Source organism: Hylobates moloch, unplaced genomic scaffold (genome assembly GCF_009828535.3).
Source record: "Hylobates moloch isolate HMO894 unplaced genomic scaffold, HMol_V3 SCAFFOLD_5, whole genome shotgun sequence".
Lineage (NCBI taxonomy): Eukaryota > Metazoa > Chordata > Mammalia > Primates > Hylobatidae > Hylobates > Hylobates moloch.
In genome coordinates, this window is record NW_026652280.1 from 59,608,333 (window position 1) to 59,680,421 (window position 72,089).

Consider the following 72,089-nt stretch of genomic DNA (forward strand, 5'->3'; position numbering starts at 1 on the left):
TTTGCATTGGGTTAGAAAATGCTCCTTTAGTTCGGTGGAGTTTGTTATTACCCACCTTCTGAAGCCTACTTCTGTCAATTCGTCAAACTCATTCTCTGTCCAGTTTTGTTCTCTTGCTGGCAAGGAGTTGTGATCCTTTGGAGGAGAAGAGTCATGCTGGTTTTTGGAGTTTTCAGCCTTTTTGTGCTGTTTTTTTCCTCATTTTCATGGATTTATCTACCTTTGGTCTTTGATGTTGGTGACCTTTGGCTGGGGTGCTTGTGTGTATGTCCTTTATATTGATGCTATTCCTTTCTGTTTGTTAGTTTTCCTTCTAACAGTCAGGCGCCTCTGCTGCAGGTCTGCTGGAGTTTGCTGGAAGTTCACTCCAGACCCTGTTTGCCTGGTTATCACCAGCAGAGGCTGTCTCCCAGTCAAGAGGCGTGGGGGCCAGGGACCCACTTGAGGAGGCAGTCTGTCCCTTAGCAGAGCTCAAGCGCTGTGTTGGGAGATCAGTTGCTCTCTTCAGAGCCAGCAGGCAGGAATGTTTAAGTCTGCTGAAGCTGTGCCCATAGCTGCCCCTTCCCCCAGGTGCTCTGTGTCAGGGAGATGGGAGTTTTATCTATAAGCCCCTGACTGGGGCTGCTGTCTTTCTTTTAGAGATGCCCTTCCCAGAGAGGAGGAATCTAGAGAGGCAGTCTGGCTACAGTAGCTTTGCTGAACTGCGGTGGGCTCTGCCCAGTTTGAACTTCCCCGTGGCTTTGTTTACACTGTGAGGGGAAACTGCCTACTCAAGCCTCAGTAATGGTGGACTCCCCTTCCCCAACCAAGCTCGAGTGTCCCAGGTCGACTTCAGGCTGCTGTGCTGGCATCGAGTATTTCAAGCCAGTGGATCTTAGCTTGCTGGGCTCTGTGGAGGTAGGATCCACTGAGCTGGACCACTTAGCTCCCTGGCTTCAGCCCCCTTTCCAGGGAGGTGAATGGTTCTGTCTTGCTGGTGTTCCAGGCACCACTGGGGTATGAAAAAAAACTTCTGCAGCTAGCTCAGTGTCTGCTCAAATAGCCGCCCAGTTTTCTGCTTGAAACCCAGGGCCCTGATGGTGTAGGCACCAAGGGAATTTCGTGGTTTGTGGGTTGTGAAGACCATGGGAAAAGCGTAGTACCTGGGCCGGAATGCACCATCTCTCATGGCACAGTCCCTCATGGCTTCCCTTGGCTATGGGAGGGTGTTCACTGACTACTTGTGCTTCCCGGGTGAGGCAACACCCCAGCATGCTTTGGCTTGCCTTCTGTTGGCTGCACCCACTGTCTAACCAGTCCCTATTGGATGAGCCGAGTATCTCAGTAGGAAATGCAGAAATCATCCACCTTCTGCGTTGGTCTCGCTGGGAGTTGCAGACCGGAGCCGTTCCTATTTGACCATCTTGCCAGCCACTTCTTTATTTTTAATACTTGTATGTTTGAAGATTGAAAACTGGGGAGAATGAGAAGGGAATTTACAGTAAAGGAGAATCAGTTTTTTTCTGTCCTTGTGCCCTGGGGAAAGTAGGAAGACAAATCCCTGAGAATTGGAGAATTCCATGCCAGTGTGAAATTACTGTGCTCTCTCCAGGTCTGCGGCTTCCCTTAAAACCAAGATTGTCCTTAAAAGCCTAGCATACATGTTTAATCACTTTACTGTTATGTAAGATAAAGTGGCCACATATCTGACTCATTCTTGAGAGGCAAGAAGATGACAATAAGGGAATCTATCTTATCCCTTCTCTTTTGTCCTTGTCTCAGCAAGTGAGAGAAGGTTGGTCAGTTGGTTTAGTCTGGACATTTTCCTTGTTCCAGGTCAATAAATATTTATTGAACAGCTAGTGTGAATCAGGCACGATGTTAGACTCAGGAGAGACAAAAATAAATGCGGTAACAACTTTTAAGAGTTTGTATCGCAGGAGGAGAGAGAGGGAAAGGAGAAGAGGGGGAGGGAAGGGAGCAAGGCCAGTTCTTTCCTCTAGGACACAGGGTGAAATGAACACCTTCACCCGAACTGGCCATCTGCAATAACTTCCAATACTCCACCATTAGTCCATAGAGTAATGGCTTCTCCAAGATCCCTCTGCATATAAAAGAAGTACTGCATCCTTCACAAGCCCTCAAGAACATTTCAATAAATGGAAACTTTCCTGCAGGTTATGGCTTCAGTCTGCCATTTATTACATGTATGACTAATGCAAGTTACTTTAACCTTCCAAGCTTCAGTTTTCTCATCTGTAAAACGGGAATAATAGTGGTTTTCATAAAGTAACACATAAAATATTAGCACACTCAAAATATTTGGAGTTATTAATATTATGCTCCTTGAGGCAGTTTTGGGTAGAGGCTATTTTTTCACATTTGATTTATTTAAGGATTAGACAGTGTGGTAAGTGTCTTTCTTCCTCCCTTATGACACAGTTAGACCATAACTACCCTTTCCTTTTATAAAACTTTCAATCCTTTGGGGCTAAAACCATCCAGGTGTACCACTTTCTCCCCCTCCTCTTCATTGTAATTTACTTACTTTTTGGTAAGTAAATCTCTGTCTCTCTCACTGAAGACTTTAGAACCTGGCTTCCAATCTTTCTGTCTACTTCAACATCTATCTTCATCCTAGTTGACTTACACGTCCACAGTGAAATCTATTCAACATTCCAAACTTTGTTTTTGAGAACTTCATCTACTAGGACTTCCTCTTCCACTCTTAGGCTGAGAAGGCCCCCCCCGCCCACATGGCTACACTCTGATGGCCGTCATCACTGGAGGCTCCCCCATATGCAAAATCTCTAAATCGCACACTCCACTCCTGAAAGCTGCTTGTTGTATCTTCCCCACTCCCCTGCTCACATCCCCCTGCATCTCCAGTCCATTGACCCTTCTCCTTTCTTTCTCCCCACCAGCCCTTCTAGTGTCTACATTCCCTTTGTCCAGCTTAGACTTCATTGTTCACACGACCATTTCTTTGTTGCAAATATCTTCCTGTTTGTCTTTCTGCCCAGCTGACAAAACCCCAGGTCTGGGTGAACCCAGCCACCACCCTTCTCCAGGTCTACTTGCCCCAGTCTTCCTTTTTGAAACAGAATATTTCTCTGTCACCTGGGCTATAGTGCAGTGGCTCAATCATAGCTCACTGTAGCCTCAAACTCCTGGACTCAAGCAATCCTCCCACCTCAGCCTCCTGAATAGCTGGGACTATTGGCGGGTGCCACCATGCCCAGCTAATTTTTTTTTTTTTTTTTTTTGAGACGGAGTCTTGCTCTGTCGCCCAGGCTGGAGTGCAGTGGTGCAGTCTCGGCTCACTGCAAGCTCCGCTTCCCGGGTTCACGCCATTCTCCTGCCTCAGCCTCTCCGAGTAGCTGGGACTACAGGCGCCCGCCACTACGCCCGGCTAATTTTTTTGTATTTTTAGTAGAGACGGGGTTTCACCGTGGTCTCGATCTCCTGACCTCGTGGTCCGCCCGCCTTGGCCTCCCAAAGTGCTGGGATTACAAGCGTGAGCCACCGCGCCCGGCCCCAGCTAATTTTTTTGTTTTTTGTAGAGATAGGGGTCTCACTTGAAGCCAGGCTGGTCTCAAACCCCTGGCTTCAAGCAATCCTCCCACCTTTGCCTCCCAAAGTGCTGGGATTACAGGAGTGAGCCACGGCTCCCAGCTCAGGTCTACTTTTGAATGTCTTGGGATGGTTGGAGAGTATCTCACGGCCTAGCAGATGATAACACTGTGCATTCACAATCACCAAACACAATTGGCTTCTAATGGCATGGCAAGCTTAGTACTACTTTCTTTTAGGAAGCTCTATCCTGCTTTCCTGAAAGACTATTTTATACCTTTTTCATTCTCCTTAAAACTGCCCACTCTCCCTTGATCTCATAACATGACCTTCCCTCACATTTAGAAGCTCTCAGATGGAAATGCCCTCATGTTTCCTTCACATGATCTACTCGGCAGCCTGCGTCTGCACCCTCTTTTCACAACAGTTCTCGTGGAGGACACGCCCCTCTTCCTCTCCAAGGCCAATTGCTCCATGTGTGTTTTGAATCCCATTCCCTCTAGCCTTTCTCATCTATCTGGATTTATCCAATCAATATTAAAATATTCTATTGTATCTCCCATCAGGAACCATCCCAAAGACAACAGTGACAAATGACAACCATGGCCGCCCCCTCCTGTGACCCTGGCCTCTCTCCTGTGACTGTATTTCCACAGCCACCCTCACCCAAGCCTGGTCTGCTCCTGCCTAGGTGCTTCCTCATCTCTGTTTTTCCCACCCTCTCCAGCCTGGCTTCTGTCCTCACAACTCCATGACATCATTACTTACTACGGTTACGTGGGTGTTGTTAAATCCAATGGGCTCATTTCAGCTCTCATTTTTCTTCGTTTGGAACAACATTCAACATGCCTTTATGGAAATGCTATCTTACTTCCCTGGCACCAAGCACTCTCTGTTTTCCTCCCATCCCATGGCTTCTCCTTTCCAGGCTTCTTGACCTCCATGGGAATGTTGAGCTGTCTTCTTCCTCTATATATTGCTTGGGCAATCTCAGTCACTCCTGCGGTTTTGCTCATAGTTCATATATGTCTGTAGCTTCCCTGTTTATGTGTTAATTCTGACTTCTCTTTTGAGCCATAGACATATCCACTTTAGCAGTTGGAGACATTTTAAGCTTGAATTATCCGATATTAAACTCTTGACCTTTTTCTACTGCCGCTTTTCCCACTCCCCAATATGGTCTTATTTTGGTATACTGCATTCCACAGGTAGTACCCCTGTCTACTCTGTTGCCCTGACAGCCATTTGAATTTAAGTTTGTCAATTCTACTTCAGAAATACATATTAAACCCATCTCTACATCCTAGTGTAAGCCAATAGCATTTCATGTTAGAGTTGCTGCAATAGCTTCTCAATAGCTCCCCCAAGTCTACTTTTATATTGTTCTGATTTTTTCTGCACACTGTAGTCAGAATGACTTTTTTTAAAAGCGGAAGTGTGATCATGTTATTGTTTCCCATTGCATTTAGAATAAAATACAAAATTAATAACATAACCAATAAGACGGCCCGATTAGGTTCCTGCCAACTGTTGCCAGTCTTCGCTTTGCTTCTGCTATTCTAGCTACTGACTCCTTCTTCCAGTTCTGAGAATGTGCCCAGCTTTCTCCTGCCTCAGAGATTTCTCATGGGCTGTTTTCTCTGCCTGGAACTCTCTTTCCCCCACTCTTTCTCTGACTAATTTCTACACATACCTCAGGTCCCAGAATTAGGTTTGCATGATATAAATACTCGCATAGCAGTCTCTGCTCTTCCATCATAGCACTTATCATGATTCCTGTCTTCATTTATGTGGTTATTTGTTTATTTATCTCCCTACTAGGTTGTGAGCTCTTGGAAGGCAAGGACTACTCAGTCTTCCCACCCCTTTATCATCAGCCCCTAGCACAGTCTGGCACATGCAAGGGCCCAATAATTTATTCTGAACTCATGAATGGTTCATTAAAATAATCTGGAGGTGGTTATGTAAGTATGTGTTTGTTTTCTCATTTATTGACTCATTCATTCATTCATCCAACACATAGCTAGATATTTTCGAATCCAAGGCGAGAATAAATTGTTCTCTTCAACTTTCCTCAACTCTTTTCTCTCTTAGCAGGTTTTATCTGGCTCCTCAAGGAATCAGTCCCTGGCAGTGGCCACACCTGTCATGTCTGTCTGGTTCACTGGATGGATTAGGTTTCAGGAAAGCACTCTCTTCTCACCGAGTCTGGCACTGTTCTGTTCCTGAATGTTCTTACTGTTCTTAATTCCGTCACAAGTAATATGAACTCATCCACCAAAGGCAAGATCAGATGGGTGTAGAGGGTCACTTAGATGATTTCTGTGTATTTTGTCAAACAAATATTTATCAGACAACAACTGTGTGCTAGGCTTTCCTAGACTTTTATCATGACAACCTTTTATTCTCATAACAACATTTTACATGGGGTTTTGCTATTTCTTCTTTATAGATGGGAAAACTGAGGCTCAAGGAATTAAGTTGCTCCTTATCACAGAGATAGAGCTGTTTTCTTTTCAAGTATGACTATATTTTTCAAAATTGTTAATTTATGCTCAAAAATAAGCACAGCCAAGTATTGAATTATACTTGATAGTTCTTCTTTCAGAGGATTTAAGCACACATATTATGAGATTCTATTTTACAGGAGTGAGATACTAGTGACACAGAGATCCAGTCAATTGTCCAGAATTTAGCTATGCCCTGTGTTTTGGAGGGAAATGTACACAATTCACTCTGTACCAAGTCAGGCAGAAATATGGCACCGCCCTTCTAGACAGACATCTGTTCAAATATAAATTTCCTGTTTATTGAGGCTTCTGTTCTATTGAAGTAAAGGTCTCGATACGGCTGAACAAGTCAATCATTATAAACCTTGTTAGTGTGACAGCCCCTTGTGTATTGTTTAACTGGAAATGAAACACAAATACACCAAACCCCTGCAGTATCCGCTTCACGGTGCATAAATCTACTGCGCATCATGTCATTTGAAATTTGATGGCAATCTACCAAATGGCAGAAAAGACTCCATCCTCAGAGGGCCATGCAAATGATTTCAGGCTCTGAACAATAAGGTGAGAGGACACAGCCTGTCCTTGGCTCCCCTCCCCCGCATCCTTCCCAGAAAGCATTCCCTAGGGTAATTTCTTAGTGGCAACTGGTGAATTATCCAAATACAAATGACCAGTGTTCAGTACCACATGCAGATCTGGCTTCAGATGTACTAAATAGGATTGAATCGTTCTTCCTGCCTTCCACTACCCAAGCTGAATTATTATTGCTTGCAGCGAAACCCTCTCAGACCCTTATTAAGCCATCTTAATTGCTTTCCTCGGCTTTCTTTCTCTTTTATTCAAACCTCAGAGGTGAAGGATAATCTGCTCTTAGTTATGCTAAGATAAAGATGCTCATCTCGCCCTGCTCTCCCTCCCTCCCTCCCTCCCTCCCTCCCCTGACTTTATCACATATTTATGCCATAGAGAAACCTGCATTTTCATTTTGGAAAGGTCCAAACCAGCTCGGTAGTCTGCTGATAATAGTCCTGGACTGAGGTTAAATTATTTTAGCACTGATCATCTTTTCTTGGTTTAGGTTTTAAATGGATAGGGCATTTCTCTATTTAGTTCTCCTGGGAAGATTTAGTCACAAATTGTTAGAATCAGAGCTGGAAGTCTCAAAGTACCATCCATTCCGGTTGCTATTCTCGAGCAGATTAAATCATTCAAAACAAGCAGTTGGCTGCTTGAATCAGTCCTTCTGGGTCACGGCCCAACCTTGTCAGGGCTGCCCCTGAAGGCTGGGCCCAGGTGTAGGAAGGCTGGGACAAGCTGGTGGCAGGTCCATTAGCAGCTCATGGGAGGAGGGGGCTGGCTGCAGTCTGGCGAGGTTGGGCGTAGTGAGTACATAAATGGGGCTGCCAAGCCAAGCAGGCAGAGCAGCAGAAGGTGGCGATGAAGCAGAGTTAGGAATGTGGCCAGATTGTGGAGGATCTACTTCCAATAAAGCCATTGTCTACTTCACCAATTCTTTCAGGAGCATCTAAGGGGAGTTATGAGACTCTTAAAGGGCTGAACGTGCATGACAATCTTTTCTATGTTCAATGACTTTCTTGGAAACATTTAATGATCTTTTTTCCCCTTATCAAACATAACTTCCCCTTTGTCATTGAATGCCTCATTTTTGTGCAAAAGTGTAACACCGGTGGACTGGGGAGGTCCCCAGACACCAGTGGGACCTCAACTTCAGCCAGTGTCAAGGCTCTTGACACCATTGTGAGACGGAATTCAAGGATGTGTCAGAAAGTAGAGAAAGTATGGAGTTTTATTGCAAAGGGAAAAGTACACACTCAAGAAGGGGAGTGTGTGTACTCAAGGGAGTTGCACAATGGGGCTTGAGGTTTCTATGTTGGGTTTTTAACCAAAGGTTGGATATTCATGAAAATTCCTGAAAAAGCTGGAGATTTCTTAGAACTGTGGTGCCACTCATTTTTACACCAAATATCAGTGTTCTTGTGTAATAGTCTGTTTTCGCATTGCTATAAAGAACTACCCGAGACGGGGTCATTTAGAAAGAAAAGAGGTGTAGTTGGCTCACAGTTCTGCAAGCTGTACAGGAAGCATGGCTGGGGAGGTCTCAGGAAACTTACAATCATGGTAGAAGGTGAAGAGAAAGGAGGCACATCTTATATGGCAGGAGCAGGAGGAAGAAAGTAGGGAGGTGCTACACACTTTTAAACAACCTGATCTCGTGAGAATTCACTCACTATCATGAGACCAGCAAGGGAGAAGTCTGTCCTCATGATCCAATCACCTCCCACCAGCCTCCCCCTCCAATATTGGGGATTACAATTTGATATGAGATTTGCACAGGGACACAAATCTAAACCATATCGTCTTGGAACTGTCACGGCACTTCCAAGCTCCCACTTGGTTTTCTGTTCCTGTCTTAATTTGCTTAGGATAATGGCCTTTAGCTGCATCTGTGTTGCTAAAAAGCACAAGATTTCATTCCTTTTTAAGGCTGCATAGTATTTCATGGTGTATATGTACCACACTTGCTTTATCCAGACCACTGTTTACAGGCATCTAGGTTGATTCCACGTCTTTGTTATTGTGAAAAGTGCTGTGATGAACATGTGTGTGCATGTATCTTTATGGCAGAACAATTTATATTCCTTGGGGTATATGCACAGCAATGGGATTGCTGGCTCAAATGGTAGTTCTGTTTTAAATTCTCTGGGAAATCTCCAAACTGCTTTTCACGGTGATTGGGTGTGTGATCGAGTCAGTCAATGAGCGTAAAATGAGGTCCTAGGTGAAACCTAGGTCAAATCCAGTGTCATGCTGGGTTCAGTTGGTCTTTGTCAACTTGGTCCACACCCTGTTATCCATGGTCTTATCAACCCATAGCTTCTGCAGCTATTTCAACAATTTCCTTTTGCTTAGTCATGTGAAACTGCTGCCTGAAATTTTCTATTTTCCTGCAACCACTCTGTATTATTCTTGATGCAGGAGGAATTTATCAAATGTTATAACACAATCTATTCTTATTTCTCCTTAAGAAAACATCTATGTAACTTTTGAGGGAATCAAACATGGAAAAGCGAATTCCATACAACTGTTTGATTATATTTTAAAATATATTCTTATGATAAGCTCTTGAAACATCGAAGCAATGTATGAAAACATTCTTGAACCATTTTAGGTTAGGCGTACCTTATGAATTAAAAACAGCAGGTTCTATCTCTTGTTGATGAAGGGAGAAAATAGTCTTTCTTTGGAAGGCAAACAATTTTTGTCCCGGAGAACATTTGGTTTCATAGGAAAGCTGTTGATGTCTCAGAAGAAACAGTTTATTTTCTCTCTTAGGATGAGGAAATTGCTTGAAGAATATTTTTTTATGATTCAGGAATAGGTGAATCTTTGTAGATTTCAAAACCGTAGTATTCTATAGGAACATATATATGCTTTTAAGTTTATACAACAGCAAGACGTCCTATAGATTTAATAATCTTTTCATTATTCTTGGGGCCAGAGAATATGTTGTTTCAAGTTTAGGTTGGTTTTCATTAAACAGGGGGAAGAACAGAGCTTTAGACTTTCTGTTTTGAGGATGCAGCAAGACTTTGCAACTATGACAATCATTAGTTTACAAGTCTTGCTTCTCATGTCACTCCATTAATTCTTCCTGAGCAGCATCATTACATATATATATACATATATATATATATATATATATTTTTTTTTTTTTTTTTGAGATGGAGTCTCACTCTGTCACCCAGGTTGGAGTGCAGTGGTGTGATCTTGGCTCACTGCAACCTCTGCCTCCTAGGTTCAAGCAATTCTCCTGGCTCAGCCTCCTGAGTAGCTGGAATTATGGGTGCGCACCACCATGCCTGGCTAATTTTTGTATTTTTAGTAGAGAGGGGTTTCACCATGTTGTTCAGACTGGTCTTGAACTCCTGACCTCGTGATCTGCCTACGTCAGTCTCCCAAAGCGCTGGGATTACAGGCATGAGCCACCATGCCCAGCCTATAATTCCTGACTATGTAATTTTCTGGAATTTTTCTTACAGCTTGTCTAGGACACTGATGTGGGACAGTGAGGCAGCCATCATTGTAGGCAGCTATAAACAGTTGGAGGATATCAAAGAAAAGGGGGGAGGGATAGCATTAGGAGATATACCTAATGTAAATGACAAGTTAATGGGTGCAGCACACCAACATGGCACATGTATACATATGTACACATATGTATACACGTTGTGCACATGTACGCTAGAACTTAAAGTATAATAATAAAAAAAAAGGAGACATGGTGTCCGCCCGGATGAATATTCACCTCTAGCTGGGAAGGCAGAATATATGCTCATGAAAGACATTTAAAGGCAAATCTATAAGGATATGTTTATCAGCATTTATACATTAACATCAAATAATTATAGCTACCACTTTCAAGTGATTATTATGTTCAGTGCTAGAAACTTTACAAAACATGATGTAGGACATGTTACTATCTCTGTTTTACAGATGAGGAAGCTGAGGCTCAGAGAGGTTACATGGCCTCTCCAGGATCATCCAGCTAAGAAATGACAGAATTGAGATGGGACTTTGGGTCTGACCCCCAAGACTGGTTTTGTGCCCAGTATACTGCATCTCCACAAACAGTAACTGTGTCTATCTCATCCAGTCTTACATCAGCACCTTGCACAATGTTGGGCACAGAGTAGACACTCAAGGATGATTTAACAGATTCAGTACTGCCGAAGCACACAAAAGGTGTATCCTGTCCTAAAGCTATAAACTTGTCATTGAATTACATTTTTTTTTTTCTGAAATAGCCTTTTTATGATTGGGAGCAAAATTTTTTTTTTCTTAGAGTATATGGTTCTCTTTTTTCTGTTTAGCTTCTTTAATTTATATTTTTATTATTTTATTTGTAGAGATGGGGTCTCCCTGCATTGCCCAGGCTAGTCTGGAATTCTTGGGCTCAAGTGATCCTCCCACCTTGGCCTCCCAAGGTGCTGGGATTACAGGCGTTAGCCTGTAATCTACAACCCTGTAAACTACAGCCTAGTTTCTTGATTTATACCTGTCTTTAGCAAACTGTGAACAAACTTTGGACTTAGGGAGGGTAGTGTTTGGTGGTACTGGCTGGAGCACCGCCAGCTCTGTGGACGTGCAGTGCCTGGCTCTGCAGCCAGGAGCTTGGCTGCAGTGGGGCTAGGAGTGCTATTCTCTGGATGGCTGACCTTCTCAGGGGCTCTAGCATGGAGGAAGAGAAAGGGTGGGCCTTTTTCCTCTGAGCCAGAGAGTTGCACTGCTTGTGCCTTCCTAAGCACAGGCTGGGAAATGTGACTTATTATTCCTCATTAGAAGATCACTCTAATTTACAGGCCTTAGAATGAAGTTATGTGCATGCTGCACTTTTGAACTCATTACTGAGTATATTAAATCATATCGAAATGCTGTTCCTGCAGCAGGTGTACTGGTGGCTCAGAGCTCAGACAGAGCTTTGGGTATGAAATGTCAGTCTGGCAACATTATTCCCTCTTTTTTCTATTGTCATATTCCTCCCCAATTTTGAACATCTGTTCATATTTGTTTATTGAGCCCTTGGGGCTCACTTATCCAAAATCATGCTTAACTTCATGAAATTGCCATTTTAAGGATAGTTTTCTGCCACCCTGCTAAAGATGAATGACATATCATGAAAAAGAATGGGAGTGAGAGGAATCATGACATTTTAGCCCTTTTCATTTGCTGCAGATGATTAGGGGACACAGACTGTACTCGCAGAGGGAAAATCATCTTGGATGCTTGTGGGTTTTGGTGCTCCCTGTTGACGGGCTGGACTTTCAATGTAGTTTTAAACTCAGCTTCTGGTAAGAGGAAGCCAGGACTAGAAAATGAAAATGACAGCAAGGTTGGAGAGTGCTGCTGCTGGGGGTGGTGCGTAGAGTGTACTAGTCTGTTACAACTGCCGTAACAGAGTCTTATATATTGGGTGGCTTCAACAACGGAAATGTATCATCTCCAGTTCTGGAAGCCAGAAGTTGGAGATCAAGGTGTCCGCAAAGTGAGTTCCTTCTGAGAGCTGTGAGGGAGAATCTGTTCCATGCTTCTATCCTAGCTTCTGGTGGTTTGCTGGTAAGGAAACATCTGTGGTGTTCCTGGCCTTGTAGTTGCTGCACCCCAATCTTTACTTCCATTTTCACACAGCATTCTCCCTGTGTGCGTATCTGTGTACAAATTTCCTCTTCTTATAAGGACACCAGTCACATTAGATTAGGGCCCATCCCAATGACATCATTTTAACTTGATCTGCAAAGACCTTTCTCAAAATAATGGCACATTCTGAAGTGCTGGGGTTAGAACTCCAACATTTCTATTTTTGGTGGGGTGACAAATTTAACACATAATATAAGGGTAGGGAAATGTAAAAGGAAACGTTTTTTATAAGGGGAAAAAATTATAACGAGTGCCTACTCTCTGCCCATCACTGGGCTGAGTGCTGTAAATATTGGAATGAAGTGCCTTCTGCAGACTTTGTTGACATTATTTCTGATGTCCAGTAATGTTGTTCTTCTGTCTCTGTTCTTACATGGTTTGAAAGCCAGCACAGACTTCCGTTCTCCCTCCTTCCTTCTTCCTCCTCCCCTGGAACTGCAGATTCTCCTCCAGTGGCCTCTGCCAGCCACCAGTGCATGAGCAATATTGGCCAGCAGTGTTTATATTCACTCAGCTGGGCAATTGGAGTTTATTAGCCGTTATTTATTTATTTATTTTTTCCAAAATAACTTCTCTAACAGCTGATAAAACTCAACACAGAATATGTGGGGTTCACTTTTCTACCTCCCAGGGATAAATTGGCCACAATCCACAGTAAGCGTTCCCTGAAAAGGTTAGCATTTGCTGGTTAGCTCAACTCTGTGTACAAAGATAGGCTTAATAAAGGCTTTGCCAAGATTTGTTTGTTAATGTGTCCTCTAGGGATTTGTTGCCATTTATTTATTTATCAATAGTGACTTATTTGCATAGGGCAAGACACATAACACGACATAGAATTTATAAGATACTCTAATATCAAGAGCAGTGTACAGATTCCTTCTGTAACACCTCTGCTAAGCCTATCTTGAGTAATCCTTGGGATAGGCAGCTCACTACCTGAATAAGGAATTTATTTCCATAGGTAGGCATATCAATTTCTAAAGGTAGAAAGTACTTTAAAAAAATTGAACCAAATTCTACTTTGTAATTTATAATTCATCATGATAGAATGTCCACCCAATTGTCCTAAGTTTTCTAGGGCCACTTAAAAACTGAGATACCAAAAAATTCACCTTTGAAAGTATACAATTCAGTGGTTTTTAGTTTATTTGCAAAGTTGTGCAACCATTACCACTGTCTATTTCATCTCCCTCAAAACACTGCACTCATTAGTAGTCACTCCTCATTCTCTTCTTCCTTCAACCTCTGAAAAACCACTTAACTCCTCTCTGTCTCTATGGATTTATCTATTCAGGACATTTCATATAAACGGAATCATATAATATATGGCCTTTCGGGTCTAGTTTCTTTTACTTAGCATGGCATTTCAAGGTTCATCCATGTTGTAGCATGTAGCATTTAGCATGCTCTTCATTTCTTCATTGCAGCATATACTACATTTCTTTTTATGGGTGAATAATATTCCATTGTATGGATATACATTGTTTATCCATTATCGAATGATGAACAGTTGGGTTGTTTCCACTTTTTGGCTATTGTAAATAATGTTGCTTTGAACATTTGTGTTCCACAAGTTTTTGTGTAATATATATTTTCAATTCTCTTGGGTATATACCTAGAAATGGAATCACTGGGTCACACGATAACTCTACGTTTAAATTTTTGAGGAACTACTGAACTTTTTCCACAGCAGTCATGCCATTTTACATCCCCCTGAGCCATGTCTAAGGGTTCTGATTTTTCCACATCCTTGCCAACACTTGCTATTGTTCACCCTTTTAATCATAGCTATTGTAGTGAATGTGAAATAGTTTCTCATTGTGGTTTTGATTTGCATTTCTCTAATGGCTAATAATGTCAAGCATTATTTTATGTGCTTATTGAACATTTGTAAATCTCTTTTGGAGGAATGCAATCATTTAAAATTTTCATTTTGAAAAATATTTCCTTGTTTATTCATTTAGTAAACATTTACTGAACACACATTTATGTGTCAGGCATGTACTACACACTAGGGACACAGAGAGGCATGAAAGAAATTTCAGACTGAAAGGTGGAGTTGTCAGATATCTATCTGCATGAGGACTTCAACCTAAAGACAGATTGTCAAGGCCCATGAGGCCTCTTGTGAGAAAGGCCATTCTGAAAGCAAGAGGATGTCTACAACTCATTTGACTTCTGGTTAATTCTCCATGGATTTGGGTCCTCACCCAGAGGACAGGGAACCATAAAAAATGCTTAGAATCATTTAACCAAAATTTTAGGGATGAGGCTACAGAAATGCTGCCTCTGTAAAGCAAATGGCAATGAAGAGTTCAGTTCTCTTTATGTTTGAAGCTCATTGAACAAAGTCTGGAACAAATGCTGAGGCTTGAGCAGAAGGCCAGGCCAGCAGGAAGCTATAACTGGCCTGACTCATGGGTGAAGGCATGGGAATTGGCTCCTTTGGTGGATTCTAGAGGATTCTACAGGTGATTTTTGTGGTAGATTCATTGAACAGTGCTGGTGCTGTTTATGGAAGCTACCACACAGATCACCTGTAGAAAGGATCCAGGTTCTTTTCTTCTTTCTACTCTGTGGACTTCAGAGGCTTAGTTTCATGTTTGTGGCCTCATGGTTTCAAGATGGCTGCCACAGCTCCAAGCATCATGAAGGGACTTATAAGCCACAGAAAGTGGCTGCAGCAGGATCACGAGAGAAAGAAAATGGTGGATAGCACAAGGTGACCAAGAAGACTAGCTGAGCGTCCTGAGGGGACTCCTGAGCTAGGAAAAATTTGAAGGAATATGGAGGACCTCTGAAGAGAGTGTATGAACAGAGGTAGAGAAATACTAGTTTTGATTGATAATTTTAACCTACTTTGACCCCTATGCTGGTGTGGCTTGAGGAAGTATGGATTACAGATGGATAAGACATGGTCCCTTCCGTAGACAATCATAGAGAACAGAGGGGGAAACAAAGAGCAATATACAATTTCAATGCAATGAGATAGTGACTAAGAGAGGTATAAATAAAGTGCCCATTAATTGGTACCTTGAATGTCTCCCTCTCTACACATGCCCAAGGTTATAGTCATGCCCCCCAAATTGGCTCAGATAATTTATCCGGACTCTTCTCATTCTCCATGTCAGATGTTGGTTCTCTCCTGGTTTCTCCCATTTCTATCCTATTGAGTTTTACCCAGATTTTATCTTTCTGTCTGGTTCCATGAAAGTGAAGTCTCACTTACATAGTTTATCTGATTTTTTGAATCTGGCCTTCCAGTCTCTGAGGTGGTCCTGTCTACTGCAGCCCATACCTTTCCTATTCTCCTGCCTGGCCTAGGGTTTTGGGATACTTTATCTATGCTAGTGTCCCTGGAGAGGAGAGCTTAACGGGCTCCAAAGAGGAGAATTTTGAGCAAGATTTTGAAGGGAATGTTGGTTTTCTTCTTGTGGATATGGAATGAGAAGATAGAGAGACACAGAAGCTTGAAACAGTTTGGTATGTTTTAAAGAGCCTGAAAATACCTTGGGATAAACATAAGGTACTCGCAGGAAAGTGATGGGATGGGGATATGAAAAATGGACATGGGCCAAATTATGAATGGTTAAGAATACTGGGTTGTACTCTGAATGCCAACGGAGAGCACTGAAAGAGTTTTAGTAGGGGAGCAATTAGGTCAAGTTTGTTTTTTAGAGAGCTCATGTTGGAAATGCCGTGGAAGCTGTGCTGGGAGCCATGAGAATGGAGAGAGCTACTGCAGTGGTCCAGGGGAGAGATGATGGTGCCAAAGATGTGACATTAGAAATAGAAGAGGGGCTGGGTGTAGAGGCTCACACCTGTAATCCCAGCATTTTGGGATTCCAAGGCAGGCGGATCACAAGGTCAGGAGATCGAGACCATCCTGGTTAACATGGTGAAACCCCCTCTCTACTAAAAATACAAAAAATTAGCCAGGCGTGGTGACAGGTGCCTGCAGTCCCAGCTACTCTGGAGGCTGAGGCAGGAGAATGGCGTGAACCCAGGAGGTGGAGCTTGCAGTGAGCCGAGATCGCGCCACTGCACTCCAGCCTGGGCGAGAGAGCAAGACTGTCTCAAAAAAAAAAGAAAGAAAAAAAAAGAAATGGAGAGAAGTATGGGGATTTGAGAAACCCTAATAAAATAGAGCCATTGACAGCTGGGTGAATGGTGTAACTATGTAAAGATAGAGAATGTAGGAGGAGGAATTTTGTGGCAAAGTCGGCAGAACATTTTGTTTTCTTATCTATACTGCATTAAAAACCTTCAGATGTTTGAATTAGCCATCATAATTCCTTTTGTCTTTTATTACACAATATAAAAATAATTCATCCCTTCCCTTCAGATATGTCTATATTTATGTTCTTCCTCATTTTAGTTGCTACTGGCACTTGACTTTTCCATGTGCCTCCTAAAATGTAAGACCCTGACCTGAGAAAATCCTACTAAATAGGGTTGGGTCAAGGGACAACAGAGTGGGACTACTATTCTCCATGGTACCTCAGTGATATATTATTTATGTGCTACACAAATTTGTAGGCCAAGAATTTTTCTCCTGTTTTAGAGGCCTCGCCAAAGTTTTCTGGCCAACCGCAATGCCTGAGGTCATTTCCTCATTCCTTTAGAGTTGAGAAGCACAGCAGTCAGGATGTCCTCAGCTAACAGTGACTCAAACCATAAAGATATTTATTGTCTATTTAATAAGAAGTCTGGAGAAATGCAATTTCAGGCTTGTTTGGTGAATAAATGATGTCATCAAGATCCAGGTTCTTTTCTTCTTTCTATTCTGTTGTCCTTAGAGAATGAGTTTCATGTTTGTGGTCTCATGGTTTCAAGATGGCTGCCACAGGCCCAAGCATCAGGCTCCTACATAAAAGTATCTGCAGCAGGAATGAAGGGAGTAGGGGCAAAAAGAACCTCTTTTTTGCATACCTTTCTCCTTTCAGGGATGAAAATCTTTCCCAGAAAGGCCCAGAAGACTTTTCTTAGCCTCATTGGCCAATCACTGAGCCAAATGGGTTGGGATTGCTATGGTTGGCCTAGACCAATGAAGAACCATTGCCTGGAAAATGAAATATTATTGCCTAAACAAAATCATTGTTTTATTACCAAGGAAAGAGGTTCATGACTGTGTAATAGGTAATCAGCGTCTTCCCACAGGAAACCAATGAAATGTCTGATTAAATACATAAATAGCATGGATGAGTTTGAGTTTAGAGTGGTCTTAAATCTCTATATCTGTCAATTAATCAATCTACATCTATCTATCTCTTTATCTCTCTATCGACCTGCTTTCTAGTTCCTTTAGCTTAAATCCATATAAATCTATTATCATCTAACTTACATTTAATCATCTTATCCAGAAACATTACACAGAATTTGTCAAACACTTTTATCAAAAAAGAAGATGAGAATAATTTGCTATTATATTATTAGGTGACCTAGCAGTGGTTTTGGGAATCACCACACATTATTTTCTGTATATCTACTGTTTCATAAACTAGCCTAAATTTTTTAGGTTGTTTCTGAGATCCATCCTTTCCCCCTTTTTTGGTAAATCAGGAAAGTGGTCACTGAAAAAAAAAAAAATTATTCCCCAAAAGATAGCTTCACTGTTTCAGAGATAAAACCTGGACATTCTTTCATCCTCGTTGGGTGGAATTTGTTTGGTCCTCAAGGATTGGACTCATTTAATATGACCTGATTCTATTTTACTTTCATGTTTACTTTGAGATGGTTGTTTGATCATTCCCCACCTTGTCCCAGCTAGACTCTCTGTATCTCTTCCTCTCTTTCCCCCAACACACACATACATACAAAGTAAGAATTGTGTGCAGTAGCTCTTGATGTTGCCTGTTAATATTTACCATTCCTTTTTAAGTGATAGACTTATCTTCACCTTGTTCTTCTGGCTTCAGAAGAATATTTTTTTCTAGCCTGGGTGCGCTTTCCATGATTGTGAGTTTCTTCCTGATTGCCATGATCTATGTCACATGGAAAGAAGGCTCAAAAGGGTTAAAATGGGTAGATTTCCTAACCAGGGGATGGCAGCATGTGAGTCAAAAGACTTCCTGGGCTGGGTGCGGTGGCTCATGCCTATCATCCCAGCACTTTGGGAGGCTGAGGCAGGAGGATTGCTTGAGGTCAGAAGTTTGAGACCAGCCTGGCCAATATGGTGAAACCCCATCTCTACAAAAAATACAAAAATTAGCCAGGCGTGGTGGCGGGAGGCTGAGGCATGAGACTCACTTGAACCCAGGGGGGAGGTTGAGGTTGCAGTGAGCCAAGATCACCCCACTGCACTCCAGCCTGGGTGACAGAAACAAGACTCTGTTAAAAAAAAAAAAAGAAAAAAAAGACTTCCTGACCCTGCTAGGTACAATTCCTTGTTTGAAATATTTCCTCTGATGTCCATGTAAAAACCATTGTTAAGTCTGTGTAATTTAAAATAATAATTGCAATCACAATCTAAAGTTTTGTGTAATGCAAACTTCATTCATGCTGAGTTAAAGAAATGACATCATCATGCTTATTTTTATTCTGAAACACCTGATGTTTTTCCTTAAAATGATAACTTTCTAGACATCAGATTCAGGATATTGTTTACTTCTGGGTGGGGGTAGGGGTGGAGGTGGGGGTGAGGGAGAAGGGTATAAGCAGCTCTTCAGGTGTATAGGTAATGTTTTGTTTCTTAAGAAAGACGGCAGCTTAGGAACAGAAAACCACACACTGCATGCTCTCACTTATAAGTGGTGAGAACACATGGACACAAACAGAGATACAGCAAACAGTGAGGCCTACTTGAGGATGGAGGGTGGGAGGAGGGAAAGGAGCAGAAAAAATAACTATTGAGGCCAGGCATGGTGGCTCACCCCTGTAATCCCAGCACTTTGGGAGGCCAAGGCGGGCAGATCACCTGAAGTTAGGAGTTCAAGACCAGCCTGGCCAACATGGTGAAACCCCGTCTGTACTAAAAATACAAAAATTAGCTGGGCATGGTGGTGGGCTCCAGTAATCCCAGCCACTCTGGAAGCTGAGGCAGGAGAATCGCTTGAACCCAGGAGGCAGAGTTTGCAGTGAGCTGAGATTGTGCCACTGCTCTCCAGCCTGGGCGACAAAGTGAGAGTCCAGAAAAAAAAAAAAACAACCCACCAAAAAATAACTATTGAGTACTAGGCTTAGTTTAGTACCTGGGTGGTGAACTAATCTGTACAACAAACATCTGTGACACAAGTTTATCTATTTAACAAACCTGCACATGTGCCCCTGAACCTAAAATAAAAGTTAAAATTTTAAATTTAACTTTTAAGATAACCTAAAAAACCCTGAAATAAAAGTTAAATAAGGGCTCTTTTTAGATCTAAAGAAAGAGCCCTTAGATTGGATTTGCCAGATTTGTCTATTTTATTGGTTATCTCAAGTAAAGAACACTTGGAATAAACAAAAGACGCGCCAGCTTAATGTTAATTGTGCTAAACTTTATAACTTTTTATGTCTATTTAATATTGCATAATTTAGCATGGGTATTTCTATACAGATACAAATTTTGAAAGATAAATGGAATAAATTGGCTGAGCAATCTTATTTATTTTATTAAAAAAAGTTTTAATAAGGAAATCCTGAAAGATTCTTGCATTTTAAATTCACCTATTCATTCAACAAACACTGAGCACTTATTGCGCTATGTGACGGAGCTATAAAGAGCGTTAATATGTGGCTCCAGGCCCCAGCAGATCTCCCCTTACAGTAGAGTAAATAAACACGTAAACATATGTATAAGCTATATAATACTATGACCAGTGATACAACAGTTATTTAAAAATGGGCTATGATCGTTAAAAGTTGCATGTGAGTCACACATGCAGCTAAGTATGCTAGGGCAGTCACAGATGACTTCACAAAAAGAGTCTCTAAGCCTCCCTTTTCCTTGATTATTTCAAAAGCATGCTTCCAGGGAGCCTCACTCTGTATTGGGAGCTTATGGGAACTATTTATTCTGAGGCCCCAAGGGTTGATGGGAAGAGGAGATCTTAAATAGCACAGGTGGCTGGTCTTGTTTTCATGCTGACTGTGTGCCGCTGAGGCTTTTTTTTTTCTTTTTTTGATGCATCCTTTCGTTAAGTTTCTCTCTTGTCCAAGACCGATGGATGCTTTACCTTAAGGAGGAGGCCTTTATTCAAGTCACACTGGTAGACTGAGAGGACAGTAGCTGTTGACCTGGGTCATGTGAAGAGGGAATATCGGCTTCAGTGACTGATTTCTGCCTTGCCTCGTTTCTATGTTTTCTCCTTTAGTTCAGAAATACAGAGAAGGGGTAGAGGGTGGAGGAAAGAGAAAATCAATTCAGGGGTTCAGTTACACTCATCACGCATTTTGGACATGACTTGCCTCCAAAACATTGTCTGAGCATTTTCACTGAAGGAGGTAACACTTAGGAGTTTTATAAGTTGAATTTGGTGCTGATGAAAGACCTGGCTTAGAATCTTGGTGTTAGGTTTGTTCCTCAGACACAGAGCCGGCCAAACGGCAGCAGTGAAAGGATAAGTTAAATGAGAAGAGTGCCCCGGGCCTGAGGTCCCAAGGACCTAATGAATGTCTTATGCATCTTCATAGTTGGGGATTGCATTTACAAAATTCACTTACAAGAAGGTAGGGAGAGGCACAGGAGCTGATCACAGGCTGAATAAAAAAAAATTCACTCTTGCTTCCCCAACATTATTTGTGTGTTTCCTTTAATTTTCATTAGACTGTTGTACTTGTCTGCCTTCCTGCCACCAGCAACATTACTCATTCCTTTCTCAGCAATTTCCAGGTTAGAGAGCAGTTTGGGGACTTCATTAAATCTCCAAGATTTAAGAATTTGAGATGCTTAACTAGAATAGTCTTGGAAAGGTAAAGCTGATGGTAATTCAAAACTTTTCCACTGCATAATACTCAGGGCTGATATCTCATTCCTGGAGAATATTACAAATATTCCTTAGCTTCTGTTTTTCTTGACCCACTAATAATTTTCCCAAGAAGATCTATCAAAACTGTCCATTGTAATTGACATTGTGTAACTGCCATGGAAACAACAAGTGATCATTCTTAACAATTTTAATTTGATAGGTAGACACCATTTCTCCTTTAAAATTGCTGAAATTTTAGCACAAGTCCCAAATAATACCTTCACAGTTAAAGAGAAATAAAATTTAAGACGCAAATATGTAGGCATTTCAGCAAAAGGAATCATGAGAAAAAAATGCCTCATTACTTTCCCCTGCTTCTATTTATCTATCCATTTGTTCACCCATTAGAGAAATATTTATTGAGTGCCTATTAGGTGCTAAGCATTGAGAGAGGTTTCAGGGATAAAATGATGATCAAACAAATGTCTGAGCTCTATAAAACTTACCTGGTGAGAAAGACAGATATGGAATAAATAATCACCTACATTCATCATTGCAAAATGTAATAAGTGCTATAAAGAAAATGTTTGAGGTACTATGAGAACTTGCAATACAAAGACTTGATTTAGCCTGGGGGTCAGAGAAGGTTTCCCTGAGAAAGTGTTTTTTGAGCTAAGGCTTGAGGAAAAAATAGGTCCTAACTAGGCAAAGAAAATGGAGTGAAGCTCTCTGCAGCTGTAGAACAATATGTGCAATGGTCCTGGGGTTGGAGGGAGCATGTGCATTTAAAGAGCTCAGGGAGGCCAGTGTGGCTGGAGCTCCAAGAGAGGCGTGAAGCCCTGCATTATGAAGCTGGTACCAGATCATGCAGGACCATGTAGTAAGAGTCAAGCATTTTGTGGTTATACAAAGAGAATAGGAAAATCATTTGAAGGTTTTAAGCAGGGAATGGCATGATCATATATGCATTTTGAGACATTGCTAATTGTAATACAGAGAATGGATATTGGACAAGAGAGAATTTCAGGGAGCCAGCAAGGAGGCTACTGCCTAATGCAGGTGAGAAGTCCTAGTAGATTGAATTAGGTAGTGGGGGTAGAGACAAAGATTGGTGGAAGGTTTGAGTTATTCAGCAATAAAATTGAGGCCAGCCATGGTGGCTCACACCTGTAATCCCAGCACTTTGGGAGACCAAGGCAGGTGGATCATTTGAGGTTAGGAGTTTGAGAACAGCCTGGCCAATATGGTGAAACCTCATCTCAACTAAAAATACAAAAAGTAGCCAGGTGTAGTAGCAGGTGCCTGTAATCCCAGCTGCTCGGGAGGCTGAGGTGTGAGAATCGCTTGAACCTGGGAGGTGGAGGTTGCAGTGAGCCAAGATGGCACCGCTGTACTCCAGCCTGGGTGACAGAGTGAGAGTGTGCCTAAAAAAAATAAAAATAAAAAAGATAGGAGTTGGAAATAGAAGTATATTGGAAATAGAAGGTGAGGGAGGTGGAAGGTGTTAAGCCTTACTCCAGTTACCTGGTTGTACCTTTGCTGTACTTATTAGGTGTGATACTTGCTACTGTGATAAAGATCATTGGAAGAGCATCAGATTTGGGGTGAAAGTTGTGAAGCCTGTTTTGCATATGAGCATTTGAGGTGCCTTTGAGACAACCAAATGGATAATATATGGAGTAGACAGTTGTATGCAAGTCTGGAGCTCAGAGGAGAGGTCCGGCTGGGCCATGCCAAGTTGTTGATGTACAGATTGCTATTGAAGCCATATTTTGGTGAGATATGGGCTGGAGTTGATGAAGTAGCTAATGCAATTTAGCTCAACATGGTCACATGGAAGTTTATACAATTTTAGCATTGGATGGAAACTTAGAAGTTACCTTTAAAGTTTTGCTTCAATAATAAAATAGTTTTGTTATTTCCAATATAACACACTAATTATTAAAATTTTTTGGAAAGGCTAGCCCTCTCTTGTCCTTCCTTGTTTTTGTAAACAGATGAGAAAACATAGAACTCATGAGATGAAAGTGGTTCTTCTTTAGCAGCAGAGCTGGGATAACAATCCTAAATGCCCTAATTATAGTTATTTTATGTCATGGTTATAAGTTGTTTTTAAGCTAAGAGTTTTTTTGACGTGGAGGAATAAGATCTTGGATAACAGAGAAGCTTTCTATTACTATTATTTTAATTATGAACAGGACCATTTCTTAACAAAGGATCATTAACAGCAGGACAGTGTAGGCCCTGGGTGACGTAAGTAGTATAGCACACAAAGTCATCCTTTTATCTTCCCCTCTCTTCTCCTCTAAAGTTACCTAATTTCCCTAATACCATTCTGATATGGAGAGGCCAGGTCATACTTGGAGATTTCTGTTATTTCGGACAAATTTGTAGTTTCATATCTAGTTAAATGACTTATATGCATTCATGTACTTCTACAGTTGGAAAAGAACATTGTTTTCTATGTTAGTGCCATGTCAGGGAAACAAGAGTTAAAGACAATAGTTTCCTTGCTTTTCCCTAGAAATTACAGGGTTCCAGAGCACCTAAATGAGCTGCTGACCAGCCTAAGTAATAGGAGCATACCTGGCAGGAAAGACTGAATTGAGAAGACAGACAAGAGTTCTTCTGTGCTTTTTGTTTTCCTGGGACAGCCAAGGTGGGAGCTCTTAGAGCAAGGAATTTCCAGAAATCACAAGCAATGATCTGACCTCAAGTATTGCTGCTGAAGCCAGGGAACAACCTGGTCATGGAAAAGGCTAGCTCACTGGAAGTGTAATTAATCTTTCTGGCAGTTTCTTGCTTTCAAAACAAGAATGAATCAGGGATTTTATCTGAGGTTAGTAGTGAGTCATTTTTAAAGAAAAAGTCTAATCGAACTCTGGACATCTGGGGCCACCTTGGAAGATGGGATTCTGACCTCTTATAGTAAGTTGTTTCTCATCAATATTAATATCTGATGAGAAGAAACTATGATCAGTTCAATTATATTTTTGCTTATCTATTAATAGATAATGATGCATGCAATTTAGATGGTAAATGAATTGGCATTTATCAAGTACCATTCCAGGGAGAGAACTTATCTGACAGACACAAGTATCTCTGGTGCCTGTATTTTGGTGCATATCATAGGTTGGGTTCCCTGTGAAGCAGACACTGAGATGAAGATGAACATTCAGGGTTCATTAGGAGTGCCCTTGTGACCAACATCTGTAGAAGGAAGGTAGGATCCTTGGACGGTGGGTGAAATAGAGCCATGAAACACAGTTTCAATAGAGGTCTCAGCCAACTCTTTGGGGAGATCTAAAGCTGTGATGACTCTTTGAAGTTGTCCTGAGTTGGGCCAGAGCCCAGGCCATTGTACTCCCATGTCAATCAGTCATTGGATGCTGGCCATGATAGGACGGGGGTGTGACCTTAGGTGAAGCAGTTCTCTTCAGCCAAGGTAGTCCACATCGGGGCCTGATAGCTGAGAGCTTCTGCCTTCAGAACTCTCAGAAGGTGAGAGTGAGTCCTTTGTTCCTGATGGAGGATTGGGCAGCATATCATGGTGGCCAACACAGTCCACTCCTTGGGCCATGTCTTAGTCCATTTGCATTGCAATAAAGGAATACCCGACTGGGTAATTTGTAAAGAAAAGAGGTTTATTTGGCTCACAGTTCTGTAGGCTGTACGGGAAGCATGGCACCAGCCTCTGCTTCTGGTGAGGACTTCAGGAAGCTTCCAATCATGGTGGAAGGGAAAGGGGAGTTGGCAAGTCACATGGAGAAAGAGCAGAGAGGTGCCATGCTTTTTCAAATGACCGACTCTTTTTTTTTTTTTTTTGAGACATAGTCTTGCTCTGTCGCCCAGGCTGGAGTGCGGTGGCACAATCTCGGCTCACTGCAACCTCCGCCTCATGGGTTCATGCCATTCTCCTCTCTCAGCCTCCCGAGTAGCTGGAACTACAGGCACCTGCCATCACGCCTGGCTAATTTTTTGTATTTTTAGTAGAGACGGGGTTTCACTGTGTTAGCCAGGATGGTCTCGATCTCCTGACCTCGTGATCCGCCTGCCTCAGCCTCCCAAAGTGCTGGGATTACAGGCGTGAGCCACCACGCCTGGCCTCAAATGACCAACTCTTGAGTGAACTAATAGAGAAAGAACTCACTCATTACCATGGCAATGGCACCAAGCCATTCATGAGGGATCTGCTCCCGTGATCCAAACACCTCCCACAAGACCCCACCTCCAACATTGAGAATGAATTTCAACATGAGATGTGGAGGGGACAAACATTCAAACTATATCAGGCTATTTTGATCCACTTCTTTGTATAAGTTCTAGAAGCAGACACTCTAAGATTCCAGGGGACCTCTCTCTCTCTTGCAAATTTAGAAGAAAAAGGTAATTGGAAAAGCTATAGTCCCTGCATTTGTAGCTGGTCTTGGGGCACAAGTGACACTCACACTCACTGTCCTCTCCTCTTTGTTCTAGATTTATATCACCCTTAGTTAACACCTCGGCTGATCCCAAAGGCTGACTTGTTGGTGTGACCCAGACCTTCTTTCCTGAAGGATCTAAGCCCTTGGTCATCATGTCTTCCTCTGGCTGAGGTTCCAGCACTTTTCCATTTACCATTAAAATAGGGCCAAAGAGGAACCAAGCAGCACCCAAGTGGATCATCCAAATGTCAAACATATTCCTTCCTCCTTGTGGTATAATAGCAGCCCTACATCCTCCTAATAATCAGGGCCAATTGCCCCTGCTAAGATGATGGTGCTTTTTTGTGCCTGCTGGTCCCTTGGTGTGAGAAGCCTGAAGTGCCTAGGTTGAAGCTGTAGCTTATCATTCAATGAGACTTTTGCTGTGTCCTCTGGAGAAAGCATTTCCTCTTTGGGTACCAGGATCTTTAAAACCGCAGAGCCCCAAGTTGTGGGGGCAGGAAGCACAAAAAGCCCCAAGCGGGACCCTCGGAACAATGATACTTGGGACTCCTGCTTCTACTCCTCAGTTCTCGGATCCATATATTCTGCCTTCTGGGGACATAGTAGGTAGACTATGTACCTATAAACATTACTTATTTAAAATGTACACTGCACCTTGGGGGATAGCCCCCTAACCTTGCAAGGTAGAATTTGTGAGTTGGCAACTCCACTGTTCTTTCAACAGGCTGTTCCATCATTTCATCAGCCTGTCAGCTTCTAGGTGTTACAGCATTTTATATGAAAAGTAGATTTTATGGTTGTTGCCCTCTCCTACAGCTCCTTTGCTGTAATATGCATACCTTAGTTGGATGGAATATTATGTGGGATACTTTGCCAGTGCATCAAATACTCAGTAAGCCTTTGGATAGTAGTGCTGGCTGGGGCCCTGTGGTAGGAAAGGCAAACCCCAGACTCAGCATAGACATCCGTTCCTATGAGAATGAGTAACTGCTCTTTCTATAGAGGGAGGGGTCCCATGTAGTCAGCTTATCACCATTGGGTGGTTGGCCCCTTAATGGATGGTGCCAGACTGGGGACTCAGCATTGGCTTCTGCTGTTGGCAGGTTAGACATTCAGCAGTTGCAGCAGCTAGATCACCCTTGGTAAGTGAAAATTCATTCTGTTGAGCTCACACATAGCCTTCATCCCTGCCACCATGGCCACTCTTTTCATGTCTCCATAGTGTCTGACATGGGTGGCTATTGACAGAGGCTGGCTGAGTCATTCTGTCTATTTGGTTATTTAGTGCCTCTTCTGTGGTGAATTACCTCTGATGGGCAAAGACATGTGATGTAAAGACGTTCATACTTTGTCCCATCCTATATATCCATCCACATGTCTCTACCTAGACCTCCCGATCTTCCACTCTTTCTTCTTCCAGGCTCTAGACCAATCAGACAAGCCATTTACTATTGCCCATAAGTCCATGCATAGTCTATCCTTGGGACACTTCCCTTCTTACAAAGTAGCTGACCATGTCCACCACTCAAAGCTCTGCTTGTGGAAGGATCTTCCCTTGCCACTGTATTTCAAGGCAATTCCTGAGCAAGTTGTAGTGCAGCCATCATCCATTTTTGTCTTTCAGCCATATGTTGAACTCACCCATTTATGAACCAAGCTCAGGCTTTTTCTTCTCCTATCAGCTGGTCAAAAGAAATTATACATGTGAGCACAGGTGTGTGCTGAGGGACAGACTCTGGTGCAATAGCGGTGGATGACCTGCAACCAGTGGTCTGGTCTACCTGCTTGTACAGCATGGTCGTGCTGTCTGGTGAAACTGTGTTTAATCCTACAAGTACTATTTTCATGTTACAGTGAATTACTGCTGGACCTGTCCAACCTATGACTTGATGATTCAGACATATCCAGGTCACAAGGGGGCAGTTCTGACTGCATGATCACTTGGTGTCCCATGGTCAGGCACTCCATCTCCACCAGTTCTCAGTAACATGCTAACAATAATTTTCCAAAAGGTGCATGATTAATTCTGTGACAGGTCGCATGCCCCAGAGCCCTGTGGATCTGCATTATGATTCTTCCACTGATACTGGCCATAAAATGCACGTGGCATTTTTGCTGACCACTGAGGCATCTATTACCATAGGGTCTGTTGGAATATATGGCCCAAAAGACAGATTGCTTGACCTCCAGCCTGGACCTTCTGTATATCCTTTTCCTGCTCCAATCCCAACGAAAAGCTGACAACTCTTCCTGCTCTGGACCTTCACTAAAAGCTGGAAACTTGGTAGATGTGTTGAAGCAATATTCCCAGGTATGGAATACGCTTCCTTCAGAATCCAGAGAAGCTGATCAGGCCTGATGCACTTCTTCTTTATGGGGGGAGATGCAAGTTATCATATTTGTCCTTTACTTTGGAGATGATGTCTTCGTCTGCCCCAGTCCATAAACATCTAAAATTTTTACTGATATGTTGGGGTCCTGAGTCATTGGAGGGCATATTTCCTACACTTGAGAGTTCAGGTGTCTTACTATGGCCTCCGGTGTACCTGCTGTATCTTGTTATCTTCCCTGGTTTGAACAGTGTTATCAATAGAGTGGGTCAGTGCCATGCTATCTCAGAAGTCCAGTCAGTCCAGGATTGTTAGCTTATGCTATGGCAGAGGGGAGGGTGGGAGAATTAACATAATTCTGGAGCACGGCTGTAAGTTTTTGCTGTTGTTCATTTCAGGTGAATGCAGACTGTTTCTGATCTTCTTTTCTAGTAGGGATGGAAAAAATGTCAGATTAATGGCCACATCCTTATGTGCCTGAAGCTGCTCTAGCAAAGATTTCACTTGTGGCACAGTAGCTGCAATTGAGGTTATTACTTGGATGAATTTATGGTAATCCATGTAATTTTTTGGGATACTTGTAGTTTTTGCAGGAACCAGAATGGTCAATTAAATGCATAGATGATGAAGTGGTAATCCTCATCACCTTTCATCTTTCAGTTCTTTCTGTAAGGCATGAATCTCTGCCATTATCCTGAGGAGACAGTCTTATTTTTGATTTTCTGTCTTGGTCGTAGTGGGGGCTTGAAGTTTCAGAGGTAATTTCTTGGCCTTCCACACTGCCCTAAGTCTCACTCCACAGGCCAAGGAGCAAATGTAGGGGTTCTGCCGACTAGCAAGGGTGTCCGTTGCAGTGATGCATCTGCGGACCAGGAAAATGACACCAGGTGGGTCAGTGAACCAAGTGTGCTCACCATGAACTAGACCTGGGTCAGGGCTCCATTTATCACTGGCTCCTATGGGGGGCAGTCATGATGATACCTCAGTTTTCTGGATTTCTGTGTCAACCTCATAGGATGCTACAGGAAGGTGGTGTGTGCCTTAGGTGAATTACTTTCTTCAGCTAACTCAAATCCCTGTAGGGACTACCAGCTGAGGGCATCTCTTTGCAGCAACCCTACAAGCGGGCAAGTAAGTTCATCATTCTTGAAGGGGGACTTGGGCAGTGCATCACAGTGTTCCCACTACATCTGCTCACCCTCCACCCCCACCATCAATATTCTCCTTCTGTATTCTGCTAGGGGTGTATGCAGAGTAGTTAGTGAGGCTTAGCTTTGGAGCCCCTCACTTGCATGGGCCCCTTCCCAGACTTTGAACCTAATGTTGTATACTTTTTCTTGAAAAGAGCCCCCCAAATGTAGATGCTTCACAAAACTCAATTCTTCCCCTGATTCTGCTTTATTTCCTTTCAGTTTGAGAATAGGAAGATAAAGGAAATTGACATTCGAGTGCTTACCCTGTTCCAAGCACCAGGCTTGGTGTTTTGCATGTATTGTATCGTTTAAGTTTGAGAATGTTATTTGGATTTCTCCAGAGTTCACAATCTTTGACTTCTCTGGTGCATATGCTTTTCCTTTTGCCTGGAAGGTCCCTCCTCATTTTGCTTGTATTTGGAAGTCTTTCTCATTCTTTTGTATTTAACTCAAATACTGTCTTCTCTGTGAGTCCTTCTTCATCCTAAAAAAGGGCTGGGTGTTTCTCATGGCACCTTGTGGGGGTCCCTCACTAAGCTCTGCTCTTGGATCACAATTGCTGTTTACACCTGTGCCTCCCTTGCTCCTTGCTGAGTTTTGAAGTGGCAGATTTTGTGCTGTTCACTCTTTTGTCCTCAGGGTCTAGCACAGCTCATATTATAAAGTGGCAGCGCATTCAATGTCAGTTGACTGCTTGAAATGGCATTGATTCTCCAGTCCAGAAAAAAATGTCTCAAGAACATCAAATTCCCTTTCTTTTGAGGTCTGAGCTCATGAAGTAACTTTTGATAAAGAAGCTTGATTTCCTAGTTTCTTGATAACTGGATGAAGATGTTTTCAGAGAAAAGAAACAGGCATGTCCTATTGTAGGGGGTATATTTTCACTGCAAAAGAACAAATCAGTATTCCAGTTTGTCAGTCAGATTCTTGAGAATATTTTAGCCAGAGTTAGCCCTTCAGAACTGGAATGTTTCTAAGTTAATAGATCAGATCGTATTTCAGAAGCTAAAATAAAAGTTATAGAATCTGGTCTCTATATGGTGTATTACCAATCTATATATTCATTAGGATTTTTTGTTCCAAAATGTGGTCATCCTATGTATTCTGGTTTATAAATTTCATAACAATCAATAAACAAACATTTATAGCATCATTCTTGTTTTGTCAACAGTATTCCATTAAATAAATATGCCTGAATTTATTTGATCAATCTGCTTAATTTTTAAAGGCTCTTTCTACTTTTTGCTATTAAAACATATATCATCTTTATGCATATATAAGTATATGTATTTATATGTATGTATCTTTGCCCACATATCTATTTACTTCAGATACATTTCTTAAAGTGGAATTGTTTGGTCAAAGGATGTAACTATTTTAAAAGACATATATGCATGTATGTTTGCATATTTATTTTGCTACTTTGGCAGAGAATGTCATGCCTCTCATCTGTAATGGAGATTTGTTGCCAGGAAGCAGGTGCTCCCAGCTCCCCTCAGTGGGCCTCTGTGCCTGATTCTCACCCAAGGACTCAGAGCAGTAAGTATGTCACTTCCCAGACAAGGTTGTTAAAATGTAGGTGTGCCTTTTCAATGGCCTCCCTCTTCTCTGGTCTCTCAGCTGAGTGACAAATTATGGGGTAGTACTGGAAGCCACACTCAAGGTAGTGTAGGCTATCAGTCAGGCTCTACCATCCTCTCTGTCAATGAGAGGATGAGGGACTCCTACCACCAGTCAGGATTGTCCACCTCAGACCCTAGGTTACTGAGAAATAACTTACTGTGTTAAGCTCCTGACATTGGGGGTTCATCTGTTAGAGGAGCCAGTGCTTCTGATCAACTATAGCTAGTTTGTCCTCCAAGAGGTTTGCTCCTCCACCAACAGTTTAAGAAGATCCTATCCTTGTTCCCTTTAGTCTCACCAATACTTTTGTAGCACTTAAAAATTGGCAGCTTCATAGCTAGTGAGTGGTACATCTCAATGTTATTTTATCTTATAATTCTTCCGAGTCCTAGTAAATTTGATGTGTTTATTGACTACTTGTATTTCTTCTTAGCCCAGACACCTGTAACTTTAAACATTCCTGGAAGGCCAGAAAAAAAAAAAAACAAAAAAACCAAACCTAAGTTTTAAAAGTTCTTTTACATGCATATTTATGAAGACTTGAAATACTATCTTTAAGCCAAAAAAATCTAGGCTGAATGAACATGAAGTAAGAGAGTAACTTCAATATAGTTCATTTGGGGCTGCCAACAGTTTCTCACGGGGTTGTGAGCCAATCTGATGGGGTGTGTATAAACAGAAAAAAAAACCTTAACGGAAGTTGTTCAGTTGTTTTAATGAGTCTTGAATCCACTGGATTAAGTGAAAATTCATCTGATTTAATTGAGTGACTCTAATTGGTAAAGAGAAGGGAATCAAATAGGCTGTGCAGTGTAGTTATTCAAGGTTCATTTTATTTTTTTCTAATTTACTTCTGATGGTTTACTCTTCTTCCTTGATGCTCTGTGGGCAGATTCTAAAAACAGCCTAGTATTTATGGAAATATACTACAACAGATTTAGGGACTGATTTGTGTATTTGGATTTGTTTTTATGTTTTTAAACCAAGGGTTATTTTGTTCTTTAAGTTAGATTATTTAACACAAAAATAGCCTATGATAAATCATCATGTTTGTTGTTAAAAACCTAAGTTTATAAGAGGATGAGGTCATCTGCAGAGGTAATAGGAGGGAAAGGAGAAAGTCTGGAGGAAGAATCAGACTGGCTTGGAAGAAGCAATGTGTTTCTGCCTAATGGAAGGCACAATTCTCCCATCTGGGCCCTGTGTGTCTAAAACCAGGCCCATCTTCTTGGTGGTAACTGGTAAGGCAGCCAGATAGATCTCAAAGAGATGGCTGCATGGTGCATAGTAGAGGGCTTGGCCTCAGGCGTGGGGTTTCTAGCCTTCCATTTATCTTCCTACCTCTGGCGGAGCATAGAAGTCACAGCAATTTTCTGGATCTGAGAGAACATGTAAATCTGGGACAGTGGGTATCTCAGCAGTAATTTATGAAGACAGATGACCTTGACATGACCCTGGAGACAGGGGCATCCTCACCAAGCTGCAGGATGGGGACTGAGCAAGAAATTAAGTTTGTTTATTAAAACCTGGACTACTGTGCACACCTGAGTCAGTGGACAGAGATTAATGTCCATTCTAACTGCATTTCCTGGGGCCAAACATCTCAGATCGTTATGTGCTTATGAGGAGTCATAGTTTTATTTAATTGCATTTATTCATTTACTATAATTTGATAATATTTCCTATGAGCACACATTTAAATAATTATTCAACTAAAACGATGTTTTCAGAGTTAGTCTGGCAAAGGGGCTTTGGAATCAGAAGACTCCAGTTATATATGATCCCTCAGCACATGGTTCAGATTTGAATTTCATCATGACTCAGCAGAAATCAGAGCAGATTTATTTTGCGTATGTAACTCTGGGTAGAGTTATATGCAGAACATATTTCTTAAAGTCATGGAAATGTACAAAGTGCCATTGAGCTTCAGTCATAGGATGCTGGATCTCAAATTTTAGACGACCCTGGACTTTTTCCCTGAATCTTTGCATAGGAATATATGAAATTTCAGTCATTGTATTCAGCTTCAAGTTATTGTACTTTGAAGAGGAGAAGTAAGAGGGATGTTCCTGGGGATAGGAACTGTGCTGGCCCTGGCTTGGCCAAAGGTTGGATTTTGGAAGGCCAAATGTCTTATGAGAATGGAACTTCCCACCAAGTCATCTTCTCTATCTAGTTCGATTTGAGGCATGAAGCCACATGGGTGATGGCTGGGCTCTCACAGTGGTTTTTGAGTTGCTGCCTTCCTTCCTGTGTAGCTGATTTTGTTAGGTACCTGGGAACTGATTCTACTAATGCAGATCACGTTACTAGGTGGGAAAAACCAATCTCTGGTTTGTTAATAGTCTGCAACATTTTCAGAGTCCTGGCTGTTGTCAACATTGTCTGTGGGTGAGAGTGGCTAAAAACCCGATGTGATTCCAGTTGTTAGGAGTGCAATTTATGGGAGTAATGTGAATATGTTGTATTGAGTTTGTAAGCTCGGATGTCTGCCAAAATGTCTGGAACGCCAAAACTCGATTAGACCAACTGCATTGGGGTGTTCTGAGGCAGGACAACATCATGTGCTAGGGCACACCAACTTTCAAGCTAAGGAGAAACAGGTGGATGCCCATAAAGGGACTACAAAAAGAGGAGCCCTCAGTCAGCTCTACCTGCTCCACTGAGAAACAGACTCGTGAGGATGAGATGCTGCCACTCAGAAAGGGACCTGGAGCCAGGCATGCCGTCTTTTTGACTGGATGCTTCGGCCTCAACGCTCCAACCTTGATGCAGGAGGAACCTATTCCTGGATGCCCAAGGACTTGTATGACCAATTCTATGCCTATTCCTGTAAGACTGGTTGGTCGTAGAAGTGTAAAAAATGTTTCCAAACAGGGTAAAAAATAGGAATTGTGGGCAGTGTGAATGGGGATAAAATACCTATATTTGTTAAGAATTTACATGCCAATAAACTGTGTGACTTGAGCATTCAGTTACAGTGTCTCTCATCCTTTGCAGCTTAATCCACTGCACATAATACCAGACCATTCTGACTATGGCTGCATGGAAGCCCACCTTGACTGAGGGTCCTTCTCACCTCTTGAGTGTCCTCGATGTGGGCTCTGCTGCTGTAGCATCTTCTGCCAGGTCATGGTAATGCCAAGGGGCTTGAAGCCCTGCTTCTGTTCGTCTTGGGAGTGTTTTTCTTGGATGAATTGCAGTTCTTTTGCATAGACAACCACATAGTGACTGTAGAGGTGTTAACCACCTCCCACACAGGTTCTGCCTGGCTGGGCTAGTTGCAGCACACACCCCAGGCTGCACAGAAGGTCAACTTGTTGGTGTAGTTTGCAAGGAGATCAATGTACCTAATGTCTGTTTTCTGAGTCCTGAAAGACCACTCCTAAGGCAGGCATGGGTCTGTTTGGTAGTTCCCCTTTGTGCAGGGGAATTCTGTTAATCACCATGGTGAAGGGAGAGGAGAGTTACCTAATAATGTCTCGATCCTCTCTTTGCATGTGTCTGCTGTGAAATTAAGGATTTTAAACTGAGCTGGGGAACTGGGTTGATTTGGAGCAGCCCTGAGCTCTACTCTGTTCCTTGAACCATGTATTTTTTTTTTTTAAAGCTTGAGTCCAGGAGTTTGAGACTAGTATGGGCAACAGAGTTGAAACCCCATCGCTACAAAAAAATTAGCTGGGCATGGTGGCATGCGCCTGTAGTCTCAGCTACTCGGGAGGCTGAGGTGGGAGGATTGCTTGAGCCTGGAAGGTTGAGGCTACAGTGAGCCATGTTCATGCCACTGCACTCCAGCATGGGTGGCAGAGCAAGGTCTTGTTTCAAAAAAAAAAAATCAGTCTTGTATTTGACCCTAAACCAGAATTTTAATATTGGGTCTTTACAGGGACCTCTGTGTTTTCTATATTCTTTTTTCTTCAAACTACTGATTAAAACAGGTATTTATTCTTAGTTTTTAAAAATATGTCTCAGCAGATAATACCACAAAGCCGATGATCTGATAATACTTCAGACCCTAATTCTTTAAGTGAGTTTTGGAGGAAGCTGGTTAGTGAGAGTGAAGCCCCTATTTCTGTTATAACAGATGTGGTGAGATGCCTGGGTAGGCAGCAATCCCTGTCCTAATAGGAACCGGGAGTGGTAGGTGTGGGAGAGGAGGAGCTGAGTCAGGAGAGGCTGAATTAAAATTGCAACCTCAATGGCTTGTTGCAGTGAATAATTATTTCTTGATCCTACGTGGTATTTTTCAGGTCCTGATGCTCTACTGAGCAACTCCCTTCCAAGCAGTGATCTAGGAATCCCATCTTCTTTTTAACATCTTTGTTATCTTGGCATGTGGATTCCAGTCCACAGCGCCAGGGGAAGGAAGAGCTGGAGGCTTGTTGCCTGAGTTTTTTACCACTTTGCCTAGAAGTTACGATGGTACTTCAAGTTAGAGTTCATTGGCCAGGATTAGTCATCTGACCCTGCCTAACCACAAAGAGGCTGGGAGGAGTAGTCTCATCCTAGGAATGAGAGTGGACGCTGATATTTGTGATCAATAATAATGCTTACCCAGTGGAAGATATACCATAAGATGAAGGCTCCTGCTGTGAGGTGGAGCAGCTGTGGGGGCATCTGCCTACAGTTTCCTTCCCACCAGGGACCTTGCTGCTGGTTTGGCATCTCCAGCAGGGGATGTCCACCTTGCACATATGACCAGCTACATCTCTCCCTGAGCGCTTCTGCCATGGAGCAGTGAGAAGCAGAGGGAAGCAGTTGGTGTCACTCTTTGTCTCCTGCACCCAGGAAGGTTGTTTCTTATTTCTAAGATTCCTTAAAAGTTCTTGTTTTGCTTAGACCATTTGGATGGGTAAGTAGGATTCTGAAAAGCTGCTGCTGATTCCTCCGGCTCATTTAGGAGCCATCTGGAAGAGGCCTTAGGGCCAAGGCGGATGTGTTGTTTCCCCAGCCTCTGAGAGCAGTCCCTAGGGAGCAAATACACATACACTCAGGCTATAAATCACTTCTCTCGTTGGTGCTAAATTAACTTTTAAGCCTTCTAAACTCCTGAACCAGCTGATAGCAGGAACCTGGTAGCAGGATGCTGAGCCCTGTGCTCAGCATTGATTAAATATAAATTGCGTTTGTTGCAAGATTTAATGCATGCATGAATAGAGGCCACAGTGGTTCCTAAATGTTGGCCTGTGACTGGCTGAATCAGAATCACCCAGGACACCAGGGTAAAAGATTTTCAGGCTCCATCTCAGACCCACTGAATTAGAATTGCCTGGACTGAGGCACAAGAATCTGTCCTTGAATTAAGCTCATCACTTACACGTACAGTGAGGTTTGTAATGGACTCAGTGCAGGTGTGGAAAGGGCACTGAAAGGTTGAGGCTCTGTTAGCTGGGTTTCAGTCTTCACTCTGATGCTGTGTGATCCTCAACAAGTCACTGAACCTTTCTGGTCTCAGTTTTGTCATATGCATCATGATGGGATTGAACCTATTTCACTGAATGAAATAGTACTCAGAGCCCCAACATATAAGCAGGTAATATATATAAGCCCCAATATATAAGCAGAGGGCAGTTCTGGTGGAAGGAATGGTCAAGTTAAACTTTTGTTCTGAAAATGGTCCTTCAGGGCTGCCGAGAATCCTAGGAATTTCTGTGATGTAGTCTGAAACACTTCTGGGAGAGTGGTCATTAAGGTTCCTTTTAGTGCTGGAAGCCTTTGAGGCCATGGGGGTGGGGCATATCTTTTTGTCTCTGTTCCTGTCTCTCTCTCTCTGCCTGTGCGTTTCTCTGTTATTATCCCTGTCTCTGTGTGTCTCTTTCTTCTTGCCTCCTTCTCTTTCTGCTTCTGTCTCTACCTCTTTCTGTATCTGTTTCTCTGTTTCTGTCTTCTTTTGTCTGTCTTTGCTTCTGTATCTCTCTCCCAGAAGAGATGAAAACTCAGGATATACCTTTCCAAGTTCTCAGGTGATACATGGTAGAGATTTGAGAGGAGAATATCTGAAACCCATTTGAAGGAGCAAAGTTGTTCTTATCTGTAGACTTTAAAAAAAACTTTAAGGAATTTGCAGGTCCAGGTCTTGATTTTTTGAAGCTGAATTGATCAACTTATAGGTTTTAACATTTCTTAATAGATTTGACCAAAGTCCTGGTAGGTAAAGCAGGCATTTGCTTAATAAAAATGTATGATGTGGTGTAGACTGTGTAAGTAGACTTTTGTTTTTTTATTGCATTTAACCACTCAAACACCCACTGAATTCCTGATTATTTCTGTTCTGGGGATGCCAGATATTTATTATATTAGAATGATATGAGATTAGGCATGACAGAACTCCTTTAGGAGTAAGAGGCTTAATTAGGTTCCAGAATTGTCCTGGTTTAGCACAAGACTGGATCCTACAAGATTTGAATTTAGCACATTTAACAGTTTAATTTTAAAAATAAAGTCACCATTTCCAATATCAACAATAATGACAACTACCATGTGACTTCTAGTTTTCTTAATATTTTCACTCCTGGATACTTTAGGACACAGTTCCTAAGAACAAGGACATTCTGACAGTATAACCACATATCATTCTAACACATAACTGTAATAAAATTTAGTGAGGTTAATTGACATTAAGATAATACTATTTTCAATTATTAGTCCAGATTCAAATTTTACCAACTGCTATTCATTTGTTAATAACAATACCAATATGAATTTTCATATTCATTTTGAACTTGAATGTGCTAGCCCTATAGTTGTAGTAAGAAATAAGTGCCATGAGATAATTAATCTATATATTCATCCATCATTCCATATTATTAAATAATAATACTTAGGGATAAAGGAAAGTAATTTCTAGGGGTGTAGATAAAACATTCTTTATCCTGAAGATAGTCCAGAAGTATGCATGGAAGTTAGGCAGAAAATCACAAATAGAACATGTTATGATACAGAAAACCACAGACTAATATTTAAAAAAGGGCCCTCATTAATAGAAATGAGGAGATCAGAAGGAGATGGTTTGTGGATGCTAAATTGGAGCCTGTCTTTGTAGTATACAAAACAAGTGGAGACTTCCTATGGGCATGTAGATTTGTAGTTCTGGAGCGAGATTAAGACTAAAACCATAGTTTGGAAAGTATCATAGAGAGGGGAAAGTAGAAATTTTGAAGGGGTTACATTTTTAAACGGGTAAACATAAAAAAGTAAGGATAGAAAATTAAAAAGAAGACAAGATCCGGAAAGCCCTCACAGAGTCTCATATAGGAACTACTGTTCTCATCTAATATTTTTTTATCAGGTTATTTGTTTATTTTTGGGTAATTGCAATTCATATTTTGCTATGCCTGAAAACTTTCTATAATCCATCTTCTGCTTTGGACTAGAGGGTCTGAAGAAAACAGTCCATGCACAAGTTTAAACAGAAAGTTAAAAATTCATAGTGGCCTTTTTCTGTTGAAATTACTATATGAATCGCTATTATTTGGGAGGTTTTTTTTGCCTAAAATAGGTAACATCCTGTAGATGTGCTCTCACTATTCTATTAATTGAACTGCTGGCATGTTTATGTTTTGAGACCTATTCTAGCACTATTAGATTTGCCAGATGAAAAATACAAAGACCAGTTCAACCTAGGAGATAATCAATTTTTCATGCTCATTATCATTTAGATGAGTCTCTTATAAGGGAATGGTTTCAGCATGACGCATTTTAATGCTGAGTAACACCTCATTCCTCCAGGTAGTCAAGAGGGAGACATATATGCTCTCAGTGAAAATGTTAAGATCTTAAATTACAGAATAAAGAGGAAATCAAAAGTAAATTTGTGAAAACAAAACGAGAGCCAGATAAATGGTAAAATTTATTGCCAGAAAACTTTTCAGTTTGATCAGTTTTTATAGTTCCTTAACCTTCATTGTTCTTTGTATGCCTCCTGCCTGTCCTGAAGGGAAAAAGAAAAGCATTCAAAGCTTAAGCACTTTATTAAACCTTTTATAGCTTGACACCATTTGGAACCATTTCAGTATTTCATATTGAAAACAAAGACATGTCTTCCTGAAAAATTAAAATGAAAACAGACCCAATTACAGTGGCTTCAGCAGTCTTGGCTGAAGGCTGAACGTCTGACAGCTTCACGACACAGGGCTTTATCCATGTAGCCAGCGAGTGGCCTTAGAGACCTGATTATTTGGAAGGGTAGAGGGTCCTGTGATTCTAGCGCTCTGATTAATCAATTTACTAACACTTACTAGATCTTACACTTACAGTGGGAATATTCCAAGTAATCTCCTCTTTTCTCATTCTGAAATATTTAAGAAAGGTGTTAATACTGCACGGCCTGTCTCTTAAGGAGTATGATTTAAAAGCTACTTCATAGGTGTGCTTAATTCTTATCTTTTCAAATGGATTTTGGCCTTTGGCTCTGGCTACCCAGACTACAAGCTTAAACTCATATTGCCTCTTCAACAGTGAGCTCATACTGTCCCTTCTCATGGGGGATTACCCAGCGAGGTGTATACACATGTGGCTTGCAGCACATGCAATCCCATCAGACATATGTGCCCACATAAGGGAATATGGAATAGAAGAAATGACTTTTTAGGAATGTGAGGACTGGAATGGGGGAACAAAGAAAAACTGCTGCCTTCCTCCGATATCTGTTGGGCTTTTTTTTCTTTCTTAAAGTACGGAAACTTTATTCTTTTCACCATAAAAGCCTCTGGCAGTGATAAGCATGATTTCGAAGACTGTACGTAGCACCAGAAGAGCTCCAACTAATGTGCTCAGCTTCGATTTCAGCATTGCTCATTAGAACAACAATGCAAACCAGCTGTCCCCTGGTGTTTGGTGAAGAAAGATCCAATTAACTGGCCATCATCCACCTGGTTCCAGATTTAGCCCTCTCCTTATGAATCTGTAAGAGCAGCCAGTTTGCATGAATTTTTGTCATTAAATGCAAGCCAGGGGATGAGGAGCCATGGGGGGTGGGGATGGATATTCTCTGGACTGCTGTGGAGGGTTAAAATAAAGTGTAAGGCCCTCTAGAGTTTGGACATCTGGAAAGGCGGCAATGAATTAATTTATCAAGGTTTTGACCTTAACACTGTTCCTTATATTGCATACGTCAGTGTGAAGTCTGGCAGTACACAATGTCTCTGTGAATGTGAACATAGAACCATTTTGGGACGTAATAATCTTTGCTTGGATTTTTCTCTGTAGTAATAGTGAGGTTTAAAGTGTGAACCACCCATCTATATTGTAAATTAACCAAGTACCTATGCTGGAATATCCAGATTTCACTGGAACTCTTCACTAAAGCTTTCCTTTGTGTATTTGTCAAAAATATCCTGATTAACTCAGAAATAAAAGCAATGACTGGAGCCCTTAAATAATCATTATTTTATCTTTTAGAGTAAAGCACCTAATTGCTGTCTGACCATTTAGGCCGTGGAATAAAACAGCTAATGATATGGCTCCTGGAAACATTACAGGCCTATGTCTTTCTAGAGTAATATCACATTCTCAATAGAGCCATCAATAAAACAATCATTTCTCAGCACTGAAGACTGCAAAACCTGTTGTATTACACTTTCCAATCTCTTCAAAATCACATTTAAGAAATCCATTTTGTTGCAAGATTACCAATCTCATCTGATTTATAAGCTGTGGCCTCAGAGGAAATATGGAATACTTGGAGCTGGAGCCAAGGAACAAATGTGCCCGGTTGGAAGCAGACACTTCCTGAATTTCGAGCAGCTCCCAGGACGTGCTTTAGAATGTGTCAGTTTACAATTTTCAAGTCATGTGGCAAATCATCATTTATTTGGCAGCCCAAGTACAAGGTATAGGCCTTGTATCTTCCATTAAAGGCTTATATTTTAGGTTTACTACACCTGCCCTTTCTTTCTGGTCAAGAAAGCGTGTAAGTGGATAATTATTTTCTAAAAATCTCATTCCTTACCACTTCTAATTAAAAAAAAATTGTGAATTTTGACTTTTCAAACGGTCAGATGATCTTAAAATGGTCCGATTTTAGGTAGGTTTTTAGCTTCCATCTCTTTCCTCACTCTTAATAAAACTGCAGGGTATTTTAGAACAAAATCAAGATCCCCCTGATGTAAAAGTTGCCGCAGCCTCACAGCGCACCAGGGAGAGGGTTCTTCCTGAAGCATACTGAGTGGAGACATCACTGGAGGATTGCAGAATTCAATCTCTGTGTTTTTCTAAAGTTAGAAATCTACATCCTTCCCCTAACCAAAAACAAATAAAGAACTTGTTGATCTTGGATTCCTATGACCTTAAAAAATTGAATAAAGAAAATAAAGCTCCCCAAACTACAATCAGAGTCTTAATGTTTAAAAAATTATTCTTCTAGGAGAAGTTATTTATTAGCCATTGTGAATTAATGGGCTAACATTTGGTTTGAGTAGGTCTGATCAGTATCTTAAATACTTTTTGGTAATTCTCAAATATTCTTTTCCTGCCCCATTCTTACCACTCAAACCTCCTGATCTTGAAGATATTCTCATCATGTTAATCAGTGACTTCAACATCTGTCTGAAAGTTGTCCTCTTTCACGCCTCAGTCCTCTTCAGTGGCCCTGTTTTCTACATAGCCAACCCTTCTAAAACCATGGCTTCATACTTTCTTGATGTTCTTATCTCTCGTCACCTTCATATCCACTTTAAGCTTTTCAAAACAAAAACTATTCTGAAGCTTGGGCCTTGAAGTCTGAAATTTTCTTTTATTGTAATCATTTCCCTACTATTTTAACTACCTCTGCTTATTCTTTGATTTTTTTTCTTTAATAGAGACAGTCTTATTCTGTTGGCCAGGGTGGTCTTGAACTCCTGACCTCAAGCAATCCTCTGCCTTAGCCTCCGAAAGTGCTGGAATTACAGGTGTGAGCCACTGTGACTGGCCTGCATATTCTTATTCATGGAATCATTTCTGCTCATTGTGACGGTTGATGTTTTGTCTGCCCCTCATTACCTGATCTTTTAGACTTAATTTGTTTCCCTATCAGCTCTGATGCTATGTTTAGCCTTAACAAGGATGTCCTCACTAATATCCCAAAATTCCTCAGTTCACGTCACCAACCTCATTTTTGCCTTTGTTTTGGATTGCTCCTTAACAAAAATTGCTAGAGAAAGTCAGGATGTTAACTGTGAGTAAACTCACACTTAGTTTTGGCAGGACAGACCAATATTCTTAGTAAGGTCTGCAGGATGCTTTGTGAGCTACTTGGTCTGGTGTTCCTAATTTCTCCTCTTAGACTTCTGGCCACATTGGCCTTCTTTTCATTCCTCAAACATCTCTCTCTTCCCCTGGGTTAAGGGCCTTTGCTTAGAACAGTCTTTTCCTTTATCTTCCCCTAGTTAACTCTTAACCAGTCATTAAGTGTCAGCTTAAATATCACTTCCTTAGGGAGACTGGTAGTTGAGATTAAGCCCCCACTTCTATCTTGCCCCTCTGGTATATCCTAGACCATATACCTCTATCACAGTCACAATTTTACATTTATTTTTGTGATTACAGATTTGATGTCACTTGGATGAACACATGGACTATGACTGTTTCTGCTTTTCCTTGTGCCCTCAATGACTGTACTGTATCCAATAAATGCCTTATGTGGAGTAAGCATAGGAATACTTTAGAAGTGGCACTTTTATAGGTAGTAACTCCTGAAGCAAATGGTATTTAGACATCTTCAAATATTAGAAATGTTTTCTTTATATTGAAGTAAAACCTGTTTTCCTAATTCTGTTCCTTGGGGTCATTCAGATAAGCGGATTTCTGATATGTTGTCAAATACTTTAACAGAGTAGAAATACCATTGCTTTGGTGTAAAATCTAGTTGTAGCTACCATATTTGGGAGGGCTTACTCAGTGCCTAGAGCTCTGCTCATCTGTAAAGTGGAAGTAATAATAACTGCTTTACCCAGTTCAGTTTAAAAAGCATGTGTTGAGCACTTATTGTGTTCCATTTAGTGCATTAATGCCTGGAATAAAAGATGAGTAACACATATGCTATACTTAAGGAGTTTACTGCTTATTGGAGAAGTCCAAGAAAATATCCCAGGCAGCCTCTTACTGAGAAATTGACTTGATTTTCCCCATTCTCATAGTAATAAACACTCAGGAAGGTGTTAGGATTCAGACTCTTTCCAGCTACTAGTCCAAAGTGAGCAGAGAGGCATTAGCCAGAGCTTCCAGAATAGCTGTGAGCCAGAAATGTGTCAAGAATCTCTGACGATGGGGTATATGGATGAACTTCTTGGAACAATCTCAAGTTGTATCGTTGGCCGCTGGGGACTTCGCTGGGGACTCCTGGCCATGGAAACCTGCCTGCGTCACCCTCCCCAACCTAAGGCTGCACCATTTCTCCTATTCTGTATAGTCATCTGTGTGCTGATACTTTTCTCTTTTTACATAAATAGACTAAATTTTATCTTTTGCCTGTATCTGATAGTGTCTTTCCATCATTCCCTTCATCCTTGTATCAACCACATAAGGAGATGCACATGTGTGTTGATCATTTTTATGAGGTAGGCGATAGGAGAGGGAACTGCAGTGGGAGTATAACTTGGTAATCTTTTTTGTAAATTGGTGTGTTACCTACTCAAGTTGAAGATTTGAAGATGTGCATTCCTATGACTCTGCATTTCCACACTTAGCTATATACCCAACAGAAGTGTGTCCACATGTTCACTGAAAGACATATTAGGATGTTCATAGTAGCACTATTCCTTGCAGCCACAAAGCAGAAACTGTCCAAATGCCAATCAACAGTAGACTTGATAATTGACTGTGTTGTATTCATACACTGCAATACTACACAGCAATGAGAATGCACAAACTTTACAGCAAAAAACTACAATATGGCTGACTGTCACTTGCATAAGATGCAAGACTAGACAAAATAAATCTAGGTGTTAGAGGGCAGGATAGTGGCTACCCTTGTCAGGACTAGTTATTAGAAGAGAGAGCTCAGGATGGGACTTGGTGGGTGCTGGCTGATAATGTTCTGTTTCTTGATCTGGGATAGTTTGTGAAAATTCATTGAGCTTTACATTTCTGATGTGTGCACTTACTTGTGTGTAAGTTCCTATTTTAATGTAGAGTTTAAAAAGAGTTTGTTCTATTTTGTCTACTTATTGAACTAAAACCAGCTTGGATTATGAGAATGAAACATGGAAAATTACTATGCAGGTAAAGGCACTGTCCTGTTACGCATTTCAAATTGGCACTTGGTTTGAAAAGCAATCATCATGCTGGTAGGGGGTGTCTTTGAACTGATGTTCCACAGATGATAATACTCATCTTGTAATTGCCCAACTCTTGGATGAACTGACTTGGAATCTATTTTCCTATTTTACTCTTGTTATACTTGTTATTTTTCTTTTAACATGGATTTGATCATCTTAAATAGGAAATATTTCTCTTTTTATTATGTAAATCATTCTTAAAAAAGGACAGGTTAGCCACAGGATTGTTATTGCTGCAGAAAATTGCTGGCTATTCCTTGAAAATCCTGTAAAATGAGGCATTGGAGAATGAGTAAGCTTTTAAATCTAAGAGTTACGTTTATAAATTTAAAGTTGTTGCATTGTCACATATTTCAGGACATGGAATATTTAAAAGGTCCATGTAAAATTAGGACATTCCAGCTATTGAAGATGGCTTTAAAAAACATGCAATGATTTTTTCTTTTTATCACGCATTTCCTTGATCATTGACCTACAGTAGTTTAAAAAAATCTTGTCCTAATAACCATTTCCAACAGCCTTCACAGGATACTGGATTACACAGTGGTATGAACATGAACTTCAAACCATAGTCATAGAGAGGTTCTTTATACATAGACCAGTAGTTAGTTCTTGGCAAGAGAGGCCCTTGTTCTGGGTCCTGTTCTTGTTCACGTGTGACCATATCACTATCTAGGGGATAAGGTTTTCACAGGGCTAAGGAATTGTGGTTTCTTCTTCTAGAACCATGTCCCAGACAGTAGGGGCCATGGAATTCCCAGCACAGCCCTGAGCTGCTTCCAGAGCCTGCACTGCTGTTCCCAGTCTGTCCTCCTGCACTCAGATGTCACTGATTTGTGGACTTCTAGGTCCAAAGGATGGACAAGGAGCAGCAATTTCCCTGGGGGTGGATTGGTGTCGACTGAGCTTGGATGTTTATTCTGGGAAGGCCACAGGCCTGTGTTCATGGGCCCTTGAGCATAGAGACAGGAGTAGGGAGAGAATGTTGGGAAGCCCATTAATGGGTGATTTGGGGGCCAGGGCTTTACTCTCACTATACCACCACCTCCTATTGAGGAACTCCAGGGACTTGGAGAATTCTTCAGTATTTTCATCTGGCCTTCGAAGACATGTAGTTATATTTGCTAAGGTATGAGGATAGAATGCATTTTATTTAAGTTTGCCAGGATGATTTGTGACATGTATGTATTCTGCACATGGTTATGGACCTGCATGTGTAGTCTTGTCCTGGACCTTCTGAATGCTAAAAAAGAGTCTGCATGGACATAAACAACTCATGAACTAAACGAGAAACAATTTCAAAATCCACATTCAGTGGTGAATTTTCACAACAAATATCTAACTTCCTTTACTAATGTAGAGCAATTTTAATGATTCTAAAATGTACACCTATGTTGATCTGATCAATCAGGTTGCAATCTTTGACTGCTGAATTTGGCACAATTAACTGACCCACTATGTGCATAATCAGCCCTGTTGACCTGATTGGAGAATGGCATATAGGACCCTTTGGACAAACAGAGCCAACTAATAAAAACAGATCTTCATTTGGATAAGACTACACAAAGCTCTTTTCAATTTAGAGCTGGAATGATCTGTCATGCATAGATTTCCTGTCATTCATGTAATCATGATTTAGCAATACAGGTATTATGAATGTCTACTCTGTATGAGGCACTGGAATCCAATGATTAACAGGACCTCTGGCCTCAAAATGCTCTCAGTCTGATGGGCGAGGCTATCTCATGAATAGCATGTTAATTGCTGTGGCAAAGACGGATTCATCAGGCCAGGAGTGCACGCACTGATGGCTGTGTGCTCTGTGTGCTTCAGAATGTTATGTTCTAGCATCATTCACAAGACTGAGGACACAACATCAAAACTCTATGCCAACAACTTGTTACAGCAGCAGCCCTATTTAAAAACGTACATTCTGTCTCTTTGTTTGGAAACCTCTTTTTCCACATCAATTAGGCCTTTAATTTGAATTTTTTTCTCTATTTCAATAAAAGTACATAATGTTGGGTAAATGTCTCCCTTTCTCCACTAATTTCACCTTGTGGTTAAGACACTTGAATAGTCAGAACAAGCCCATTGCTTTAAAAGGATACTTTTTGGCTTATCAGTGCTTAAATTAATTTCTTTATCTGGAATAATAACATAGCATGTCCTACCTAATACAAATGTGCCTTGCCAAGATAAGCAATTGGGTAATGGGTAAATTCAGATGGACGGAAAATCCATTATATATTCCTGTGATTTAGGGCCCTCAGAATGTTATACCCATGATGGTTGACACATTTTTTCCTTAATTGTTCTCATTGTTTCTATAGAGGAGTGAATGGGCACAGTTTGCTTTTCGTGAATCTGAGTGCTTGCTACTCTAAGTTGTGATAGTTTTCCGGTAAGGGCTCATGCCCTCTGAATAGAGGACCACTAATTTGAGATGAGTGCATTCTGTGTTTGAAAAGAATTAAATTGGAAGATGGTGGATTACATTTTTTATCCACTTTGACTGTTTTGAGAATACTGAGTGTACACATCCTGCTATTCTAAAGGAAGCTGTGACACATTTATGAAGGAGGGTAGCAAGACAACCAGCTTGCCACCACCTACCACCCTCTCAACTGCAAGAAATGGTTGCCCATAATTATTTGACTTAATACAAAATTGTTTTCAGGGTAAAATGTAACGAAATTCAATAATCAGTTTTGCCTTCAGTTTTAACAAAATGTATGGATTTGGGCTGGGTGATTATCCGATCGATTTGGATGAGGAGTTTCTTTGAGGAGAAATAGATATTTAGAATCATACTGTGTATACCAAGCTGAATCCTGCTATTTTCACTTAATATTTATAATCAGTATCTCTCCATCCCATTAAAACTTTTTCTTAATAGTCATGGGTGTGTCATCATTTGATCACTCTATAATTGATAATTGTCAGACATAGAAATTGTTTGCAATTCTAAAACATTTTCTATGGCTTTCTGTGTAGATTTGTCTGCATCTTTTATTTTTTTCTTTAAGATAGTTTCTTAAAGGAGAAATTGCTGGATCAAAAAACATGGTATTTTACTGTATGTCCTCACTTAGAAGTGGGAGCTAAACGTTGAGTGCACATGGACACAAAGAAGGGAACAGACACTGGGGCCTGCTTGAGGGTACAGAGTGGGAGGAGGGTGAGGATAGAAAAACTACCTATTGGGTACTATGCTTATTACCTGGGTGATGAAATAATCTGTACACCAACACCTAACCTAAAATAAAAGTTAAAAAAACAAACAAACAAAATATATGGTATTTTAAAGATATATGTTACTAGATTGTTCTTAGTAATCATGCCAATTATGTTGCTATGACAGATCACCTGAGGTCGGGAGTCCGAGACCAGCCTGAACAACATGGAGAAACCCTGTCACTAGTAAAATAATACAAAATTAGCCAGGTGTGGTGGTGCATGCCTGTAATCCCAGCTACTTGAGAGGCTGAGGCAGGAGAATCACTTGAACCTGGGAGGTGGAGGGAGTGTTATCATTAAAATTCTTTTCACTATTTTGATAGGTAAAGATATTTTGTCATTTGATTTTATATTTCTGGGGTTACCAATAAGGTTGCATGGGTTTTTATATTTGTTAATTTCTATGGTCCATTTTGTGACTTGTTTCTGTTCATGTTCTTTGTCTCTCTTTTTTGTTTCAGTCCTGTTTTTTTTTAATATTATATATTGGACACCATTTTGATAGTGTTTCCTTTGAAAAGCCAATTTTATTGAGGATAATTTACACACAATGAAATATACTTGTCTTAAGCGTACAGCACAATGAATTTGACAATTGTATGCACTCATGTAACTATCACTATAATCAAGATACAGATTTTGTTCACTCCAGAAAGTTCTCTCTTACACCTTTACAGTGAACTCATTGTACCCCCAGCTTCAGATAACTTGGGATCTTATATCTGCCATTATAGCTTAGTTTTGTCTGTTACAGAGTCAGAAAGTTTTATTTTATTTAATTTTATTTATTTTATTTTGGCTTCCTTTGTTCAGCGTAATGTTTCTGAGATTCATCCATGCTGTAGTATATACCAGAAGTCTGTTCCTTTTTATTGCTGAGTAGTATTCCATTGTATGGATATACCACAATTTGTTTATCCATGCACCTACTGGTGGGCATTTGAGTTGTTTCCAGTTTTGAGTTACCACAAATGAAGCTACTATGAGTAAATCTTTGTGTGGACATATATTTACATTTCTTTAAGGTAAATGCCAAGGAATGAAGTTACAGGGCCATGTGGTGTGTGTTTATAAGAAACTACCAAACTGTTTTTCAGTATATGAACCATATTACGCTCCCCTCAGCAATGTTTGAAGGTTTCAGTTGTGCTTCATCTTTGCCAACACTTGTTATTTCCAGAATTTTAGTTATTTTAGTGAGTGTGTAGCATATCTCATTCTGGTTTTAATTTAATGCATTTCTCTGAAGACTAATGATGTTGATCTTCTCATGTGCTTATTGGCCTTGTGGCATTTACTTTAGTAATTCTTGATTCAATTTTATTTTTGATACACTTAAAATTTCTTTAAAGTAAGTGTTACAAATACATGGTAAAATTTTAAGTAATATGGAAAAGTCTATGCTAAAAAATGTATTAATCCTATCCAAACTTGTCTTAGTTTTCTCAGTTCTTTTTTTATTAAAGGCAACCATGATCACAAGTTTATATGATGCCATTAGTTGTGTGAATATTTTTAATACTTATAGGCTCTATCATATTTTATAAATACACAAGTGATACATTTTTAACCTTTTACTTGGATATAACATACATAAAAATGCACATATCTTAAGTGTACAGCTTGAGAAATTTTTACAAACTGAACACAGCTGTATAACCAGCATCCAGACAGAACATCACTAGCACCATGCATTCCATTCCAGTCATTCTTCATCACTTCCCCAAGGGGAAGTGATCTTGATTTTAACAGTATGGATTATTTTAACATTTTTTATACTTTATATAGATAGAGTTACTGCACATACTCTTTGGCATCTGCCTTCTTTTGCTCAGCATTTTGTTTGTGTGACTCATCCATATTGTTGAGTGTATTTGTAGATTGTTCATTCATTCCTATTGCCATTTTGTATTGCAATGGAAGGATATGTGACTACCTATTTATTAATTTTATTGCTGGTGGATATCTACCTGTTACTAAAGATGTCTTGCACGTATTCTATTGCATGTCTTTTGGTGAACATTGTGTGCGCTGTATGCAGTTGGGTATGTATCTAGCAGCAGAATTTCTGGGTCATAGGTAATATATATGACACAGATGTACTAACTCCCACCCACAGAGTTTTGGTTGCTTCCACATCTTTAACAATCCCAATGTATTTTCTCTTCTTAGTATTTTGTGAGTGTTCTAGCTCATTCTATTTTTTAAGTTTCTCATGAGTGTTTTCTTATTGTGATTTTAATTTGCATTACCCTATGACTAATGATATTGAGAACCTTGTCACATGCTCAGAGGCCAGGTGGATAGCCTCATTTGTGAAGCGGCTGTTCAAGTCTTCTGCCAATTTTGTCTACTGGATTGTCTGACTTTTATTTATTAACTTGTTGCTCTTTAACTCTGAATATGAGTCTTGTGTCATGAGTTATATGAATATCTCAGTCTGGGTTGGTTTTCACTCTTGATGGTACTTTGTTCATGAACAAAAAGCCTCAATTTTTATATACTCTGATAAATATTTTCTTTTATGCTTTAGTGCTTTTTCCCTCTTCTTTGAGAAGTCTTTTTCTCTAAGTTTACAATGATCAATGTTTCCTCTCAAAATATTTAGATCTGCTATTTTTCTTCTTTTTAAATTTTGAATTAACATTTTGTTGACTTCCTAAAAATAATTAAAAAGTGTTCATTATTTTTCTGTTCTTTGGAAGAAGTTTTGCTAAATTGATGTTTTCCTCCTTAAATGTTTGGAAGAATTCACTGGTAAAACTGTTTGGGCCTAGGTTTTATGTGAATGTGAGAAAGTTAAAATAATGGATTCACGTTTGTTGATGAATATCACGTTATTCAGATTTTCTCTTTCTTCTGACAGTTTTAATGAATTGTAATTTTGGAGAAATTTTTCTCTCTTCCAAATTCTCAAATTTCTTGGCCTGAAGGTTTTGAACATTGTCATCTATGTATTTTTCATGTCTGTAGGATCTATAATGCTGCTCCTTTTTCATTCCTGAAATCAATAATTTGTATTTTTACATTTTTTTCCTGGATAAGTCTTAGGGTTTTCCCATATCTCTATACATTTTTATTATTATACTTTAAGTTCTAGGGTACATGTGCACAACGTGCAGGTTTGTTACATAGGTATACATGTGCCATGTTGGTTTGCTACACCCATCAACTTGTCATTTACATTAGGTATTTCTCCTAACACTATCCCTCCCCTAGCCCCCAACCCCGCAATAGGCCCCAGTGTGTGATGTTTCCCTCCCTGTGTTCTCGTCGTTCAACTCCCACTTATGAGTGAGAACATGTGGTGTTTTGTTTTCTGTCCTTGTGATATTTTGCTGAGAAAGATGGTTTCCAGCTTCATCCATGTCCCTGCAAAGGACATAAACTCATCCTTTTTTATGGCTGCCTAGTATTCCATGGTGTATATGTGCCACATTTTCTTTATCCAGTCTATCATTGATGGACATTTGGGTTAGTTCCAAGTCTTTGCTGTTGTGAATAGTGCTGCAGTAAACATACGTGTGCATGTGTCTTTATAATAGCATGATTTATAATCCTTTGGGTATATACCCAGTAATGGGATCCCTGGGTCAAATGGTATTTCTAATTCTAGATCCTTGAGGAATCACCACACTGTCTTCCACAATGGTTGAGCTAGTTTACAGTCCCACCAACAGTGTAAAAGTGTTCCTATTTCTCCACATCCTCTCTAGCATCTGTTGTTTCCTGACTTTTTAATTAATGATCGACATTCTAACTGGCGTGAGATGGTATCTCATTGTGGTTTTGATTTGCATTTCTCTGATGACCAGTAATGATGAGCATTTTTTCATATGTCTGTTGGCTGCATACGTCTTCTTTTGAGAAATGGCTGTTCATATCCTTTGCCCACTTTTGGATGGGGTTGTTTTTTCTCTTGTAAATTTGTTTGAGTTCATTGTAGATTCTAGGTATTAGCCCTTTGTCAGATGGATAGATTGCAAAAATTTTCTCCCATTTTGTAGGTTGCCTGCTCACTCTGATGATGCTTTCTTTTGCTGTGCAGAAGCTCTTTAGTTGAATTAGATCCAATTTGTCTATTTTGGCTTTTGTTGCCATTGCTTTTGAGTTTTAGTCATGAAGTACTTACCCATGCCTATGTCCTGGATGGTATTGCCTAGGTTTTCTTCTAGGGTTTTTATGGTTTTAGGTTTTACATTTAAGTCTTTAATTCATCTTGAGTTAATTTTTGCACAAGGTGTAAGGAAGGGATTCAGTTTCAGCTTTCTACATATGGCTATCCAGTTTTCCCAGCACCATTTATTAAATAGGGAATCCTTTCCCCATTGCTTGTTTTTGTCAGGTTTGTCAAAGATCAGATAGTTGTAGATGAGTGGTGTTTTTTCTGAGGCCTCTGTTCTGTTCCATTGGTGTATATCTCTGTTTTGGTACCAGTACCATGCTGTTTTGGTTACTGTAGCCTTGTAGTATAGTTTGAAGTCAGGTTTGCTTAGGATGTCTTGGCTATGCGGGCTCTCTTTTAGTTCCATGTGAAATTTAATGTAGTTTTTTCCAATTCTGTGAAGAAAGTAATTGGTAGCTTGATGGGGATAGCATTGAATCTATAAATTACCTTGGGTATTATGGCCATTTTCACGATATTGATTCTTCCTATCCATGAACATGGAATGTTCTTCCATTTGTTTGTGTCCTCTTATTTCATTGAGCAGTGGTTTGTAGTTCTCCTTGAAGAGGTCCTTCACATCCCTTGTAAATTGGATTCCTAGGTATTTTATTCTCTTTGTAGTAGTAATTGTGAATGGGAGTTCACTCATGATTTGGCTCTCTGTTTTCTTGTTCTTGGTGTATAGGAATGCTTGTGATTTTTGCACATTGATTATGTATCCTGAGACTTTGCTGAAGTTGCTTATCAGCTTAAGGAGATTTTGGGCTGAGATGATGGAGTTTACTAAATATAAAATCATATCATCTGCAAACAGAGAAAATTTGACTTCCTCTCTTCCTATTTGAATACCTTTATTTCTTTCTGTTGCCTGATTGCCCTGGCCAGCACTTCCAATACCATGTTGAATGGGAGTGGTGAGAGGGCATCCTTGTCTTGTGCCCCTTTTCAAAGGGAATGCTTCCAGTTTTTTCCCATTCAGTATGATATTGGCTGTGGGTTTGTCATAGATAGCTCTTATTATTTTCAGATACATTCCATCAATACCTAGTTTATTAGAGTTTTTACCGTGAAATGGTGTTGAATTTTTTTGAAGGCCTTTTCTGTATCTATTGAGATAATCATGTGGTTTTTGTTGTTGGTTCTGTTTATGTGATGGATTACATTTATTGATTTGTGTATGTTGAACCAGCCTTGCATCTCAGGTTTGAAGCCGACTTCTTCATGGTGGATAAGCTTTTTGATGTGCTGCTGGATTCTGTTTGCCAGTATTTTATTGAGGATTTTGCATCAATGTTCATTAGGGCTATTGGCCTAAAATTCTCTTTTTTTGTTGTGTCTCTGCCAAGCTTTGGTATCAGGATGATGCTGGCCTCATAAAATGAGTTAGGGAGGATTCCTTCTTTTTCTATTGATTGGCATAGTTTCAGAAGGAATGGTACCAGCTCCTCTTTGTACCTCTGGTAGAATTTGGGTGTGAATCCATCTGGTCCTGGACTTTTTTTGGTTGGTAGGCTATTAATTATTGCCTCAATTTCAGAACATGTTATTGGTCTATTCAGAGATTCAACTTCTTCCTGGTTTAGTCTTGGGAGGGTGTATGTGTCAAGGAATTTATCCATTTCTTCTGAATTTTCTAGTTTATTTGCATAGAGGTGTTTATAGTATTCTCTTATGGTAGTTTGTGTTTCTGTGGGATTGGTGGTGATATCCCCTTTATCATTTCTTATTGTGTCTATTTGATTCTTCTCTCTTTTCTTCTGTATTAGTCTGGCTAGCAGTCTATCTATTTTGTTAATCTTTTCAAAAAACCAGCTCTTGGATTCATTGATTTTTTGAAGAGTTTTTTGTGTCTCTATCTCCTTCAGTTCTGCTCTGTATTTAGTTATTTCTTGCCTTCTGCTAGCTTTAGAATTTGTTTGCTCTTGCTTCTCTAGTTGTTTTAATTGTGATGTTAGGGTGTCAGTTTTGGATCTTTCCTGCTTTCTCCTGTGGGCATTTAGTGCTATAAATTTCCCTCTACACATTGCTTTAAATGTGTCCCAGAGATTCTGGTATGTTGTGTCTTTGTTCTCATTGGTTTCAAAGAACATCTTTATTTCTGCTTTCATTTCATTATTTACCCAGTAGTCATTCAGGAGCTGGTTGTTCACTTTCCATGTAGTTGTGTGGTTTTGAGTGAGTTTCTTAGTCCTGAGTTCTAATTTGATTGCACTGTATTCTGAGAGACAGTTTGTTGTGATTTCTGTTCTTTTACATTTGCTGAGGAGTGTTTTACTTCCAATTATGTGGTCAATTTTAGGATAAGTGTGATGTGGTGCTGAGAAGAATGTATATTCTGTTGATTTGGGGTGTAGAGTTCTGTAGATATCTATCAGGTCTGCTTGGTTCAGAGCTGAGTTCAAGTCCTGGATATCCTTGTTAATTTTCTGTCTCATTGATCTGTCTAATATTGACAGTGGGGTGTTAAAGTCTCCCATTATTATTGTGTGGGAGTCTAAGTCTCTTTGTAGGTCTTCAAGAACTTGCTTTATGAATCTGGGTGCTCCCGTATTGGGTGCATATATATTTAGGATAGTTAGCTCTTTTTTGTTAAATTGATCCCATTATCATTATGTAATGGCCTTTTTTTGTCTCTTGATCTTTGTTGGTTTAAAGTCTGCTTTATCAGAGACCAGAATTGCAACCAACCTCTGCTTTTTTTTTTCTGCTTTCCATTTGCATGGTAGATGTTCCTCCATCCTTTTATTTTGAGCCAATATGTGTCTTTGCATATGAGATGGGTCTCCTGAATACAGCACACTGATGAGTCTTGACTCTTTATCCAATTTGCCAGTCTGTGTCTTTTAACTGGGGCATTTAGCCCATTACATTTAAGGTTAATATTGTTATGTGTGAATTTGATCCTGTCATTACAATTCTAGCTGGTTATTTTGCCTGTTATTGATACAGTTTCTTTATAGCATTGATGGTCTTTACAATTTGGCATGTTTTTGCAGTAGCTGGTACTGGTTGTCCCTTTCCATGTTTAGTGCTTCCTTCAGGAGCTCTTGTAAGGCAGGCCTGGTGGTGACAAAATCTCTCAGCATTTGCTTGTCTGTAAAGGATTTTATTTCTTTTTCACTTATGAAACTTAGTTTGGCTGGATATGAAAATTTTGGGTTGAAAATTCTTTTCTTTAGGAATGTTGAATATTAGTCCCTGACTCTCTTCTGGCTTGGAGGGTTTCTGCTGAGAGATCCACTGTTAGTCTGATGGGCTTCCCTTTGTGGGTAACCCGACCTTTCTCTCTGGCTGCCCTTAACATTTTTTCCTTGATTTCAACTTTGGTGAATCAGACAATTATGTGTCTTGGAGTTGCTCTTCTCAAGGAGTATCTTTGTGGCATTCTCTGTATTTCCTGAATTTCAATGTTGGCCTGCCTTGGTAGATTGGGGAAGTTCTCCTGGATAATGTCCTGAAGAGTGTTTTCTAACTTGGTTCCATTCTCCCCGTCACTTTCAGATACACCAATCAAATGTCGATTTGGTCTTTTCACATAGTCCCATATTTCTTGGAGGCTTTGTTTTTTTCACTCTTTTTTCTCTAATATTGTCTTCATGCTTTATTTCATTAATTTGATCTTCAATCACTAATATCCTTTCTTCTGCTTGATTGAATTGGCTATTGAAGCTTGTTTGTGCTTCATGAAGTTCTCATACTGTGGTTTTTCAGCTCTATCAGGTCATTTAAGGTCTTTTCTATGCGTTTATTCTAGTTAGCCATTCGTCTAACATTTTTTCAAGGTTTTTAGCTTCCTTGCAATGGGTTAGAACATGCTCCTTTAGCTTGGAGAAGTTTGTTATTGCCAATCTTCTGAAGCCTACTTCTGTCAACTTGTCAAACTCATTCTCCATCCAGTTTTGTTCCCTTGCTGGCGAGGAGTTGTGTTCCTTTGGAGGAGAAGGGGCATTCTGGTTTTGGAATTTTCAGCCTTTCTGCTCTGGTTTCTCCCCATCTTTGTGGTTTTATCTACCTTTAGTCTTTGATGCTGGTGACCTATGGATGGGATTTTGCTGTGGATGCCCCTTTTCTTGATGTTGATGCTATTCCTTTCTGTTTGTTCGTTTTCCTTCTAACAGCCAGGCCCCTCAGTTGCAGGTCTGTTGGAGTTTGCTGGAGGTCCACTCCAGACCCTGTTTGCCTAGGTATCACTAGCGGAGGATGCAGAACGGCAAATGTTGCTGCCTGATCCTTCCTTTGGAAGCTTCGTCCCAGAGGGGCACCTGCCTGTTTGAGGTGTCTGTAGGCCCCTACTGGGAGGTTTCTCCCAGTCAGACTACACAGGGATCAGGGACCCACTTGAGGAGGCAGTCTGTCTGTTATTGGAGCTCGAATGCCATGCTGGGAGATCCACTGCTCTCTTCAGAGCTGTCAGGCAGGGATGTTTAAGTCTGCAGAAGCTGTCTGCTGCCTTTTGTTCAGATATGCCTTGCCCCCAGAGCTGGAATCTAGAGGGGCAGTAGGCCTTTCCAAGCTGCTGTGGGCTTCACCTAGTTCGAGCTTCCCTGCTGCTTTGTTTACAATGTGAGCATAGAACTGCCTACTCAAGCTTCAGCAATGGTGGATGCCTCAACCCCCCCAAACTCCAGCTTCCCAGGTCAATCTCAGACTGCTGTGCTAACAGCGAGCAAGGCTCCGTGGGAGTGGGACCTGCTGAGCCAGGCATGGGAGGGAATCTCCTGGTCTACCAGTTGTGAAGACCGTGGGAAAAGTGCAGTATTTATGCAGGAGTGTACCATTCCTCCAGGTACAGTCACTCATTTCTTCCCTTGGCTAGGAAAGGGAAATCCCCCGACTCCTTGTGCTTCCTGGGTGAGGCAATGCCTTTTCCTGCTTCGGCTCATCCTCCATGGGCTTTACCCACTGTCCAACCAGTCCAAATGAGATGAACCAGGTACCTCAGTTGGAAATGCAGAAATCACCTGTCTTCTGCGTCGATCTTGCTGGGAGCTGTAGACCAGAGCTGTTCCTATTTGGCCATCTTGGAAGTGACCTTTTCCATGTTATTAATGTTTTCAAAGTACTAGCTTTTGGCTTTGACAATTGTCTGCCTTTCATTTTTGTTTTTAATTTTATTCAAATTAATTTTATTAATCTCTGATTTTATCTTCATTATTTCTTTACCTGAAATTTTCTTAGGTTGGATTTGGTGTAAGATTATATATTTTTGATGCAAGTTTTACATTCTCATGAAAACATTTACAATGTATTTAAAAAAATACATCACACACACACACACACACACACACACACTCACACACACTCACACACTTCTTTTTCCAAACTTGGTGATAGTGAATTTCTTCCACAACCCAAACGTAAATGTGGGAGATGAACAAAATGGAATATTTTTAAAAGTTGCCACCGAGGAGTACAGCTCCTGGTCAAAAACCTCTGCATAACCTTTCAGGCCCAACCTTAGACAAAGACCTTATCTGGCAGGCCTCATAGGGGAGAGCTGCCATGCCCCCCGAGACTTGGTGACACCCAGTGCACTGCAGTCTGAGAAAGCAGTGACTGTCAAGGACTCAGCCCTGGCCAGCCATGCTGTTATACATGGCTGCATTCCTAGCCCAGATGCCTCCTTTTGGAAGCCTCTTTATCCGGGGCCATCAGCAGAGACTTTCTTATTGTGGAGAGGGAGGAGGAGACCCTGAAGACATTTTCCTCTACTCTGACTCAGTACTTAATGCTTTTCTACACTCCTGCCTACTTCCCCCTATTGCCCGGGTTCATAAGACTTCAAGGCCTTTTGTTTGGGGCTCCCTTGGCAGTGAGGTGACCATCACATTTATGCTGATCCTCCCGACCCTGAACTGGTGCTATTCTGAGGGGGATAATTAAACAAGGGAGTCGACACTTTCTCTGATTTAGCCTCTTGCTTAGACTATTGCCAAAGGCAAGACTAAAGGCTTGCCTGTTACTTTCTTTTTTAAAAAATGTTTTTTAAAATTTCAATTTCAATTTTAAGTTTTAGATTCAGGGGGCACATGGGTAGGTTTGTTACATGGGTATATTGCATGATGTATATGCTGAGGTATATATGCTGAGGCTTGGGCCTCTATTAATCCCACCACCCAAATAGTTAACATAGTCCCCAGTGGATAGTTTATTAACCCTTACCCCTGCCCTCCCTGACTTTCAGAGTTTCTAGTGTCTACTGTTCCCATTTTTGTGTCTGTGTGTACCCAAATGTTCAGCTCCAATTTATAAGTAAGAACAGGCAGTATTTGATGTTCTGTTTCTGCATTAATTCGCTTAGGATAATGGCCTCCAGCTACATCTATGTTGCTGCAAAAGACAAGATTTTGTTCTTTTTTTGTGGCTGCATATTATTCCATGGTGTATATGTACCATATTTTCTTTAACCAGTCCACTGTTGATGGGCACATAAGTTGGTCCCATGTCTTCGCTATTGTGAAGAGTGCTGCAGTAAACATATGAGAGCCAGTGCTTTTTTGGTAGAACAATTTATTTTCCTGTGGGTATGTACCCAGTAATGGGCTTACTGGATCAAATAGTAATTCTATTTTTAGTTCTTTGAGAAATCTTCAAACTGCTTTCCATGGTGCCTGAACTAATTTACATTGTCACCAACATTGTGTGTTTTCTTTTCTCTGCAACCTTGAAAACTCCCTGTTAGGTTGCCTGTTACTTTCATTTGAGCTTGTGTTAGCTGGTTTCCCTGACACCTGACTCAGGAATTTCCAGCTCATGTCAGCTCCTAATAACTACTCTGATAATCTTGGGATGTTTTAGAAATTTTCATGTAGACAATTTGAAATCATAGGCACATACTGATAAGTAAGAAGGTGAATAAAGCCTAATTTGGTACAGATCGACAATATTCATCTTGTTCTTCTTGTGCAAATATCAAATTTCTCTCTAGAGGATTTTCCCCCTCACATAAAAATATCTCCAAAATCTTTTCACATGCAGGCAAAGAATTAAGAATTTTCATTAACTCTTGTCTTCTCCTAAGGAACGGAAAAGTTTTAAAAAAATATTTTTTCCTGCATATTGATTTGAAGTTTTGCTTTAAATGGAAAAAGGTCCTGGTTCTCAAACTGCCTAAGATTTAGGTGGAAGAAGTTTTAGGCTACACAGAGTTCTGAAGGGAATCAGACACCAAGAGGAGACATACTTGACTGTTCCTCATAGTGCTAACCTCCTGTATAATGTTTGGGCATTTACACAATGTTTACGCTGTGTTCGTGTAGTATAACCAATCATTTTAGATTTTCAAGATATATATCTCTAAGTTGGTTGTTATTAATATCATGTATACTTTTCTACCAAACTTTGTTTTGTTTCTAGCTTTGTTTTGTTGTTAATACAAAATCCCAGAATGATTACATCATATCACTAGCGTTTTTAGATGAAAAATATGAATGAAAAATAGTGCTCCTCCTTGCCCTCTCCTGTGCAGCTGTTCTTCATTGTTTAGAGCTTTGCCTTGAGGATCCAGAGTGTTGTTTCTCCGTCCCGTTCATCCAGCGTCCCCAGGGAGGAGATGAGAAAACACTGAATAAAATTGCAGTGCTCCACGTTAAGGATGAACAAAGAGTAGCACAACAGAATGAGTATTACAGACCAGAACTACAGGGCTGCATTTATTTTCTCTCCATCTTCTCCCTCTTTTCCTTCTGCATTTAGACTTTCTAAATTGAGGTTACCTTTAGCTTTGGGGTATCTTTAGGAGGATTGTTGTTTTAGAAAAAATTTCAGATCTGAAGAGGCGCTGATTGGCAGCCAGGTAGGCTCTCCAGCCTAGGCCATCATGTCAGAAAAGAAGTGTGGATTCTGGGCACAAATCATAGAAGTTAGGATTATAAGCATGGTTAAGAGACTCTTTGCTGCTGTGTATAAGTTAATACTAGAGAATAACACTGAGTTATTGAAAGTAATACAGCAAACTCGTATGGCTAGATTTCCTTTAGTAAATTATTCAGTTTTTTTAAAGAAAAATTGAGTTATACTATAGTAAACTGCACAAATTTTAAGAGTATGGCTCAATAAATTTTTAATCTATCATCAATCCATCAATCAATTTATCTATCTATCTAATCTCCAGATATCAAGAAAAAGAACAAGAAATAAATCAAGATACAGAATATTTCCAGCACTGCAGGCCACTTTCTCATGTTCTTTCCCAATCAATATTTTCCCACCCCAAGGTTTCCACTATTTGGATTTCTATCACTGTAAATTATTTTATTATTCTTGACCTTTATGTAATTGGAATAATAAAATACATATTCTTTCGCTGTTTGGCTTCTTTCGCTTATTATGCCTATGATATTCATCCAAGTTGTCCTCTTTCTCCCCAGTATTTAATTTAAAAATAATTTTAAATATACCTAGACATTGAAAGAATTGTGCAGTGAACACACATGTCCACTAACCATCCAGATTCCACATTGCTGTCATTTTTCTATATACCATCTATCCACTTATCAACCCATTTTTTGATGCATTACAAAGTTAAGTTGTAAGTTGCAGGTATCATGGTGTACGGGAGGCAGGACTAGATTGCAGCTCTGACGCAGACAGACAGAGCAGCATGTAGAGGATTGTGTCATGAACTTTTGCTCCGTAACAACTGCAGGAATAAATCAGAAAACCTGAGAGGACCCACAGACCCCCTGAAGGAAGCAGATTGCTTCTGCAGGGCCCGGGAGACACCCAAATACTCTGAGTGCCCAAACTTTGTTAAGTGGGAAAGGGAGATTGTCCACCCACGAACACACACCTCCACTGGGGAAATTGAAGGCCTAGATTACAGGAGAACATTTTGACCTTACCTGGAGCTGAGTCAATTTAGAGAGCCGAACGAAATACAGGGGTAGCGGAAGCAGCAGGAAAATCACTTGGAGTTTGCTGGGTCCCTTAGGAAGCTGTTTTTGCCTGGCCTCACAGGGGTTCTTCAGGAAGGCGGCCAGAGGTATTGGGAAAAGGCCACAGGGAGAAGGAAATCTCCAGCTGAACTTTGTAACAATTTGAACTAATTGACAAGCCTCTTGGTCAGAACTCAGGGGAGGGTGTGAATCTGGTGTGCAGACTCCACAGTCTGGGGAAAAAGGAAAGCCATATTTGCTTTCACAGCTGGGAAGCAGGTAGCCTGGGGCAAATTCTCAGCCCTGTTTGCCCACTGCCTGGAAACAGATGTGGTGCTGTTGGAGGGGGCACGGTGGGGGTAAGACTGGCCCTTCGGATTGTGTGGGAGCTGGGTAAGGCCTGTGACTGCTGGCTTTCCCCTACTTCCCTGATGACCTGCATGACACAGTAGAGGCAGCCATAATCCTTAGGAACATAACTCCATTGACCTGGGAACCTCACCCCCATTCCCTACAGCAGCCATAGCAAGACCCACCCAAGGAGAGTCTGAGCTCAGACATGCCTATTCCTGCCCCCACCCAATGGTTCTTCTCTACTCACCCTGGTCACTGAAGACAAAGGGCATATATTCTTGGGAGTTCTAGGGCCCTGCCCGCTGCCTGTTCCTCCCCATACTACCACAGCTGATGCTCTCTGGAAAGCACCACCTCCTGGCAGGAGGCCCGCCAGCACAAAAATAGAACATTAAACCACCAAAGCTAAGAACCCTCACAGAGTCCATTTCACTACCCTGCCACCTCCGCTGGAGAAGGTGCTGGCTTCCACGGCTGAGAGACCCACAGACAGTTTACATCACAGGATGCTGTGCAGACAACCCCCAGTACCAGCTCAGATCCTGGTAGACTTGCTGGGTGGCTAGATCCAGAAGAGAGATTGCAATCACTACAGCTCCGCTCTTAGGAAGCCACATCCATAGGAAAAGGGGGACAGTACTACTTCAAAGGAACACCCCATGGGACAAAAGAATCTGAAGAACAGCCTTCAGCCCTAGACCTTTCCTCTGACAGAGGCTACCCAAATGAGAAGGAACCAGAAGACCAACTCTGGTAATATGGCAAAACAAGATTCTTTAACACCTCCAAAAAAATCACACTAGCTCAGCAGCAATGGACTCAAACCAAGAAGAAATCCCTGATTTACCTGAGAAAGAATTCAGGAGGTTAGTTATTTAGCTAATCAGGGAGGCACCAGAGAAAGGCGAAGCCCAATGCAAGGAAATTAAAAAAAAATGATACAAGTGAAGGGAGAAATATTCAAGGAAATAGATGGCATAAATTTAAAAAAATCAAAACTTCAGGAAACAATGGACACACTTACAGAAATGCAAAATACTCTGGAAAGTCTCATCAACAGAACTGAACAAGTGGAAGAAAGAAATTCAGAGCTCAAAGACAAGGTCTTCAAATTAACCCAATCCAACAAAGACAAAGAAAAAAAGAATATGAAAATATAAACAAAGGCTCCAAGAAGTCTGGGATTATGTTAAATGACCAAACCTAAGAATAATCAGTGTTCCTGAGGAAGAAGAGGAATCTGACATTTTGGAAAACATATTTGGGGGAATAATCAAGGAAAACTTCCCCAGCCTTGCTGGAGACCTAGACATCCAAATACAAAAAGCACAAAGAACACCTGGAAAATTAATCACGAAAAGATCATTTCCTAAGCAACTTGTCACCAGGTTATCTAAAGTTAAGACAAAGGAAAAAGTCTTAAGGAAAGAATCTTAAGAGCTGTGAGACAAAAGTACCAGGTAACCTATAAAGGGAAACCTATCAGATTAACAGCAGATTTCTCAGCAGAAACCCTAGAAGCTAGAAGGGATTGGGACCCTATGTTCAGCTTCCTCAAATGAAACAATTATCAGCTAAGAATTTTGTATCTAGTGAAACTAAGCTTCATATGTGAAGGAAAGATACAGTCTTTTTCAGACAAACATAGGCTGAGAGAATTTTCCACTACTAAGCCTCCACTACAAGAACTACTAAAAGGAGCTCTAAATCTTGAAAAATATCCTGGAAACACATCAAAACAGATCCTCTTTAAAGCATAAATCTCACATGACCTATAAAACAAAAATAAAATTTAAAAAACAACTACAAAAAAATAAACAAAAAACCAAGGTATACAGGCAACAAATAGCATGATGAATGAAACGGTACCTCACATCTCAATACTAACATTGAATGTAAATGGCCTAAATGCTCCACTTAAAAGATACAGAATTGCAGAATGGATGAGAATTCACCAACCAACTATTTGCTGTCTTTAAGAGACTCACCTAACACATAAGGACTTGTGCAAACCTAAGGTAAAGTGATAGAAAGAGACATTTCAGGCAAATGGACACCAAAACCAAGCAGGAGTAGCTATTCTTATATCAGACAAAACAAACTTTAAAAAGACAAAGAGGGACATTATATAATGATAAAAGACCTTGTACAACAGGAAAATATCACAATCCTAATTATATATGCACCTAACACTGAAGCTCCCAAATTTATAAAACAATTACTAATAGACCTAAGAAATGAGATAGACAGCAACACAATAATAGTGGGGGACTTCAATACTCCACTGACAGCACTAGACAGGTCATCAAGACAGAAAGTCAACAAAGAAACAACAGATTTAAACTATAACCTGGAGCAAAGGGACTTAACAGAGATATACAGAACATTCCATCCAACAACCACAGAATATACATTCTATTTAACTGCACATGGAAATTTTTCCAAGATAGACCATATGATAGGCCACAAAATGAGCCTCAATAAATTTAAGAAAATTGAAAACATACCATGCACTCTCTCAGACTACAGTGGAATAAAACTGGAAATCAACCCAAAAGGAACCTTGCAAATACATGGAAATTAAATAATCTGCTTCTGAATGATCACTGGGTCAAAAACAAAACCAAGATGGAAATTAAAAAATTTTTTGAACTGAACAACAATAGTGACACCGTGGCACAACCTATCAAAACCTCTGGGACACAGCAAAGGTGGTGCTAAGAGAAAAGTTCATAGCCCTAACCACTTACATCAAAAGGTCTGAAAGAGCAAAAATAGACAATCTAAGGCCACACCTCAAGGAACTAGAGAAACAAGAATAAACCAAACCTAAACCCAGCAGAAGAAAGGAAATTACCAAGATCAGAGCAGAACTAAATGAAATTAAAAAAAAATACAAAAGATAAATGAAACAAAAACTTGTTCTTTGAAAAGATGAATAAAATTGATAGACCATTAGCAAGATTAACCCAGAAGAGAGAAAATCCAAATAAGCTCAATAAGAAATGAAGCAAGAGATATTACAACTGACACCACAGAAATACGAAAGATCATTCAAAGCTACTATGAACATCTTTATGCACATAAACTGGAAAACCTAGAAGAGATGGATAAATTCCTGGAAAAGTACAATGCTTCTAGCTTAAATCAGGAAGAATTACATACCCTCAACAGACCAATACTAAGCAGCAAACTTGAAATTGTAATTAAAAACTTACCAACAAAATAAAAGTCCAGGATCAGACAGATTCACAGGGGAATTCTACCAGACATGCAAAGAGGAATTGGTACCAATCCTTTTGACACTATTCCACAAGATAGAGAAAGAAGGAATGCTCCTTAAATCATTCCATGAAGCCAGTATCACCCTAATACCAAAACCAGGAAAGGACATAAGCACAAAAGAAAGCTACAGACCAATATCTCTGATGAACATAGATGCTAACATCCTTAACAAAATACTAGCTAACCAAATCCAACAATGTATCAAAAAGATAATCCACCATGATCAAGTGGGTTTCATACCAGAGATGCAGGGATGGTTTAACATACACAAGTCAATAAATGTGAGACACCACTTAAACAGGATTAAAAATAAAAATCACATGATCATCTTGACACAGAAAAAGCATTTGACAAAATCCAGCATCGCTTTATTATTTAAACTCTCAGCAAAATGGGCATACAAGGGTAATACCTCAGTATAATAAAAGCCATGTATGACAAACTTATAGGCAACACAACACTGAATGGGGAAAAGTTGAAAGCTTTCCCTCTGAGAACTGGAATGAGACAAGGATGGCCACTCTCACCACTCCTCTTCAACATAGTACTGGAAGTCCTAGCCAGAGCAATCAGACAAGAGAAAGAAATAAAGGGCATCCAAATCGGAAAGAGGAAGTCAAACAGTCACTGTTTGGTGATGATATGATCATTTATCTAGAAAACCCTAAAGACTCTTCCAAAAAGCTCCTAGAACTGATAAATGAATTCAGCAAAGTTTCTGAGTAAAAAATTAACATACACAAATCAGTAGCTCTGCTATACGCCAACAGCGATTATGCTGAGAATCAGATCAAGAAATCAACCTTTTTTACAATAGCTGCAAAAAACAAAACAAAACAAAACAAACTTAGGAATATACCTAACCAAGGAGGTGGAAGACCTCTCCAAGGAAAACTACAAGACACTGCTGAAAAAAACCATAGATGACACAAACAAATGGAAACACATCCCATGCTCATAGATGGGTAGAATCAATATTGTGAAAATGACCACATTGCCAAAAGCAATCTATAAATTCAATGTAATCTCCATCAAAATACCACCATCACTCTTCACAGGATTAGAAAAAAAAATCCTAAAATTCATATGGAACCCCAAAAGAGCTTTCATAGCCAAAGCAAGACGGAACAAAAAGAACAAATCTAGAGGCATCACATTACCTGATTTCAAACTATACTCTAAGACCGTAGTCACCAAAACAGCATGGTACTAGTATAAAAATAGGCACATAGAGCAGAGAACCCAGAAATAAACCCAAATACTTGAGCCAACTGGTCTTCAACAAAGCAAACAAAAACATAAAGTGGGGAAAGGACACCCTTTTCAACAAATGGTGCTGGAATAATTGGCTAGCCACGTGTAGGAGAATGAAATTGGATGCTCATCTCTCACCTTATACAAAAATTAACTCAAGGTGGATTAAGGACTAAAATCTAATACCTGAAGCTATAAAAATTCTGGAAGGTAACATTGGAAAAACCCTTCTAGACATTGACCAAGAATCCAAAAGCAAATTCAATAAAAACAAAGATAAATAGCTAGGACCTAATTAAACTAAAAAGCTTTTTCATGGCAGGAGGAACAGTCAGCAGAGTAAACAGACAACCCACAGAGTGGGAAAAATCTTTACAATCTATATATCCGACAAAGGACTAATATCCAGAATCTACAATGAACTCAAACAAATCAACAAGAAAAAAAGAAATGATCCCATCTAAAGGTGGGCTAAGGGCATGAATAGACAATTCTCAAAAGAAGATATACAAATGGCCAACAAACATACAAAAAAATGCTCAACATCACTAATGATCAGGGAAATGCAAATCAATATCACAAAGCAATACCACCTTATTCTTGCACAAATGGCCATAATAAAAAACAAAAAAATAGGCGTTGGAATGTATGCAGTGAACAGGGAACACTTCTACACTGCTGGTGGGAATGTAAACCAGTCCAACCACTATGGAAAACAGTTTGGAGATTCCTTAAAGAACTAAAAGTAGAACTACCCCATTTCATCCAGCAATCCCACTACTAGGTATCTATCCAGTGGAAAATAAGTCATTATATGAAAAAGATACTTGCACACGCATGTTTATAGCAGCACAATTCACAATGGCAAAATCATGGAACCAACCCAGATGCCCATCAATCAACAAGTGGATAAAGGAACTGTAGTGTGTATATATATATAAACATATATATAGATTCCATCATATATGAAAAAAGTATCATATATGTATATATATACACACACATATATATAGATTCCATCATATATGATGGAATCTCACCTAATATATGATTCTCATTATATATATAGATTCCATCATATATGGAAAAAAGTATCATATATGTATATATATACACACACATATATATAGATTCCATCATATATGATGGAATCTTACCTAATATATGATTCTCATCATATATGATGGAATCTATATATATGTGTGTGTATATATATACATATATGATGGAATACTACTCAGCATTGTAAAGGAATGAGTTAACGGCATTGCAGTGACCTGGATATGATTGGAGACTATTATTCTAAGTGAAGTAACTCAGGAATGGAAAACCAAACATCATATGTTCTCATTCATAAGTGGCAGCTAAGTTATGAGGATGTGGGCCTAAGAATGACACAATGGACTTTGGGTACTTGCGGAAAGGGTGGGAAGGGGGTGAGGAATAAAAGACTACAAACAGGGTGCAGTGTATACTGCTTGGGTAATGGGTGCACCAAAATCTCACACATCACCACTAAAGAATTTACCCATGTGACTAAATACTACCTGTTCCCCAATAACCTATGGAAATAAAAAAAAACCATTGGAACGTAATGCTTGAATTTAGGATTCCCTGTTCTAACATTTTATAGTTTGGCTTTCAATATTTTGTCTACAGGGGTAGGAGTTGAGGGAGCAAGCAGTTTTAATTTGTAGCTTGTTTTTCTTTTGGGGCTGAAAGAATAATGGGAGCCATGTGGAATCCACGGGAAGTGGAAGGGTTTCAGAATTCACGCAGGAGAAGGATGGGATGCAGCAATGCAGGGAAAGAGGAATGAGGTCTGAGCTGTATTTTCTGATTTGAGAAAGAAAGAAACAGGGAGCTGCTTCTCTCATTTAACCCTTAAGTTTGCTCTGGCTAAGTGCCTTTTGTTTAGAGGAAACACTGCTATTGCTTAGTAAAAGCACAATAAATGTGTGTATAGAAAGTTTTTGAGAGTGGAATAGTTGTTTTTTGGTTTTTACTTTTAAGGTGGGTAGGCAAGGCTGTGAAAAACATCTCCAGAGGAGGAGAATATATAATGAATTTCTAGAATGAAGGAAGAATTGAAAGAGATTTTAGCGACTATTTGGCCTCAACTCAAATTAGAATGCTTTGGGGAGCTTTTAAAAAACCCCAGATGAGATTTCTGATCTAATCCACCTAGGGTGGGGCCTGGATGTTGGTGTTTTTTAAAAAGTTCCCCAGGTGATTCTAATGTGTAGCTGATTGGAGAACTACTGATGCAGTTCAAACTTTTGGCACCTATCTTTTGCTGATACTTTTAAGGTTTGGATGCAGGAAGATAAAGGGACACTTGCTGCATGTTTCTTGGCTATTCTGGGCACAATTAAGGTTGAAGCACAAACTCAAAAGTGTTCATCACAAATTACCACCCGAAGAGGAACCTCTCCATGAGTATTCTGTGCTCGGAGGAATTCTTTCTATAAATGGCTTGCTTTTCTGATGTAAACAAGCAGAAACGATTTGGAATTTTTTAATTTTTTACTTTAAGTTCTGGAATACATATGCAGAATGTGCAGGTTTGTTACATAGGTATACATGTGCCATGGTGGTTTGCTCACCTATCAACCCATCATCTAGGTTTTAAGCCCCGCATGCATTAGGTGTTTGTCCTAATGCTCTCCCTCCCCTTGCCCCCAAACCCCCGATAGGCCCCAGTGTGTGTTGTTTCCCTTCCTGTGTCCATGTGTTCTCATTGTTCAACTCCCACTTCTGAGTGAGAACATGCGGTGTTTGGTTCTCTGTTCCTGTGTTAGTTTGCTGAGAATGATGGCTTCCACCTTCGTCCATGTCTCTGCAAAGGACATTAACTCATTCTTTTTTATGGCTGCATAGTATTCCATGGTGTATATGTGCCACATTTTCTTTATACAGTCTATCACTGATGGGCATTTGGGTTGGTTCCAAGTCTTTGCTATTGTAAATAGTGCTGCAACAAACATACATGTGCATGTGTCTTTATAGTAGAATGATTTATAATCCTTTGGGTGTATACCCAGTAATGGGATTTAGAACTTTTTTCTATGTGAATTGGAGTGATCATATATAGACTCCATGGGAGTGGATTATACTGAATCTAATAATAGTTGAAGAGGTCTGTGTTCTTGCATGTATATGAATTGCTGTCTGTGGTGGTGCTATGTGTGATATTGTAGGGTTAGACAAAAGCAGCCCTCTATGGAGGGGACAGTTGATATCTATTGAATACCTGCTTTGAGAGCATTTAGCATGTATAAAAACTTTTCTGCAGTCAGTCACGTGGATCATTTGAGGGTCCTAGTGATCTACTCTGTTCAGTATAGCAAGGTGATATTTAACAAACATGCTTTAAATATTCGCATTTGAATCCCCAAATCAGTTGTAAATATATATTATGAACTGAGCTGGCTTGACGTTTATTTATGTGAACAAGATTTGAGTTGACCACAGCTAATTGAACCCAATGGTATAGTGTTCCCTCTAGTCTATCCCTCACCAAATAGCAATGCGTGGGAGCTGGAAAAATGTCATATGAAGAACAGTAATAAAAATGGAATGGCTCTGAAGGGCTTCATTGCCATATGAGAATTATCTTGTGTTTTCCCAGAAAGCCAAAATACATGAGTAAGTACCAGTTAGAGTGAAGCTAATTTTGACTCTGTGATAATTATAGCTAACATTTATTGATACTTGCTATGTGCCAACACTGTGCTAAACATTCTAGGTAGTTTATTTCCTTAAATTTTAACAATAACCCTATTTATCTAAATATAGTTTATAGATAAGTTAGGAGACTGAGGCTTTAAGAGGTACCGGGATTTTGGAGTTAGGACATTTGGTTTAATTCCCAGCTGTCTCCCCTCCTGGCATTCTATACTTGAACAATTTATACATTTTCAGGTTTCTGTACTCTCATTTATAAAATAGAGATACAAATTTCTACCCTTCACCATTACTGTGGATATTAGAGAGAATTCATATAAAGCATTTGCCATTCAATAAATAGTTATCATTATTATTCAACCTAATTTGGCACGACCTGTACTGTATGGTCAGGGATGACCATCACAGGCCTCATTGTTATGATTTAGTGGAGGCTGAGTAAGGAAGAAGGAATCTGACTTTTAATTAGGCTTCTGGCTAAGGTGAGTCACATGTGAGGTTTTACTAGGTTTTCATCATATCCCTAAATGAATAGTAAGGGTCGTTTTTGATTGGTGAAACGGATTAAAAAATCAATCTAGTTACTTTGAAAGATGTCCTTATTTTCATCAAGGAGAGGGTATACTTACTATCTGTAACTAGGAGGTTTGTCCTCTCAGAAAAGGAGCCTGTTTGTCTACAGATTTCACACCTTAAAACTGCTCTTTGAGTCAGGAAGTTGTTTAAAAATGCACATTATTTTGGCCACTTTAAGAACAATGGAAATTTAATGTGTCCCTTAGGCTAGATTCTAAAACTCTCATGACTTCTTTAAAATCTTCTGTGCACAGACAGGCGCCAGCACTCCTACTTTCTAGTTGTAAATGAGGAGCTTCCTGATTATCCTAGTGGAAAGAGGTTGCTTAAAGGATAATTGTACAGTTTATACCACTGTATTTATCTTTTAAAATGAATTTTTAATAATAAGCGCAGATACATTAGATAACTTTTCTTGCACACTATATACTTATAAAATAACAGAAAAATTTATGGCATTTCTGCCAAGGTTGATGGATTTCATGTACATGTATACGTCATGTAATGATCAAATGAGGGTAATCAGCATATCTATCACCTCAAACATTTATCATTTCTTTGTGGTGAGAACATTCAAAATCCTCTCTTCCAGCTATATAGAAACATTCAAAACATTATTGTTAACTATAGTCATGGTGCAGTGGGACACCAGCACTTATTCTATCTAGCTGTAGCTCTGTATCCACTGACCAGTCAATCTCTCCCCATTTCCCCCTTCTTTCTACCTTTCCCAATCTGTGGTATCCACTGTTCCGTTTCTGTAAGATCATTTTTTTTAGATTCTACATATGACGGAAATCCTGCAGTATTTGTCTGTGCCTAGCTTATTTCACTTAACATACTGTTTTCCAGGTTCATCCATGTTGTTGTGAATGAGAGGATTTTATTAGTTTTTTATGGCTGATTAGTATTCCATTGTGTATATATATATATATATATATATATATGCAGTTTTCTTTATTCATTTGTTGATGAACAGTTATGCTGATTTTATATCTTGGCTATTGTGAATAGTGGTACAATAAACATGGGAATGCAGGTGTCTCTTCAACATACTGATATCATTTCCTTTAGATATATACCTAGTAGTGAGATTGGTGGATCATATGATATTTCAATTTTTTTATTTTATTTTATTTTATTTTATTTTATTTTTATTTTATTTTATTTTATTATTATTATACTTTAAGTTTTAGGGTACATATGCGCAATGTGCAGGTTTGTTACGTATGTATACATGTGCCATGTTGGTGTGCTGCACCCATTAACTCGTCATTTAGCATTAGGTATATCTCCTAATGCTATCCCTCCCCCACTCCCCCCACCCCACAACAGTCCCCAGTGTGTGATGTTCCCCTTCCTGTGTCCATGTGTTCTCATTGTTCAATTTCCACCTATGAGTGAGAACATGTGGTGTTTGGTTTTTTGTCCTTACGATAGTTTGCTGAGAATGATGGTTTCCAGTTTCATCCATGTCCCTACAAAGGACATGAACTCATCCTTTTTTATGGCTGCATAGTATTCCATGGTGTATATATGCCACATTTTCTTAATCCAGTCTATCGTTGTTGGACATTTAGGTTGGTTCTAAGTCTTTGCTATTGTGAATAGTGCCGCAATAAACATACGTGTGCATGTGTCTTTATAGCAGCATGATTTATAGTCCTTTGGGTATATACCCAGTAATGGGATGGCTGGGTCAAATGGTATTTCTAGTTCGAGATCCCTGAGGAATCGCCACACTGACTTCCACAATGGTTGAACTAGTTTACAGTCCCACCAACAGTGTAAAAGTGTTCCTATTTCTCCACATCCTCTCCAGCACCTGTTGTTTCCTGATTTTTTAATGATGGCCATTCTAACTGGTGTGAGATGGTATCTCACTGTGGTTTTGATTTGCATTTCTCTGATGGCCAGTGATGATGAGCATTTCTTCATGTGTTTTTTGGCTGCATAAATGTCTTCTTTTGAGAAGTGTCTGTTCATGTCCTCTGCCCACTTTTTGATGGGGTTGTTTGTTTTTTTCTTGTAAATTTGTTTGAGTTTATTGTAGATTCTGGATATTAGCCCTTTGTCAGATGAGTAGGTTGCAAAAATTTTCTCCCATTCTGTAGGTTGGCTGTTCACTCTGATGGTAGTTTCTTTTGCTGTGCAGAAGCTCTTTAGTTTAATTAGATCCCATTTGTCAATTTTGGCTTTTGTTGCCATTGCTTTTGGTGTTTTAGACATGAAGTCCTTGCCCACGCCTATGTCCTGAATGGTATTGCCTAGGTTTTCTTGTAGGATTTTAATGGTTTTAGGTCTAACATATAAGTCTTTAATCCATCTTGAATTAATTTTTGTATAAGGTGTAAGGAAGGGATCCAGTTGCAGCTTTCTACATATGGCTAGCCAGTTTTCCCAGCACCATTTATTAAATAGGGAATCCTTTCCCCATTTCTTGTTTTTGTCAGGTTTGTCAAAGATCAGATAGTTGTAGCTATGCGGCATCATTTCTGAGGGCTCTGTTCTGTTCCATTGATCTATGTCTCTGTTGTGGTACCAGTACCATGCTGTTTTGGTTACTGTAGCCTTGTAGTATAGTTTGAAGTCAGGTAGGGTGATGCCTCCAGCTTTGTTCTTTTGGCTTAGGATTGACTTGGCGATGCGGG